This window comes from Molothrus ater, chromosome 7 (genome assembly GCF_012460135.2).
Source record: "Molothrus ater isolate BHLD 08-10-18 breed brown headed cowbird chromosome 7, BPBGC_Mater_1.1, whole genome shotgun sequence".
Classification (NCBI taxonomy): Eukaryota; Metazoa; Chordata; class Aves; order Passeriformes; family Icteridae; genus Molothrus; species Molothrus ater.
Window position 1 is genome coordinate 25,735,703 of NC_050484.2, and position 69,308 is coordinate 25,805,010.

The following is a 69,308-nucleotide window of genomic DNA, read 5'->3' on the forward strand; positions in this document are numbered from 1 at the left end:
CTGAGTCTGCTCTCGTCCAAGTATTTTGTTTTCAGTCTGCTGTGTCACTTCCCATTTTCCTCAGAGGTTCTCCTTTTACCTACAGCATTTTAAAGCTCAGTAACCACATCCTATCACACAACTACACCATCTTCTCTTAAGTTTTAGATTTTCTAATCTACTTCTAGGCAGTGATCAATGCACTTGATTGCTCATGCCATCTACCAGTAGTGGAAGAAAGGAAAATCTGTCATGAATGGCCCAGACCACTTTTCACAATCCATGGTTGAACTAGGTCCTTCTGCCTTTGTGTCCTGGAATTTATTTTCTTTCTGCAAGTCACTGAATTGTCCTCATATACTTTTATGATGATTCCTTAAGTGTCTCAAGTCATGGCACTTGGACTCCTCTTTTCTGTGGCTTCTCTGCTTTAGAAACAGTGCTCAGGCACTCAAGTTATTTAACTGTTCATGATCTTTGCACAGCTGAGGGAGAACAGATTGTTCCCAGCAAGTAGCCCACTTCAGAACCTTTTATTCCTAATCTCACTGATGTGGATCTTGGCTGATGTCTGAGTAAAAACTGACATTACTTGACAGCTGGTTTTGAAATGAACTGGCAGTTTCTGTTTTCTAAAGGTATGTGGTTGATATGGAATACTGGAAATTTTGGTGACACATTCGTAACAGAGAAGAAGCCAAGGATGGAATTAGCATGCAATCTGAATTACTGCAGCATGATGAAACATCTCTTTAGATCAAATTAACCTCTTGTCAGTGCAAACCACCCCCATGTGTTCAAACTGTTTGGATTATTCCTTTGGAACCTGGACTGTTGCAGAATTCAAAAGATTACATTGTCAGATATAAAGACCTGTGCAAGCAACAGAATCCTTTGGACAAAGGGACTTTGGAGTGGCAATATACGGAGGTGAGGTGGAGCCTCAGCACTGCAAGCAGCTTTGCAATGTGCCCACCCAACCACATTCAAGCAGAGGCTCTTCAAGCATTGGAGGCCTTCATCCTCCACTGAAAGCCCGAGATCAGCTTTGCTTCCTGGAAAGACATATTGTCGAAATGTCTGGCCTTCCAAAAACACCACCCAGTCCTAGTGAGTGAGGGGATGGGGGTGTGAAGGGCTTAGTCCTTCCTCACTCAGGCAACATATCATTAATTTCTTTCTGAAAAGAAATAGTTCACTTTTATTAAAACTTGGCAGCAAACAGAAGTCTGAAGAGCAGCACAATCCCAGCAGAATCCCCATGAGGTGTCCATGTGGGGCATGGATGCTGGGCAAGCAGTGTCTCTTCAGGCTGAAATCATTGCTCTGCCTTTGAAGCTGTGCCAAACTCAACTCCCCCTGAGGAAGCACTGAAAAAGAGTGGACTTGTACCAACCATTTGGGGCAATTTTAGTGACTTCCATTCCAACACAGTCCTTCTTTGAGTAAGGAGTTTCAGTTTGTTTGTGACCTGATCTAATGCCTGCCACATTCACTGAGCTGAAAGGTTGTCTCCTCAAATTTGCTTTGCTTGAAGGTTTTCCATCAATTGCCTGTAAAACAGTGAGGCAAAGAGCCTGTTTTCCCATTTCCCAGTGAGGCTTGTTTGACTGATGTTTGTAAAGCACATGGTAGTTTCTGCTTGGGGATTTCAAAGATTTGCACTTCTGCCTAGTCTAAGTACCCTGACCTCAGCAAAGTTATGAACCAGATTAATATCTCCATCTTGTGCTAGTAACTCCTAACTAATTTTATTAAATCCTTTCCAGACCCAGATCAATATCTGAAATGCACTCTGTCCTGTAATTAATCTGATGAGCCATGCTAGCCTTGTTTATAAGTCCCTTCAAATTTTTTCTTAAGAGATTTTTATTTTAAAAAATAAAATGGCTGTCTTAGAAGAAGCACAGTCATGATCTCTGTTTCTCAGTAGCTTTTTCATGCCCTTATTAAATCTCCTGTGCTGAGTGCATTCAGTAATTCAGTGATCCTGCCTGGTGAACAGGGTTGGACACCAGGTTCTTAGAGACCCTGCACAAGGGCACGTTTGGCAGTCTGATGTCTCATTGTGAAAGGAATTGATCAAAACAACCTGACAGATTTGTGGATTTGTTCCTCAGACACATACATATGTGATGAAGTGTGTGGAACTACACAAGTTAGAGTAGTGTCAGTAGTCCTGGCTCCTGCCTCGTGCAGCCACGTGTCCTCACCAAGGCTTGGTCTGCTTCAGCTCTTGAGGACAGGGTCCACCTCTTGGCAAGGATGGTTTCCTGACACCTGGCTCTTTCAAAGTGAAGGGCTATTCAACAATCAGTGATAAACCACTAATCAGTGCTTAGTGCTACTAATTGAGTAGGGCATTAGACCACCGTCCTTAAGCTTCATTGCTCTCCAGAAAATTATCTTTGTTTATTAATAGTATAGATGACAGCAGGACTTAGAAGTAGGCTTAGGAACAGAAGGAATGAACGGAGCAATATCCTGACCCAATTCTGTTGCCATTGACCAACAGTCACATAGCTCACGTACATGAGAGTGCAGGAAATTAACACTCCACTGTTGTGTGCAGGCTCAAACCCACAGCTGTTGGTCTGCTGATGGCAGTAATTTCCAGTCTGAGCAGTAGGCTGGACTGCAGACCTCCACAAGTCTCTCCCAACAAGCCTTTCCAGGAGTCTATGTCCCTGCCCAGGAGTCCTGTCCTGTTGCACATGTTCACACTCTAGTGAGAAAGAATGTTCACACTCTAGTGAGAAAGAAAGGGGTCTAAGGATGGGGAGAAGCTGTTGGATATACACACAGGGAATCATTACAGATCTGAAAACAATATCATGGTGTTGGTTTCTTTTCCTTCATTGGTCTTTAGTATTCTTCTTTGGAAGGGACTCAGCTAATTGAAGACATCAAGGAAGTGCTGAAGAGCCTTTTGGCAACAAGGGCATCAAGCAAGGTAAGGCTGAGACAAAGCACTGAGATACTGAGAGCAAAGCTTACAAGTATTTCCAGGTCCCTAGAGCTTTCTATGGAAGTCTGAAGTTTTCCCCATTTAAAGAGTGGGACCCACAAATATTTTTGACCTCAGATTTAAGATTTCTCCACGAGACACAAAGAATATTGCACAGCTCAAAATGCAGTATGTGCAATCACTGAGAAAGTGTCAGCTCTTGGACATTGCTGTTGCCCCTAAAGGAGGTCAAAGGCCCTGTGAGGAGATCCATGCCAACCCTTTTTATTATTTGAAGCTTATGTCATCATAGAATTGTTTAGGTTGAAAGAGAGATTTAAGATCATTGAGTCAAACCATTAACCCAGGTCTACCAAGGCCACCACTAAACCATGTCCCCAAGTGCCACATCCACACATCTCTTAAATGCCTCCAGGGACAGTGATTCAACCACTTCCTTGGGCAGCCTGTTCCAATGCTTAACAATCCTTCCAGTGAAGAAATTTTTCCTAATATCCAATCTAAACTCTCCCTGTTGCAATTTGAGGCCATTTCCTCTGTCCTGTCCCCTGTTACCTGGGAGGGGAGAAGAGAGAAATGGGCCTTTTTGTCTCTTCTGAAGAGACTTAAGGCACTTAAGTCAATAAACAGTCCAGCTAATGCTTCAAGTTTGGCGCAGCTCTAGAATGTTCTTGTGCCCAGTTCATGTATCTTGTAGCTGATACATATGCTAGTTTGGATTCAGAGCCCATTTAAGAACATCTTCCTTATCTCTGAGGGAATTTGCATGCCTCACTGTTCCCCTTGCACAATGAGGAAAGCCTGACCCTCCAGCTTGTGAAAATCACCCCACAGCTTGTGAAAATTACCCCACTTTTGCTTCAAATTTTTTGCCTGGGTCTAGTGACCCGGCCAGCCCTGACTGGGAGAGATAACTTGACCCGCCAGAACCATACTGGGCTGAGAGGAAATTGGCAAACTCAGTTCTGCAAGGAGCTGCTCAGCTGGGCTGCTGCTGCTGCTGTGTGGGATGTGAGGATAAGAAATCCATCCAGGATGAGATCTGGGACACAGCCCGACCCCGTGTGTGGGCTTCCCTACCAGGGTCACACAAGACCCCTACTCCTGCAACAGAATTTGAGAGGAGTGCTCGGCATAGTTTGAATATCCCAGCGTGGGGTGGGGGTAAGGGAGCAGCTGGGGGGCTCTTCCTATCACCCTTCATCCTCATGGGAATTAAACATGAGAGCTAAGTGCTCCTTTTCTGAAGCTATTATTGGCAACCAATGCAAAATGTCCCTTTTCATGACAAGTAAATGACCTGCTAAGTACAAGCTATAAAAATTCAGGTCATGTTTTCTGTTTCATTAATATGCTGCCTGACAAAGCCTTTGCCTGCTGGGGCTCTCTGCTGGGGAATGGGAGTTCGAAAACCCTTAAGGATTTCTCACTGTCATTACGAGATAGAAAGGCAAACAGGCTTCTGAAGGAAAGACGGCTCCCAAAAGACAAGGCTTTGTGTCCTGATCTCATGAACAACCACAGGAGGAGGCAAGTAATGCCATTTACACACAGTCCCAGTAGTGTGGGGTTCGAATGCTTTTATGTTTCACTAATAGCTGGGCCTGACTGTCCCAGAAGTCAATAGAAGGTTCTTTTGATTGCAACAGGCAGTGGACCAAAAACGCTATTTAGACACAGAAATGTTTGTTAAGTTGGCAAGGAGGGGGAGAAGAACAATATTAATCAGAAGGAGAATTCAAGGGAGAGTCTGAAATGTTTTTCCAGAAAAATCATAGAAGGGTTTACATTGGAAAAGCTCTCTAAAATCATCAAGTCCAGCCATTAACCCAGCACTGCCAAGGCCACCACTAAACCATGTTTCTAAGTGCCTCATCTAAACCTCTTTTAAATACTTCCAGGGCTGATGACTCCACCACTTCATGGGCAGCCTGACCAAGGCCTGACCACCCTAACAGTGAATAATTTTTTTCTAACAAACATCCAATCTTAACCTTCCTTGGTACAACTTGAGGGCATTTTCTCCCATCCTGTCCCTGGCTGCCTGGGAGAACAGACTGACCCTCCCCTGGCTACAGGCTCCCTTCAGGGAGTTATAGAGGGCAATAAGGTCACCCCGAGCCTCCTTTTCTCCAGGCTAAACACCCGCAGCTCCCTCAAATGCTTCTCACAGGACTTGTGCTTCAGACCTTTCACCAGCTCCCATGGTGACTGTAGTCTTTGGGCCAGCAGCATCAAGAATTTACTGGAGATTTTTTAATGTGGTTGTTCTTACCACATAAAAATGTCTTTTAGAAATCAGAGAACTGTCTCTCTGCAGGAGACATCCAAGGTGGATTCAGAGGGTGCATCACTTCTAGCTGTAACTACAGGGATTTCCCATGAAGGATGTAGCAAGGCTGGACCTTCATTCTCATGCTTGGCTTAAGCTGGATGAATCTAAAGCTAGGTTCTGGACCTAAAATCTTCTTCCAGTGTAAGGAGTTTGAGCTTGAAGGACTTTGAAGAGCATTAGGTTTTGCTCTTAGCAATATTGAGTAGGATGTGTCCTGCCTTCCTGAGTATGTTCTCTGGGCTTGCAGGGTGGTAACTGATGTGCTTAGGGCTGAGGTTTGGCTTTCCACCTCCAGGTCAATTCCTATCTTCTCACCTGTCCTGCTTCCTCGACTACAAGCTGATAAAGTGAGTTTCATGTGGAGAGCATGGAGGCTGAGACACAGCAGGGAGATCCAAAATGTAACCTGAATGCCATTCAAAGGGTTATAAACATATAATTTATAAATAAAAATCACTGCCATTCAGAGGGCTATAAATATTTCCTTGAGCCACCAGGTATTTCCATGTTTGGCATCCAAATGTCCTGATGAATTACTTCTTGCCAAAGGTAGGTTTTAGGGACCTGGCTGCTTTGTGCCCTTTGTGTGGTTCACTACCATGTATTTTTTTCTCTGCAGTGCTCTTGCCCAGAATGCCAATGTTTTGGAGCAGCACTATCAGCCTCATTCCAGGGATACTCAGCCTGCAATGAATGCATTGATTCATAGTTTATTTTCAAAGCCAGAAGGAATTGCTATGCTGATCTGCTCTGACCTCAAGCATTCAGTGGGCACAGGAGTATTTATAGCTCTGTTTACAGCACTCTGCTCTGTATACAAGCAAACAGGGACAAGAGCAGGTTCCCTGTCCCAATGTAGGTTTGACAGCCACTACAAGTTCAACTGCTTTATTAAGGTATTGCCCTCAGTAACTGGCAGGGCAGATTAGAGAGAGCAATTCCAGAGCACGTGGGCAGGGAGTCACCCACACACAGCACTTGTGCATACAGTTATGGTCTGCCTGCAGCACAAGCAGAAATAAGCTCCAGGTGCAAGGACAGAGATCTGGGAAATTCTGGGCTTGTCTTTCTCAGTCTCCTTGCTAAGCCTGTCTTGTGTCTCCTCTTGGGGGATCCTCTGTCCTATGTTTTAACCATAGGGAAGCAGCTCAAAAGATGCATAAGATCACTGGATAAGATGACTGAAAAGAGCTTAGTAAAAAAAAATACCTTGTAGGGAGGTTCTAGAGAGCAGCAGGACAGAACCACGACCAACTGCAGCTGTTTCAGCTCCCCCAGTATAATATGTCTCAGACACATATATGTGTGTTCCCTGCTTTGTCCTCGGAGTCACGCGCCAGGACACAGTGTGTTCCAGAGCACACCACGCTGCTGCATTTCAGATGTGGTGATGAACAGACCTGCCCCAAGCTCAAGCAGTTCCAGAAGATAAGCTCCCTTCTATGTGTGCAACTCAGACCATTAAAATGGAAACTGCTGAAAGTTACCTCACTTTCCACTTGCCATGCCCTGTCTTCATGCCTTGCAGCACACAGCCAGTCTGCATGACCATTTGTCCTTCCCCTGAGCTTAACTCTGTTCCTGAGCTCCTGATGTGTGGTGAATGTCCAGCCAGAATCCTGAGCAACAACCAAATCTATTCATTAGACAGATTAGCTAGTTTTTCTTCCTGTTCAAGGTCAGATTTCTGCAGGTTAATGCCCTGGAACTGCCAGTGCAACATAAGACACCCGTGTCACTTTTCTCCCAGCAAAATGGAATTTGCTACATTCCTTAGAACATTATTTTCATAGCTAAATTTTGCTAGAGTTATGATTGACATGTGTCCTCTCAGGTTCAAATTCCCCTGAGAGCCTGCCTTTTTCACCAAACTGTATTTGTGAGTGAACACATAATTGTCCAACATTGTACAACCCTCAGAGGAAATCCCCAAGAGGAAAAGTAATTGCTTTTTTACATGCACAAAAGTAAAATCAGCTGGAGCTAATGCTCTGATAGTTAAGAGAAGCAGTTATTAATTTTTCTGCATGGAGGCAGGACAGCCACCAAGGCCTTGCTACTGTGAATCTCACAGTCTTGCTCTTGGGCAAAGTATATGCAGTCATCTCTAATCTGTTCTATCTCTCCCCAAGCAGCTTACCCAGCAGAGTGAACAAATTGCCTGAAAATGTCGTCATCGGGCTTCATCTGGCACTATCTCTCCTTCTGTCTGGGTCATTGATTTCCTCATCTCCTCTGCCTTGAAACTCACATCACACATTAATTTGTGGCTCTCTGGTACTGAAGCAGCTGCACTGTGCCTTCGCTGCTCAACACCAGCAGCTTTCAGCCTCTGAAGTGTCCTTCACTGCTGCTCACATGAAGACCTCCTGAATGTGTCTCAAGTGGCCTCCCTGCCTGCCACATAACAACATGTGCTCTGCCAGCTTTTGTTTCATCACAAGAGAGCTTAGAGCTCTTCTGCTTTCGGAAATTGGGTAAGATTCAGTCTCCTTCCTACAATGACTCAGTGTGCTGCAGAAATTACTCCTGCCTTGTATGAGCAGCTACTGTGGATCTCTCAGAGCTGTGCCAGTCTCTGCTAGCCACCAGCCGCCCTCTGGAGAGCAGAGCAAAGACCTGGGGCTGCTCCATGCTCTGGTCTTATGATTGCTAAATATAGTCCATTGATAAATAACATAAATGCAAGAAGGGCACAAAATCAACAGCTGTTGCAGGTGCTAATGCAGCCTTTTCCTCTGTTCTTTCACCCGTCTCACTGATGCCTTTCAACATCACCCTTTGCATTTTGAGTAGGTATTGTAGCTTTGCACAGCTATTTCCAAGGATCTAATCTAGCCAGCAGATTGTGTTTGCAACCTCCTGCTTGTGTTTTATTAGGAGTAATAAAAGTCTCACCTTTCCTCAACACTCTTAAACTGAGTGCATCTGACATGGAAGTAAGTACAAGATGGTGAGACCTCAAATGTGAAGCCCTTACTCCTAAATTAATGGTGATCTTAATGGGAATAACTCCATTCAAAGGAAGTGTCAGATAAAATGAGTCCATTTCCTTAGGGAAGTGTGTTCTTTTATAAAGCTCTGCCAATCCTTGCTTTTTTAGAAACCAAATTGGCAGTCTCTTTGTTTTACATCCAAATTTCTGATCCTAGGCCTGGAGTATGTCTGGGAAAACATTTTTAGAGAATCCCCTGTTATAAATAACCTGGAGGAGGGAAGTATCCTTTATATCCTTCCTAGAACAAAGAGCAGCAGGCTGTAAAAGGGCATGGAGAAAGGGCTGATCTCTTGTACTAGAGAAAAAAAAATCTTGATCTTGAGGCTGATGTTTGCAGCATGTGCTCAGGATGAGTCACATGAAAGGCAAATTGAGATAAGAGCAAAGACTCCTGAAAGAAAACGGCCGATTTTAATCTCTGTATCCCAGTTTACATGGTCTTTGCTGTAGAAATAAAAGCTCTGCACTCCATTGTAATGTCTCCTTAAAAGATGCAGCACCACCAGCTCCCTTGAGGTTCCTACCTGTGCCCTCACTGTATGTTCCCTAAGCCTCTCAGGAGCTTTTTCTTTGTGACCCGTTTATAGAGGGTGCTCATGGTCAGCCTGTCCCAGCCCTTCTGCAGCTGTCACAGCCACACCGTGTCCCGTCTCCAGCCATGCTGACTCTGAAGAAGTCACATGAGAAATTTTATCAGTTTATGTAGTTTATGTAGTTGCATGGGAATATCACTAGATGTCCTCTACTGCTAAGCAGCTTCACCGTGGTCTGTGCCAAGCACCAGGGAAATCTGGTGAAATCAATCTCAGTTGTTATGGCTTCATTGTTCCTAGTCCATAGAAGCAGAGCAACACTGTTCATCCATAGCCTGAAAGTGTGATCTGTTTTCTCTGACCAAATGGACTCACAGTGGCAGCAGAGCTACTGCATTGGCTTCATGCAGGTTTGGAGTCAACTGGCTGTGTAGGAACACAACGTTTTCCTTTGCAGGTCGTTTGAGATTGTGCCATCTGACAGAGCTCAGGATGTGGTCTCTGTGCTCTTCTCCAAACTCAACACCGAGGGTCAAGCCCACAGGGCTCTGCTCTATCTAGCAAGATCCAATCTGGTGCAGGATGGTGCTTTTATCTCCACAGGGTGCAGCAGGTACAGCTCCCTGCTCCAACCTGCCTGTCCTCCTGACAGTGATGCCAGCAGCACCTTGCGTTAGTTCCTGGGAGGGCCACTGCATCCCCTCAAACCCCATCTCCATCCCCTGACTTCCCTGAAGTGACCTCTTATCCCCGGCTATATGGCACCAGCAGGAACTTGTACTGACAAAAATCTTACGCATTGCACTGTTCCTGCAAGGAAAACTTTTTTCCTTTTTTTTTTTTTTTCTTTTTTCTTAAATTTTGTGCAAATAGTCTGTCTTGCTGTGGTGCTGTGCAAACCCTTGTGTTTGCAAGCTCCTGCTGCAGAGCCTGGGCAAGGGAAGTGTCCCCAGCAGCCCAAAAGACAGCTGCCAACAAAACAAGCCAAGAGGCTCATGCTGCACTAACCCACTCAGCTTTAATATGGGATAATAAACAGCCACATTCATCTAGACCTAATAGTGAAATACTATGCTACATACATAATGCATCCTCTGATTTAGTGAGAGCTCACCTGAAGTATAATCTGACTTGGGGAGTTCAGAGGTTGCACGGTCACTTTAATCTATTCACTGAAGCTGAAACAGACTGGAAATGTCATGTGCTTAAATCTGTATGGGGGAAATGTTGGCTGAAATTTTAAGGCGCTCTTTTCTTTTAGCTTTCTATTTCATTCCAAGGTTTGAAGTGTCGTCCATCCTGCAGTCACATCCCCCAGGGAGGGCTGGTAAAGGGGAGGCTCTTGATGCCACTGCCTCTGCTGTCAAACTGAACATGATGTTTTGTTTGAGGGCTCCTTGGGGTGACTCAGCAGGATACAAAAATGCACTTAAAAAGGAGTTGTATTGTATAAGCGCTCAACCACAGCAGAAATTCCCCTTTAGCAATGTTGTTAACTAATACGCACTACAAGAAATTTAATGCTGCTCCAGATACTGGATGGAATTGAAAGAGGACTTTTTAGCTTTCCTCCATTCATAATTTTAGTATTTCTTATGGTAGGAAGGCTCCTGAGAACTGAGCAATAAACTGGACACCTGATGTAGAGGAGCCAGGCCACAGAATTTCTTGTTAAGTGTTACTGACTTTGGTATGAAATGCATCAGAGATTTTCAGGTTTAGATGTCTGAATATTGGGCTTGGGTGGCAAATGCAGCTATCTCGACAGAAGCAAAAGTGTGCAGCTCTGAAGGGTGATTTGTTTGAGATGCCCAAATAGAAAGCTGGATGCTCAGATTTAAAGATCTAAACCTGAAATCTTTGGCCTACCAGTCCCAGGACTGCTGCGTCCCCGGCATTTAGTGACAGCATTTCCACACTTCTGAGGGTGTATAAATTACCTGCTGTGTGCAGCTTTGCCAGTTCTGCCCTCCCTGGTGGCAAGATGTGCTGAAACCAGATTCCTCGTAGCCAGTCGCCTCCATCACTGCACTGCAGTCTGCCCTGGGAAGATGAGGAGACTGTTTCGTCCTAGATGGAAAATTTGTAACCAACAGAGAAGCTGTTTCACATCAAATTCAGGTGTAAACATGTGACTCCTTTTGACGAATGCAAATCTTACAAACCCAGCTGTCAATTCACGTGAACAAAACACATCTGTCCCACGGTTTGGTTTGGAAACTGTGGGGTTCTTCTGGTCTGCTCCCTCTCTCCTCTTCCATGCTGCTGGACCAATACAGGTTTTGAGGCAGATACTCACGTATCTTGTTTGTAAAATGGCAGTACACTTCTCTCTGCCTCTTACACATGTGGGAAAGATAGCACGGAGGCTGTCTTGTTCTGTGCATGCCGCAGCGCTGTGCCAGACTCCTTGGGTAGATCTTTCTGGGGACTACTGGAGTGTACACAATGCTCATTCAGCACAGGGACTGTTCACTTGGGTTAAAGAACCATTTTGAGTTCCTGTACCTCTGCGTAGCATACCACCAGGGAGGTAAGCACTGACCTAGCATGGTAAATCAGCAGGTGACTAAATGTACCCCTTGAGATGCTGTGGGCACTCAGTCTGTACCTGAGCACCACCCAGGGTTGTGCCCAAGGTGCTCCTGTGGTAGGACACATCCTTCCTGTCATGGATTATTCTCACACAGCCATCGCTAGCATCCTCTGTGAGGACAGCATGTGTCAGCAGGTGTGTGTAGAGGGAGCAGAGGTTTTGCTGGTGTCAGGTGCAAGGTCTGAGGTGGCAAAGGAGCCCGCAGGTGGCATAGTCAGTGCTGCTTTGGTTCTGCCTCCCAGTGCCAGCCAAGGGCACACATGAGAGGAAAGGAAAGTAACCACTGCCCATGTGTTCCCTGGGCGCTATATAGGATGAGCTCTGGTGTATTAAACACCAGTTCTCTTATTGGGATTAAAGTTGATGAGGCTTCCTGGTATTAAGTATGAATATATACAGATATATATATATATGGGGGAGGGGGAGAAGAGGGGTTGTGTGCGCACAGTAGCTGGTTCTCAAAGGCTCGGTGTGTGCCGTGTTCATGCGGCGTGAACGGTGCTTGTGACAGTCCGTGCCCTCCGGCTGCTGCCCCGTCCGTCAGACAGAACCGGCTCTTTACTCTCCTCCTCCTCCTCGTTTGCTGGCGTCTGCACAAACCCGGCGGCCGGAGGGTCGGTCCGTTCCCTTCAGCCACAGCCCCGTGGGGCCCGGGGTGCCGGGCGGGGAGAGCGGCCCGAGCGGTTTGGTTTAAGGTGCCGCCGCCGCTGCCGCCCCACTCCGCTCCACCTTAACGCGCGGCGGCGGCGGACGGGCCCATTGCCGCGCCGGGGGTCGGCGGGCCCGGGCCCCCGGGAGCCGCGCCGCCGCCGCGCCCGCCGGACAGCGGCCCCCACGCGCGGCCCGAGCGGCCATCGCGGCCGAGCCGCAGGTGACGGCGGGTCCCCGCACAGCCGCGAATCCCCCTCGGCGGCGCCCGGCCCGGCCCCCGGCGGCGGGGCCGGGCTATTTATAGCAGCCGCCGCGGCGATATAAGGGATGGCGGGCGCGGGCTGCGCTGCCGCGGCCGCCGGGGCCAGAGCGCTGCCGGGCCGCGGGCGCCTCAGGGCGGGCGCTGAGGGCGCGGCCCCGCAGCCCGGGTGAGCGGGCGGGGAGCGGGCTCGGAGCGGCGCCGCTCCGTTCTGTGAGCGGGGCGGGGGGACACGGCCGAACGAACAATAACCGGGTGCGATCTGCCCGTCCTCCGCGGGACAGCGCCGCGCACTTTCGGCACTCCACGCGTGACAAGCCCGCGGGAGGGGCGGGACCGCCGGTAACCGCGGCGGGGCTTCCCCCTCTGCTTCTTTCCTCTCCCCACAGCGATTCCTGCTGAAATGCGGCGCCCCACGCTGGGATGAGCCCCGCCGTCGGGAGCAGCGCGCCCCGGGCACCGCCGCTTTCCCTGGCCGCAGCTCGGTGTCGGGAGGAAAGCGCTGTCGCCGCGGAGCCGCCGCTGGCGGCAGCGCCGGACGCCGGGCGAGGGACGGACGGTACGGACGGGGGCTTCGTGCGGCGGGCGGGCTGCGGGGGGCTCGGGGTCCCTGCCCCGCCGAGAGCCGGGGAAAGGGAATGTATGGCGCAATGGTCGGAACGCCGTGCGGAACGTGTCCGCTCCGGGGTGAGCGCTGGGGAGAGGGGTCGCTCTGAGTTACGCGGTGTAATGGAAGATCTTTGTAAGTTGAGGGTTTGTTGGGTTTTGCTTGTGTCAGGGGTTGTTCCCCCCGCCACAGATTCAGAGTCATGGTATTATTTTACGTTCCTACCCCGGGTGTGTTTGGATGTGATCTGGGTATGGCGAGGATTCTTATCTTACATTAAAATTGCTCTTGGATCACTGAGTACTTTGTATAAGCTTCCATAACTTTTAGAAGGATAGAGATGCTATCTTCAATTACAGAGAAAGGAGGAGGAGGAGGAGGAGGTACGGGTTTGGGTTTGGTTGGTTTTGGTTTTTTGTTGTATTTTTTTTTTTTCTGGTTTTACTTCACTTTTACTTTGCTTTTATGCTTTCTACTTTAAGAAAACAAACTGAACCACAGACAGGACAAGGATTTTTCAGACCTTGTGATTGGGATTGCTGGGGATTAGAAAGAAAACTTGTAAGTTTTTTGTTTGTTTATTTACTTTAATCAATGGCTCAAGAGCCCTAGAAACAACGTATGAAGCCCCGCTTCCTAGGCAGAGAGAAACTAAGATAAAGCCACGCTGGCTGCAAGCTGAGGAGCAAGTTAAATGTTAGACCTCGAGTGGATCACTCTCAAGCATCCTGCACTGCTCTGCTCCAGTGACTCCCCTTGTCGTGTAGCAAACTGGGACTTCACACCAGCAGGTCCGAGTGGAGACAGGGCTTTTCTTGGAAGAGTAAAGCTCACAGGGGAGCCTTGACTCTGGCGTGAGGCTTTTTCCCAGCACAGGGAACTGCAGCCCTTCAGCACTGTCAGCTGGCACTGATCTCCACTAATGCCACGGAAATACGAAAATCTAAGCCACCAACTCGTCAGGTAGCTTAAATCATCTAAATTCGGATTTTGTCGGCAGGCTTAAAGGGATGCTATTGACTGGCAGTGTTTATGTACATCTTACCTGGAAACTGTTGTTCATACAAGAGCTGATATTAAGAAAAGTGAATCAACTTTATAGTTGTATCAGCTATAGATGTGCTTTCTGAGTTTTCACTCTGAAATTACCTGGTTAGCTCAGGCTCTTTTTGCATCAGAGAGATGCATTTCAAATGCCTAAAACTGTTATTTTTCTTTATGAAAGGTACTTGCCTCTTGCTCTGAATCTGTTAAAATGGATTTGCAAAAACGGGGTCTGTTAATTTAAGAAAGGCTAGGAGAAAGATAAGAGAAAGAACAAGGGGTGTGGCAAGGAAATTGCACGAAGTAACAGCTTTAAAGAAAAACTCTCTGTAGGAGAGCTTCAGACTGCCTGAGAGGTAAGATTTCTTTCCAGATATTTGAGTCTCAAAATACCAAGCTGACAGCATCTCCTTAAAAATAATAGTGTATGTAGAAAATAGGTATGAATAGCTTCATATTGTAGTTCTGCATCAATTTGTCTTTCTTTGATTTTGTTCCTCCATTCCAGGAGCTATCCAATATGATAGAATGTATACCCAGATTGCAGAGAGCCAAACACCCCACCAGCATCTCTCCTGAACTAGAGCAGCTGGGTCAGAGCTGGCCCAGCACCTCTTTTTCAGAAATTATCTGAGATACAGTTCTATTTATTGAAGTTTTTGGTGGGTGTTTTCACAAGCTCCAAATTTTTTGCAGAGAATGCTAAGAATTGCAGGAACTAAATTTCCTTCTTTGGGGGGAACTTTTTGGTATGTGTTGGATTGGATGTTCTTTTCTTGACCTGAGGGACTGAGGCTAACGCTAGGGAGGAATAACATTGTATCAGAAAAAGGTGGTTAGAGAGGACTTTCTTCCTTCTCCCCACCTGTTTTTTTGGCTCTGATGGACAAATGGCATTTGGGGACTGGAAGGAGGAGGATGAGTCCTGCACATGAGCTGGTGTTGTCATTGGCAAAGGCAATGTAAGGCAGGTGGATGTAGGAAAAATGGGTGTGATGATTCATTATTGTTGTCATTGTGCTGGGGTTTCTTAGACTCCTCTTTAACAGCAGTGTCCTGTACCAAGTCCTCTCTGGCCCATTAGCTGCTCCATGTGCTCCGAGTGGTGTTTCTGGGCCGACAACATTTGAGCAGAAACTCCACTCCCTTTTCTTAATTCTAGAAGGCTCCTTGAGGAAAACTGTTAAGCTTTATTCAATTCTGCCCTTTCATTTTTATCTTCCTTCCTTGGATGTGAAGTCCTTTTTGTAGCTGGATTCAAGCCAAGAACTTCTACCCACAGCTGCCAAGCCTGGCATCCCTACTGGCTCCAGGTGAGTCAGTTCATTAGGATGAATCAGTATGCCCTGTAAAAGTTTTAGGCTCCAGACTTCAGCTTGACCACTCTTAATAATTTGGTTTTACCTGGTTTATTTGTTTGTCACTGCTTCAGCTAAGCTGTCACTTCTGGTGGCTCCTTGCTTCAGACTTGCTCAACCTTTGGAGCCATGCAGGGCCTTCAGTCAGTGTCCCTACACTTTGTGGAGCTGCATTTGCCTCAGCATTGTAACTTCTCCATGACCACTCATCCCCTTATCTCTCTTACCTGCACAAGGGGAGTTAGGGGGGATTGCCTCAGCATGGGAATGGCAGCTCTCAATGCAGGGAGTACTTCAGACTCTGGAGGTGCAGAATATCAACATGAATCCACAGGAATGAAGAGGGGACTGTTTTTGCATGGTGGAGGTGTTTGCATAAGCTTTTACAGTCATAAATAAGTAGATTGTGATTCAGGGGACAGATTCAATGTGAAAAATAGGGAATTAATTTTCAGGCTTCCAAGGCAGGGCTGAAGAAGAGAATGGTGTTAAAAGATATGGAAATGTACCTTGAAAGTAACCTTGCAAAGATGGATGACATTATTTTTGTTGTATGAAGCACCCAAATTTAACAAGGTATAAAGCAGAAGGCTTGGGAGGATTTGGTCCAAGTGAAAACAGAATGAGCGTGGGTCTGGCAGATGGGAGGAACATTAGCCCACTCCTTGGTGGAGTTATTACTTCTTTCTCCTGTTGTTGCTTACAGGGGTGCTTGAGAGAAGATCCTTACTGGGGAGGGAAGAATAGCCTTCCTGTTCTACTTGAATGTCACTGGCTGTATTTTTCTCTGTGGGGAAACAAAGTTCCAGTGCTCCAGTGGGTCACATCCTGAGTGTCTGTATCCAAAGTAAATCTAGAGCAACACTGACTACTTCAAAAATATCTGTAATAAGCCAAGACTGGCTCTTTCTGAACAGAGAGGATAAATGAGCGATTGTAACTTCAGATGCTGAATTTTTTGGCATACTTAGTTTTTTTCGAGATTTATGGCTCTTTTATTCTCTGTTTGAGAATGTAGTGGAGCAATTGCTGATCTGTGCATGTGTATGTGTGAGAAAATGTCAGTGGAGGAGTAATATATATGGAAATCTTGCATAGAGATACAACAGGCAGCCAGTTTGCCGTTAGATAATGAAATAATTGTACAAAAATATATCTCCTGAAATAACAATTGAGGGAAGGGGTAAGGACAGGGCTGGGGGAGGTTAACAATATTTTTGAGTAATTTGCTCTACTTAGAGTACTTGTTACTGACTCTCCTGCAGTTTTACTGCTTCAGACACTGCTTTTCCAGCGAGTGGTGCTTAGTATTGTGCAGGCAGATAGGTTCCATCTGAGACACCAGCCCAGTTCCTGGAGCTAGGTGAAGGGATGGAAAACTGTCCCCGAGTATTTTCTCTGTGACCTGGCCAACTCTTAGAGGTACCAATGAACCTGCCTTTCACAAAGTCCACTCTTCTTTCTAAAATGGGGTAGTAGAAGTTATTTCTTTGTGGGGTGTCTTGGGAGCATAAATATAGCTGAGATACTTCAGAAGGCATCTAAGTATTTGAGACAGTCTTGGATGAGATTCCCCTTCCTGCTACTTCTCTTCTGGCCAGAACTGACCAGCAGAAATGTTCACTGCTTGTACAATTTACATATTCATTTTTGGCTAAATTTTGTTAACCTTGAAATTTGACATTGATAGGCTCAAGTGTAAAATCTTTAACTACTTTCTTGTACTTTCTTCTACTATAGAGCGGCTTAAAAAGTTCCTGGCACTCTTTCACCTTCTCCCAAATAACACAATACTTGCCTTGCCTTCTCTTCGAGAAGGTCTGCTTCTGAAAAGAATGTTGTACCAAATATATAACTTTATGCAAGGTGGTAAAAATTGTTTATTCTTTCTTCATCCCAGCTCTTGACTGCATCTGCCTAGTTCTTGGTCTAGAGATAAATGTCACTGAGGACTGCCTGGGGACTATTTTGCATATGAATGGTGACTTGTAATAATTCAGGTAATGGGCCAGACCACTGTTTTATGTAGTAACCGGTGCTAGTCCACTGAAGTCCAAACAGCTGCTCCAAGTTTCTATCATCTCCAGTGAAAACAAGTGCAACAGCATCAGCTTGCAGCCAGTTTACAGTAAACCTGCTCCCTGGGCTGTGGGTTAACCTCCTTAAATATCCCTGTGGTCAGGTCTGTTAGTCTTGTATGTGAAAATAAGTCTTGGTGTGCTTTCTGATTTACTGAAGTGTAAATAAACCAAGAAGGTCTTTCACGTTCAGGCTCTCTCATCAGCATATATTAGTAACGCTCATCAGCTCTTGACTGGAACTTTGATGGCATAATTACTCTGAAGTGGTAACATATTCAAAACTACCTGTGTGACTTTGGGAGTTAGATTCCTCAGAGTCTTAGTCATTATTTTAAAAAGCAATTAGCTTTTTAAGCTACACACACTCCTGGAAGTTTTAAGCAAAGGCTTCTGTTTATCTTATCTTTAAAATGCCAGTTTCTAGGATGAGAGCAGTGGCTCTACCACTCCACTTATTTCAGATATTAAATAAGAGTGTTGGAGAAACAATTAGAAAAATACTGTGGTAAATAAATTATCATGGGTAATCTTACTAGAGAGGTCCAAGAGGTAAAAATGTACTTTTCAGTCACCTGACAGCAGGATGGATATGGGCATGCATTTTCAACTATGTCTTTAGGACAGCTGAGAGGATGACTGATGTCTCAGCTGTTATTGGAGACAGAGCAAAGCATGTATTTCTCTAGACAGGATTTGGTGTGCTTAAACAGCTTGTGACTAGAGCAGTTCAAGTCACTGGGGCAAACATGGTTATCAGCAGAAGCAGATAAACTAAGAAAACAGTCTTGCATACTCTAATGTTTGTGTAGGTAAGATTTTAATTTGCTATCAGTCCTAGGGTTCTTTATGAGCAGTGATGGATTAGTCTTGATACTTCTGCAAGTTTTAAAGCATTCCTGTAACACTTGTAATGCAAAATCTATTTATTTTGCAGCATACCTGTGAGATAGGGACCTGCTATTTATCTCATTTGTACAGCTAGGGAACTGAAGTATTCAGTAAACCTAAGCACAGCATGAGGGATTGATCACACAAGAAAGTCTGCAGGAGGGCACTCAAACAGTCTTAATTCTCATGAAAATCAACAAGCTCTGGTCCTTGCTTTTCCCATCTGATTCTTTCTTAGCGCTTCTGAAGCGGCTTGTGGCATTTGCTTGGTTAGACGACATGGGTTTGGCTTTTCTAAGGAAGAAAGCTCAAGCCTGGTGATGGAGGGAGGGAGGTCATGTGTGTCTGGGGAAGGTGAAGAGTGGGGAATCCCCCAGCTAGAGATTCCTCCACCACCACTACTTCAGTGAGTGGCTTCCCCAAGACTGGCACAGGCTGCTCCTCAGTTACTGAACTATGTTCCTCTCTGGCAAATCCCTGCTCTTCCTGTACCCAGAGCCAGCTCTGCTCCTCTTAATAAAGTTGGTATGAGTGGCTGGGTTGATGATGGAGCTTCCTGCCCAGCTCCATATCTGCTGCCACAGTGCTGAGTCCCTGTGCTGCCTGGGTTCCCTGATGGAGCAGAGCTTCCACTGCTCCATCTCAGCCATGTGAGGGTCACCAGTGCTTGGAGTTTGGTGGAGGAAGTTGTCCAAAGCTGGCAGGAGGAATTTTCTGCCATGGTTGCATGATGAACAGTAACAATGTGAGTTTTATTGCTCAGAATGTATCCACATTTATAGGATGCTATATTTAAAAAGGAGAAAAAATGAGTCATGGGGAGCTATGCTAATGCTAAGTATTTATGTCTACCTCTTGTGAGACTGAAGGCAGTGGGAGTTGAGCAACATTCTTGTGAAGTGTCTAGAGGATTTATGGATCAAACTAAAGCCTGCTGAAGTCAGCTGTAAGTCATGCAGTGCCTTGCTTGGGGCCCATGTCATGTACTGTGTGTGGGTTACAGTGAAATATTCCTCTTGGGAAACCCAGGAGTGCTCTGTGCTGCCGGCTTCCCTGGGCTTGGGCAGGAGCTTGACTTGCTCCCAGTGGTTATTACTCTGCCACTGGGAAGTCACTCCTGGCTTGCTGCCAGGGCAGGAATGTTGCTGTGCCTCCCAGGCCATGCCTGCAGCACCATAGGTATGGTTACCTGTGCCCTGAGTGGGAGCAGGCAGAGCCTGGCATGTCTCAGCTTCTCCTGCACTCCCAAGGAGATGTAGTGTCAGGGTCTGCTGTGGTACAAGCTGCTGGAGCTTTCCTTTCAGAGCTGGCTAGGGTCACAGGGATGCCAGGGTTCAGATGCTTTCACTTCTGGCATGTCTTGACACTAATTCAGTTGGCTTGCACTTAATTATGAAGTGCAAATGTTGGAGTTTGTTTTATTTAAAAGTTCTTTAATGAAATTGCGATCTGATTGAGAGCGCCAGTGAATTCAGCTTTCCAGGCGTCTGCTTGCCAGCATGCCTCAGCTCCTGTCACAGCTATAAGGAAGGACTGGGAGCAGGATTTCAGTGGTGGGTGAGCCAACAATGGAGTATGAAGAGGGACTCTGTGAACAAACCCTGACAGAGCCATGTGTCCAAAAAATGCAGATTTGGCAACAGCAAGAGGATCTGCAGATCCTCTGTGTAATCCACGTATTGGAAGGAGAAGATTTTGAAGTGAGCAAAAAATAATTATTAAAGTGAAATCTTCAGCTTTATTGGACTTTTTAATTTTGTTTTCTTGTGATTTTTTGGTTTTTTTTTTTTTAAGAATTGGTCATATCAGTATGAAAGTGAATGTATTTAATCTTCCTTGGATATAGTTTTGAGTGGTGCACTATTGCAACCTCTTTTGTTTTCCAGTGCAAGGCATGCTCTGGTTTATGGAAACAAATACTTGTTCATCTTGCAAATATAAGAGGGGTTGAAAGGCTTTTCAATAGGGATCTGCTCTTTGCACTGCTGGAAGCACTAAGCCTCATGGTGAGCAACAGATGATAGGCAATAGCTGGAACAAACACCCACCCATTTCAGAATAAAAGGATGTTAATGGACATCAGTGTAGTGGGAATCACAGCCACTTTTTTCTTGAACTGGCCTTCCCACATAAAGAACAACTAAAACACCACTGTAGCATGCCTTCAGGTACCTGGTGACTTCAAGGAAGCATTTAAAGGATTTTTCCCTGTAAACTTGTGATCTTGTGATACAAGTTGTTTACCAGTTGGCTGTTGAAACACTCACTCTGAAGGGGTACCAAATGGCAAAAGTAACAGGATGCAGATGGAATTTAATCTCTTGGTCACATTCAGACACTATTTTTCGGTCTATCATCTGTACTTAGCATACCCAGATAGCTCTTGAGTGGTCTGCATAGACAACTGGCAGTTTAGTAGAGATTGTGATCTTCAGAAAATATGTAGCTGATGTCTTGTGTAATACTCGCTATGGAAGTATTGGTGTCACCAGCCTAAGTGCAACACTTGCGGGGTGGGGAACACGTGTCTGTAAAGCAGGACTCTTTGGAAGATGTTATTCAATACCCAAGCACTCAATCCCAGAAAGAGACCTAAGGGCATCCACAGAGCTTGTGCTGCAGGGTGATGAACTGGGAGCAGGGAGATCACTGAAGGAATCCCTTTGGCTCAGCAGTTGCTTGCTGCTGGCTGCAGTTGCAGACTGAGGCTGGTTTGGTGGCTGCTGGTGTTTAGTAGGGACGAGAATCCCTAACTAACCTTGGAACAGGAGGAGACATGCCCCAGTGCTCTGGAAAAACCCTCAGCTGTTGTGAATTGTTTTTGTGCAGCAGTGCAAGGTCAAACACTGCTGTTGTAGCTCTCAGAATAGTGCATGATCTCGCTGTTAAGGTACCTGCCTGCATCTGACACAGCTGCCCTTGGAGAACAAGGCAGGTATTGCCTGAGCCCACTCTGTGCACTTCACCTGAAGAGACCTTGGTGGTAGCTGGGGAAGGATCATAGCTTGGAATTCGAGCAGCCAGAGGTTGTGATCAGCTGGAGGACAAGGTGGACTTGAATAAGTACTTGCAGCAGTACTTCTCTAAGAAAATATTCTGTAGCTCAAGGGCAGAGTGCTTTGAGAGAGACTTCTGTTTCCTCCACATGCTGTGGATGCTTTCAGATCTAATCTGCAAACAGGGAATATGTCAGGCATGAGGAACTGTGCAGACCATTTGCTTTTCTTGAGCTCTGGGCAGGTCCAAAGAGATACTGAATGCTCTGTTGAGATGCTCTGCTGGGCATTGCTTCTTCTGCGCATCCTGCAAAATAGGTCCAGGAAGAACAAGGATGCTGACAAGCTGCTGCATCACCCTTGTCCTGTGAGCAGCAAGGGTTTTGTTACATGAGATTTACTTGTAGAGTATTAAGTCTGTTTTCAAAAGTTTTCCTTGGACCAAACGCCTATGGAGCATGAAAAGGCTTTCATGTTAATCAGCCAAGTTAGCTAAGAGAATATATAATTCCTTATTCTTTTTGCAATGTAGCAAGCCTGTTTAATTAGGCAACTGGGATTTGAATTATTAAATAACAGAACAGTTTCAACCTACTTTTCTGTTGGTAAAGATCTCCAGCAACCCTGTTTTTATTCCATGGATTTTTGAATTACGAGTTCCAAAAACTCTTTGAACCTCAGGAGGATGACTTACTGGATCCAGGAGGACAGAGAAATAGGACTCTTATTTTAAGGTCTGGTGAGCACAGCAAGTTACTTTCTGTTGTTTACATACCAGCCTCACAAGAATATGGAAATAAATGCTAGGCTATCGAAGCAAAGCAGAAAAATTGTGGTTTTGGGCATCTCCTGTGTTGAAGCATCTGTTTGGTTTTGTGCAGCATAGGAATAAATCCTACTGCACAAAACTCTGGGAGCAGCTCTCTCTCTGATTTAGAGTGAAAGAGAATAGAGCAAAGTAACAGGAGCCACAGTTCATGTGGGCTTGGGAAGACTCTCGAAGATGAACTGGCATAGCTGGGAGATGAGAAGGGATGAAGAGGAGCTGTCTCAGCCAGAGCAGTGAAGAGCTGCTGAACTTAGGCAGTGATTGGAGGTCTGCCACCTTCAAGGCAGTGACAAAAAGGCTGAGGAAATGCCTGCTGGTGTCCATGGTTGGGGCAGACATGCCAGCAGCCCTGGGCCGAGTGTCCTTGTGGGCAGCAGGAGGCAAGGGACTTGCTGACAAAGCCACTTGGACCCAAAAAACTCCTGAAATATCTTCCAGCCTCAGGCTCTCCAAGCCCTCCTGACCCTAGGCTAATGTATTCTGGCTCCTGTTTGGGACTGGTGCACTTCAAAAGCCTTGTTGAGTGGATGGGTGGGTGGAACTGATGACCCAAAATACCATTTCCCCTTCCTAAGGCTAGGCGTATACCAAACTTGTGTCTCTGTGTGGTAAAAGAATATGAACCAAAAGTGCTGAGAGATGCAGTGGTTAAATTGAAACATGCTGTGGCAGGATGAAAGTAATCTTGTCCCTTACAAGGCCTTAATACTTTGGGGCTTTATTTATTTTTTTTTTCCAAGTGGCTGCCATCCATGCTGTCTCTATCTGTGATTTTAATAGAGATATTTTTATATGCAGACATGTGTCAAGATTAAATCACCCCATGTTATATTATCACTCACTAGGTCGATATAAAAAACCAATTTCTATAGCTGTGTTTTATTTAAAATTTGAAGTCTGAATTGTCATTGAAGGTGCTGAAGTATAAGAGAATAACTGTGTTAGGGTCTGTGTCCCTTGCAGTACAAAGAAGGAAGGGTCAAATCCAAATTTTTTGCTGTTTCTATGAGTCTGGTATGTAAAATATGATGCAAATCAGAGATTTACATGGATTGCCAAGACTAAGGCTAATCCATAATCTCTTTGCTTGGTGTTTAAAAATAATGGCGCTGTACCTGCATAGGAATGCCATATGAGATCTACCCTAAGGCTAGAGCAACATAATGCTGCATCCCACTGGTTTTGAGAAGAGACTTTGGTGTCTTGACTTGGTTACAACTTTGCAGCAGGGTAGCTGTACTTTGGAGCTGTGTGGTGGATGGAAATTATAAATGGGTCTTATGCCAGAACCTGAGACATTTCCTTGGAATTTCTCAGCCAAGGTTTTCAGGAGACTGAACATGTTTCCTTGCTCAGATCCTTCTGAGTTTCAAACAGGAGAAGGAGAGCAGAGTAATTGAACCAAAGCAATGATTTGGAAGAGCTAATGAAGGACCAGGGATTCTTCTTTGAAGGTAGCTCTTGATTTACCTTACCTAGATACAGAAACTTTGTCCGGTTATTTGCTTTATTTGGTTCATGCGTGGCCTTACCTGTGAAGTGACCCGTCCCACTGCTCAGGTAAAGCAAAGTTCTGTACACTGCTAGGAGCTCTGAACCACTCAGCTACAGCTGCAGTGTCCAGTGGCATTGTAGTACCACTCACAGTGAGAGAAAGGTGAGTGTGCTCCAGCCCCAGAAGATGACAAGCAGCGTGGTGATACCAGTGTTTAACTGATGCTTTATCCCCTTGTCCCATCCAAGGTCCTTACTGGCCCTGTTGCCAAGACTCAGAGGTGTGTTCACTGCCTGTATTGCTCTGTAGCCCAGCACATCTTCTCATTCCTTTGGGACAGCATCCCCTCAGGGAATCTGACTGTGCAATTTCTGCAAATCTGTCAGTGTCAGCCTGATAATAAGACAGAAGGAGGCCTCATGTTGGGCGTGGAGCACTGAGTACCTTGAAAGCTGACTGCTGAAATGAGTACAACCAAGTGTGGTATGCTTCTCCCATGTGAAAACAGTTTACAGGGCAAAAGCAGATGTTATTGTTTGGTGTGTGTGAAAGATGCTTTGTGGCAGAAGCGGGTGTGCCTCTCTTTTCCTTTAACTGGCAAGAGAATCTGCTGTTCCATTCTTCTTTTCTTTTTCTTTCCTTTTTTTTTTTATTCCTCCATGCAATGGTGATTGAGTTTTGAGGGGGTTTATCTTTCCCTGAAGTTGTGGGTGAATTTCTGATGTGATTGCACAGTGTAGTGGTGGCTGGAGCCGTGCTGTTGCCTTGTTCATCAGAGCTGCTTCACGAGAGCGCAGAATACTTTTGAGGTATGATTTCCCATCACATGCTAATCCAGTGAAGTGCTGTAGATTCACTTGCTGGCACTGTTTAAATCCATAATGCAGCACCACCTGCCAAACCACAGGGCATAATGGAAGTGTTAATGAATGTACATATATACCCTCCCACATGGCTGCAAGTTGAATGACTTAAGAGTCAAGGCAGAGAATTTAGGCTGAGTGTAGAAGGAACCAGAATTAGGGTATCCTGATGCAGATCTCAGCTGAAACTGGGGAGTGAGGAGTGGCCACAGGGGGTGTAAAATTGGGTCAGCTGACTTACAGGGTGCTTTCAGATGTGTTGATTTTCAGCTGCTGCTCTATGGATTCGTCCAGTCATGACACCTGAGATGTAACTTGGGCATTCAACACCAAAGTGCAGGTACTGAGCAGCACCAGCTGGGGCCCTCGTACCTCTCTTCTGAGGGGTATTCTCATGGGATGCTTCTCTCCAGTGCTGGCAGGGTGAAGGCACTCGATAGGAGAGTGGACTTGAGTCATGCAAGGCTAAACTCTGTTCCTCAGGGGTGGTTTGGCCAGCTGCCCACTGGTTTGAGTGTCAAGGTGTGTGTTTGCCACCAGGATGGCTTGTCCAGGCTGGCACAGAGCGGAAGGAGAATACCAAGGAAAGAGCTAAACAGGGACAGCCAAGGGGTTTGCCAAAGAGAGTGGCTAGGAAGAGGCAGCAGGGCTGGCCTGGCATATGGCTGGGATGTTGGCATTTCCTGCACCCTGTCCTCAGGCAGGTTCAGTGGAATGCTGTGGCTTTGCAAAACCCTACATCACCATGTGTGAGGCAGAGGAGGGGCCCGTGCATCCACCCCTCATCCCACTCCTCATCCCTGTACCCAGCCCTGAGTTCTGCCCACCCTCCTCTTTGAGACAAGCAGTTGGATTTGCCAAGTATGGAGTCACCTCCTCAGCAGGCTGTTCGTAAATAAGAGGCTTATGCTCTTGGCAGACACTGTAACAAGCCTGGAAAAAATTACTGTTATGGGTCCTGGCCCAGTGATGAGATCTTGGAGTCTTCCAAGTGACAGAGTAATGACATGGACCTGGGAAATGCCTGGAATAGCCTTCCACACAGTTCTGGGATTTAGCGTCATTAGATTCTGAATAAAATAGGCCATGTGCCTATTTGGGTAAATTTGAGAGGCAGCTGTTCCTTCCTCTTCTGAAGTCCATGCTGGTGAAGCTCTACTAAATCTCCAGCATTACAGACCACCATACTCTCTGTTATTCTGTACTTGTGAGTATTAGATGTGTTGTGGGGAACCAGGGGGACTGTCCTTGATCCAAGACCCTGGGAAAATTTATAGAGAGCCGTTCAAGCCTGTCCTGTGCCTTGGGGTGTAGAACTATTGAAGAAATATCAGTGCTGCCCCACAGCTCACAGATAATTTCTGGGAACCTTGTGATGCAAAGTGAACAGGCAATGTGTCTTTTTCCATATGTTATGTACAATAGTATTTTTGCCTAGGAAGGACATAGACATGGGTCAAGTTTTGGAACAGACTTGCAGGAAGAGGAGAGATTTTGTAAATAGCCTGGAGATCCCTACTCTCCTCACCTTCCTTCATCTGTCCCTTGGACTTGGTAGGATTCACCCATCCCCTAGTGGAAATGCTATTACCAGGGAACTTCACAGCCTTTATCTCTTTGCAGCTGTCTAAGAGATGCAAAGTGTGTTTGCCAGGAGGGAAGGGAGTCTTTAAAAAGCCATTTACATCCTGAAAGACATCCGGTAGCAACACTGGAGATGTAAAAGCATTAAATACTGAATTGAGCCTGACTGGAAGACAAATGTGGAGCCAAATGCATTGATTGATTTGCAGAAGGGTGACTGGAATGAGGTGGCCCTGTACCCTTTCTATCCATTAATCATCTCCAAAGCATCCATGGGTGCCATGAAGTCTGTGCCTTGGAGCAGCCATGTGTGGACAGCATGGTGCCCATGAGGCTGCAGGGCAATGAGCCCTTCAAGGAGCTGGGCAGAGGGGTGGATGCACTCCTTGTTTGGCAGGGGCTTTGGGACTGATGTGGGAAAGGCAGGGTGGAGCAGTGAGGAGGTCCATGCTGGGCAGTCCTTGGTGCTGCTTAGGATCCCCTCACAGCTCCATGATGCAGCACAGGAATTTGTTGCCTGGACCACTTCCACCTGCCCAAGGTGATGCTGGGTGAGGCCAGGAGGGCTGTGCCATGCACATGTGGTTGCATTGCCAGTGTCCACATGCAGGCAGCAGAACATCTGGGCTGCAAACAGAACATTGCTAAAGCACTGGGCTATTGCTTCAGAAACGTCACTGGGCAGTATTAAGAGCAGCAAACCACCCAAGGCAGTGAATTTGGGGTCTTTTCTATTGGTGTGTCAGCAGACTGGGATGTTTAGGAGGGAAGCTGCCCATTTCCAGGGATTGTGCAAGCAGGAAGGGCAGCTATTGGAATTCGAAGCCGCTTCCTCCACTAAATTTGTTCTTGCTGTGTTATCTCTGCCTGGGCAGGGCAGGGGAACATCTTGGCAATCTGCTTTTTTGCTACAGTATGTTTAGGTCAGCTTCATTGGTTCCATGATAACATAGGAGCGGCCTTCCTGGCCTCACTAGCAAAGAATTTGCAATAGTAATACAGGAATCTGTCATCCCCTGATGTCTCCTGAGAGTTTTGGAAATAAATGAGTAAGGAAAGAGATGGTGGATTTAAGCACACAAGAAGTAATGGAGGTAAGAGTAGCTGAGCCAAGCCCCAGTTACTGAGTATGATGCTCTCATTTCATACCTTGGCAAAAGGCTTGGATCAGCCTCCAGTGGACACCCCTAAACGGGCAACAATACAGTTTTATTTGAGGTCTTAGAGATCAAGGAATGGATCTTGTGTAGCTGCTTTCTGGTCGCATAACTGGATTCTTCTACAGAACTGGTAGTGGCAGAGCTGTAACTACAAATGACCCAAATCTGGCTGAAGTACTGCTTTTAATAATAATAATAATAAAAAATCTGGCATCTGCACCTGACTGTTGGTTTGTCAGTGACTGAACTCTTCTTACATATTTTGAAAAGGACACTACGTCACCCGGGGAAACGGGCTGAAGATTAATGGAGTTGTTGTGGGAGGTGGAGGAGGAGTTGGGAGAGGGAAGCAGAGTTGGTTTTGGATGACATTTGTCGGCGTGATTGACTCATGCTGTGCTGCACTTTACATACATTGGGACACCGACAAGCACGTGCTTCCCAGTAAAAGCAAATGAGTCCCTGAACCCAGGCTGGCCAGGGAAAGCTGCTGCTTAGCTCTTCAGCAAGGGATCCTCCTTACATCACTTAGGGATTCGCAGAGGGGGAAGGTGGGGGGCTGCCTACTATCTAAGCCACTTCCAGTGACGTGGCTTTTTATTATTATTATTTGTTCAGGCTATAATTCTGTGTTTCCTGAAATAACTACCAAGTATTCATCAGGCAGCTCTTGCCTTTAGCTGCCTTTGTGTGAATCTCAAGTGCTTCATTACTCCCCCGGTGTGTTTTCTTTCTCTTACAGTAAATCTGAGCAGCATCTGTGTGGTGGGGGAGGTGATGCAATTTTGGGTTGAAAGGGAGAAAAGGTCTGGCTGGCACAGGAAGCCAGTGAGCAGTTTAGGGAACATAACACTTGGGGTACAGCATCTTTTTGCACAGGAGGAGAATTGATGAGGCCACTTCCAGGACCCACAGTTACATCCCCCCACATTCAAAGCCCAGCCAATTGCAGCTCTTCATTGCTTGGTAGAGGATTTTATTTTTAAACGACAGTTGGTTTAAGGCTTTCTTTTTTTCCCCCTCCCTTTTAGTAGCAATCTGATAGTGCTTTGATCACTACTCCAAAAGGAAATGCCTGTAATTTCCTGTGCAGGTCTTACCAGGTGCTGGGCTCCGTCAGATCCGGAAGCTGATGGGAGTTGGGAGCACCTGTTAGAATCTGCCTTCTTAGAAAACCTCAGAGACTTGAAATTTCATTTGTGTTTTGCAAAACCTAATGCCAGAGCTACAAAGGGCATCAGACTCTGGCTTCCCACGTGACAGATCTGTTCCATGCTGCCTTCCCACTGAAGACTGAACACAGTCCAGCTTTTGTTCAGTGTGTCCTTTTGGAGGCATTGACTGGGAAGGAAATCTGACAGACTGGAGAAAACTTGGCTATGAGTTATTCATTTTTATTTAATAATAATTGGCAGGTTTTTTTCATACACCTACGAGTCTTTGGCTCTTGATGGTTTGGGACATGGTCATGCCTACTTGAGGGAGAAATTCCTGAAGTTCATTCAGTCCTGATCAGCATGACTCAAGGGAAGTAGCAGCCTCCTAAAAGGGCATGTCCTGTCTTTCAAGGATTCTTAGTAGTTCCCAGCCCAAGGGATTGCCTACAACACATCAGGCTGAACTATTTTGGTACCTGGCTGGCGTCTCTGGGTGTGTCGTGGTGGTTGTGTGGCTGCAGCCAGCAGTCTGCAAGAGGAACAGAGAGGGAAGTGTTCAGATTTTGCAGAGTTTCAGCCCTGCAGGCACTGCGTGGAGCTGCTAATGCTTACAAAGTGGCTGGGTAAAAGGGTGTAATCGAGTGAGCTGTGGGCAGGGGAAGAGTTCTTAATTGCAACCGTAGGAGGAGTTGGCAGCCTCGGTGGCTGATAGTCTTCCTCAGGTGAGATTGGCCTCCTCAGGTATTCAGAGCTCTGTCAGGCCATGGGTGAGGAGCCATGGACCAAAACAAGCTGATGATAGGAAAATTGTCTTGGCCATGGGTTGATGGAATCATCAGCATCCGTGCCTATGTATTAGTGTGTGCTAAATCATGGCCTGTCTTGCTGAAGTGGACATCAGCTCCCTAAAGTTGTCCGCTTTGGAGATCTGCAGCAGAGGAGGAGGGAGCTTGGTAGTTCCCACACAGGCCCTGCTGTAGCTTTTCTTGGAGGTTTTATAACAGAATTAAGCAATTTGTGTTGCATGTTGCCATGGAGACTGTAAATCACTGTCATGCTGGTCTTCTCAGCCAGGGAGTTGGTGTCTTTAATTGCACTAACCTCCCCTACAAATCCAGGACTTGGTTCTGAGCTTGCTGACCTTCTGGAAGGGCCTCACCCTGGGAGCTCAGCCTTCAGGACAGCAGAGCAGAAATCAGGGAAAGGGGTGACAGCACATTGAGTATCAACTATCTGGAGTCCATTTTATTTTTTATTATTGTCTTATGTGGCCACAATTCTGCTCAGAAGCTGTGCTTGGACCCACTTGCATTCAGGGCAAGTTTTGTAATGAGGCTGGGATTAGATACGCTACCTACATTTTGTGGGCCAGTCATACAAACTAAGATGAATTTGGTGTTTTTATGTTACTTGGCTGCTCCAAGGGAATAGCTCAGCCCTTCCACTCCACCTCCATGTCCAGACAGGTAAATGGGGTTTTATACAGTTTATTCTGCCTCCTAAAAGAAAATACTTTTTGCTGAGGAGGCTCAGTTTCAGTGACACCCTCGGACCAATGTTTCTTTTTTCTTCCTATCCACCTACCCCAGAAGTAGCCACACTTCTGACTGTCTCAGCATTACTGGCTTGTGCTGTCAGGCCACCAGTCTTGCCAGTGTGTATGAAGATGGTTGTATAAATGGCTGTATAAATCAGCCTCCTTCCAGTGATTAAACCAGAGCCCTGACAGCATTTGCCAGCGTAGGGTATGGATCCTTCTCTGGGCTGCCTCAAAATAAACAACTATATAAATTGTAAGATGATTATCATCAGACCTTATTAGTGTATTACCACATGCTGCTTTGTATTCAGACAATAGATAAAAACATTTGTGCTTCACTTTTCTCAGTCAGATCTACAGCAAACACGCTGATTCTTGCTCCCATCTGAGGAGGACTGTGTCAGTACTCTTGCCAAAAACACATGAAAATTAGCCCAAGTCTTTTGCACTTGCCTGTAGCTCTGTGCACCTTTGTGAGTGTTCAGTCTTTTCCAGGAAATGATATATGTTGTTTTAAAGGTTTGAATCATGAGCTGGTTAAGTTCATAATCTTGTCAAGGCATGAGTTGTCTTCGTGCTTTGGTTATCAGGGTAGATGGAGGGGCAGAGGGATGGAAGTGCTTGACTTTCTGAAGGTTTTCTTTATATGCGGGCATGGCTGGAGCATGAGACCTGTCATCTCAGTAGAAAGAGTAGTGTTTCCATGAGCAGCAAAAACAACCCTGCAGAAACATCTAAACTTGCTGCCTTTTGACACTCTGACGTTTTCATCTGTTGTGTTAGCATCACCTAAGATACAGGAATTGTGCTCAACAGGCCAGCCTATAGTTCTTGACTTATTTTTTTTTTCAATTGTTTTTTTTCAGTTCAGTTCTTGTTGTTTTCCCCAGGCTATGTAAGAGTCAGTCTGGTGGTTCAGACACACAGCATGACCAAACTTCTGGAAACAACGGGAAGCAAATGCCCCGATTCAGCCGATAAGCATGCTGGGCAGAGACACAGTTTGTACAATGGGCTAAACATTATCCTAGCACTTTGGGGAGCATTTCATGCAAGATAAGCTGAGGCTTCTTAGGAGTGGGTTAAAGGGCTGGCACAAAATGTCAGTAAAAATGTAATGCTTGTTGCCAAGCAGCAGCTTGTGGTTTTGTGAGGAGGTCAAAAATCGTGCACAAACGGAGTATGTTTTTCACATCTACAGACTGTCCCCTGCCATGTCAGTAACAATCAGTCTTTCATTCTGCCTGGCTGGAGCTGCTCTGCTGTGTAAAGAAGGATGGGGTGAAATCTTGGCCATGGGCAAAGCAAAAAATGGTCATTAACTGTGTTGGAAGGAGAGGCAGAGCTTTAGCCAGGATCTGTGTCTCAAAAAGCCTGTGAGGATCATCTGACCCCAGAAGGATTACACAAAAATAAAACTTGGTATTTCAAGCAAAAATAAGACATTTACTTGAAATTTATTGGTTTTTCAGTAGCCCAGCCTGCTGTGTATTGATGTGTGGTCTCCTAAATATGAGAAAGTGGCTTACTCAAAAATAGGGCTAAGAAACTTTTCCTTGGGGTTGTTGTGAGGAAATGCAGTGAGACTGTTTGAAACTTCAGCTGGTTTGGTCTTCTCCCCATCCAGCAGATGTTGCTTGCAGTGGAAATTCTTGCTATTCTCAAGAATTTCCTTCAAAGGTGGTTTAGAAACAAGCAGACTTGATCATGTTTCTTGCTCTGAAAATGTTGGCTGGTCTTAATTTGGACAAGAGGTCTTTGCTGTTCTTAGACTCAGAAATCTCATCCTCTGTCTCCTTATGGGCTTTTCTTTTTAGCGGTGGTATGGGGTCTCCAGTGTACTGAAAGAACATGAGACCCCCAAGTTCACCAGGTCAAAAGTGCTTTTATGATTCAATATTTTGGATTAAACCAAAGTAATGATTATGGAGAAAGGGACTAGAGGAATCAAAAACTAGATTAGATGATTATGTTTTTGTGTTTTCACAAGAACACAGCTTCTGTGGCACAGAGCACATCAGACTTGCTTGGTGGCTTCTGAGAATGAAAAAGTTGTATTTTTAATGAAAAAGAAATCCCTAGGGTTATTGGGAAAGCCTCCAAAAGCTTGTATTGGTTGGTGGGGATACAGGTTTGGAGCCAACAGTTTATGGAGGTCCCCTCACAGCAGTCTTGGTCCCACCTCAGCGCTGACCCCAGCCGGTGCCTGCAGCCCAAAGGGCACCAGCAAAACCAGAATGTCTGGGAGCAGGTGCCTGCAGAAAGTGTCACCACAGCTGCTGCTGCACTGAGCAGTATTTTCAAGAAAACCAATACCAGGAAAATCAACTGCCTTGTCTTCAGCCTTATCATTATGATGAATATTTTTTTTCTCCTTAAGTGTGTGAAAGACCTCGCAGAAAATGCAACGGTCATTCAGATCTGGGAGGTGGCCACCTGTTTCCTCTGAGATCTGAGTCAGTATCACTGCTGCCCGAGGGTGGGTGGAGGGCACTTACATGCACAGAACCTCCTGTCTTCCTTCTCCTTAAGTGAGCAGTTTCTGCTGCTGAGTGTTGAAATTGGCCAGTCAGCAACGGCTACCTCTTCTCCCTTCTCCACAAACCTGTGCTGTTGCCCAGTTTCAGCCAGGGAATTTTTTTCATTTTTCTTTTAGGAGGTAGCTCTGAGATGAGGGAAGCAGTGTGACCATGCTGCTGGGAAGCTGCTCTCTAGGCTGTGTCACAGCCACAGGCACCAGCCTTCCTGCCACAGCAGGGTTGAGGGTTTAAAAAAAAGGCAAAACAAAAACCACCTGTTATTCCTGGCCTGCTGCCTTCTTGGTTTTATTTCTCAAACTTGAAAGTGAGAGAGAAGAAAGCAGCTAAGTGCATTTTTGTGTGCTGTCAGAGCCGGGCTTGGACCTTTACCTCCAGTTTCATCCATCACCAGCAGCTCTGCCTGCAGGTCTGGCCCTAGGATGTAACATACCATTTAATGTTTGCTATACCTTGGGTTAAGCAGTGAGGAATAGCACAACTCTGACTTATCAATGGGATTTGGTCACTGGCAACAGGAAACTGTTAGGAGCTTGATAAGTGCACTGAGCCAGGGTGATTTTTGTCATTGCTGTGTGGACCCAACCCCTGTAGGAAAGGTATTCAGTGGCATAGGTGTTGCATGTGCATTTGGTGACAATTAGCAATGCTTGCAGACAAACAAGGCACAGAGGTGGAGATCTCTGCACTTGTAAGTGCTGGGTGTGAGTTGCAGTAGAGCTGTTGGGAAGGATTGGTGCTGCTGCTCCTTTCCAAAAGGATTTTGGATGTCAGAGCTGCCTTCATTCTCACTTCTTAGGCAGCAGGTAAAAGCTGCCTAGTGCATATTGCCCGTTTGTTGTTGCTGCTGAGTGATTGGAGATGATCTGTTTCTCCAGCAGGTGCAGCACACTGGCAGCATGGCTACAAGCGCTGTTCCCAGCGAAAACCTGCCCACATACAAGCTGGTGGTTGTTGGAGATGGTGGTGTGGGCAAGAGTGCTCTCACTATTCAGTTTTTCCAGAAGATTTTTGTGCCAGACTACGACCCAACTATTGAAGACTCCTACCTGAAGCACACGGAAATAGATGGGCAGTGGGCAATTCTTGATGGTAAGCAAGCTACTCTCATGATCCCCTTTCCCTTCTAGGTGAGTGCAATTGCAAATAGTCCTCAGTGTCTCCCACAGCATGTTGTGTCTCTGTCCCTCCTGCTCTGCTGTGGGCTGGCAGGATCTGGAGCTGCAGTGCATGGTCTGCAGCTGGTCTCCAGCAAAGCTTCTGCTTCCAGTTGCTTTGGTTCCAGTTCTGCACAGAAGTGTTTCTTGCAGGCCTGTGAAAACCTACAGATCCTCATTGACATCTGGAGTAGGCTTCTGCAGCCAGTGAATTACAGCCCTGCCAGGTGGCTATTGCTAATGATACTTCATTGAGGCTGAACTTATTCCCTGGGAAATAACTGTGAGTGGGTAACTGAGTGAGTGTTTATAACCAGAAAGAATATTTAATCAAAACTGTTGTCCAGTGACAGTGAAGATTTTTTACAGCTCTTAAACTCAGTCATTCAGGATGATGTTTTCATATTTAATTAGCTATCTCATTTCAATATGGGTAGGGTAGCAGCCTGGAGATCTGTTGTAACCAAGTTTTCAGTTCTTTGAAGAAAAACTGCCTTTTTTTTTTAAACAAAACAACAACAGTGAAACACACAGAAAAAAAACCACACACACACACAAAAAAAAAAAAAACAACAAAAAAAAAGCCCAAAAAAATCCCCAAACCAACCACCTTGATTAGCAGGTGAGGAGAAAGCCCTGTATTGCCTAAAGCTGCAGCTTTTTCATTTATGCTTCATGAAGCAGACTAACTACAGCTACAAAGGGAGTCTTGCTCTTAAACGTTGTAAGTTTTGTTTTCATTTATAGAATAACTAGGTAGTACATAAAATCTAGCAAGTATTTTGTGCCTTAATTACCCAAGTTTATGTATGTGGCCACTAGCATAACTGAGCTAAATTTAGCCTCACTTTTGCCAAGTTCTACCTCCGCCCTCTTATCGTGAAGGTGCTCAAGATCTTTGGTGTCTCTGCATAAGTGTCAGTGGTGTGTGGGGACAGAAAGCTGGGGAATTGTCATGAGTGGTGGAATATGGGTGTTGGTGGGATTTGCTGTGAAGACTGTTAGCTTGGTCTGGAAACCTGAGGTCTTAGTTGCACTCTTAAGGATTTATCAGGTATAATTTAGTGAGTACAAGTGGCCACAAAGTCCTTAAAAGAACAGCTTTTATTCAGAATTAAAAAAAAACAAAACCAGCAAACAACAAAACGAGTTAATCTTGCCAACATTTGTTCATTTGAATATGTTAACAGTTGATATGAGGCAGTATTTGTGAAATTAGTGCTGAAATGTCTATTCTTGTCATCTGCTTTAGAGATATCTGCTCCCAATTAATCATCTCATAATGTATACATGTACCTTTATTTTTAAAATGTCAGTCCTGTATAAAAGAAAAATCCAGTCCTGCTGTAAATTTAATTCATTATTTTGAGTCCAGAATCCAGCCCTCTAAAATGTGTGACCTTTATCTTCACTGGTATGCCCCATGTTGTGATATATGTATACCAGCTGCTCTACCTGTTGGTGTTAGCTGAAACAGCCTTGGCTTTGCAAATTACTGAAAAGTAGAAAAGGCATCTTTTACTGAGTATTTGGAATTTTTGTTTATACAAAACAAACAAAACTTCAACAAAAACCCCAACCAAACCTGATCAGAGTGGGAGTGATGAAAGAAATTGTTTTCAATGAGCAGAAACTTAACCCTTTGTTTTAATGACAAAGCATTTCTTTTGCTCAGATGGAGCTTAATGGCTGTACTTGGGCTGAACAGAATTCAGCTGTGACCTTGAATGGCATTTTGGGAATCCCTGACTTCCAGGGCTTGTGTGCCCACAGATGCTTCACAGCCAGAGAAGTGAAACTGCAGCTGCTTCTCTTTGCTACCACTTGAGATTTTGAACAATCACAATTTTGGAAGAAAGGCAATATTCTTGCCTGAAAAAGGATGTGACCCTTCTCCATCTGCCCTGAAAAAACAGGGCACCAGGACTGACTAACACTTGTGTCATTTGCCTCAGCTCTCTGTCACAGGCTTTGGATCTAGGCCATTCTCAGAGGTCACCATATCCTGGGACAGCTGCTCTGCTCTAGCTGCATGAATCACTTACGGGATAAAATTAGGGACAGACATGATAGGTAGGGTCAAGATGCATCATGATAAATCCTAGACTTTCCAGTTGTTCTTTATGACCAAAGCCTTTACAAGCTGAGGTTTCATGCAGTGCTTGGTGGGCAGAAGCAGCTGCCCACCCCCAAAATAGGAACTAGTTTTGGAACATGAACAAACAAGTTCACGAGGAGCTCTATAAGCTCTCAAACAAGCACGAGGAGCTCTATAAGTTTTGAAATTTTCAGAAACAGTTATTATTAAAAAAAAAAAAATACATAGACATCCAACAACTTAAAAAAAAAAGGGAAACAGTCCACCCTTTTCCAGGCTGTTGCCTGAGCAGTTCTGTACAAAGCATCTCAAACATTTTGTAACTGCACCAGCATTATGTTGTAAAAAAACCCTTCTGCTAGCCAGCTTGCATAAAGCATTTGGCTTCCCTCCATGAAGACCTTCACCCACATTTATTCAAGAGCACCAACTGCCTGCATGATTAAATGTTTGACTTGCATTTTTTTCTCTAGCTGAAATCTCTCAGTGAAAGTAGACTGAAATGGAATAAAATTTAAATCTTGGAGCAAAAGCTACATTCAAAATCTTCCTTTACCTGTTTGTTCTTTGGCTTGGGCATGTTCCATTTTTCTCACCAGGAGTTGTCTGTGATAGTTCCCTGCCTCCCAGAAGATTATGGGACCTGTGTTTGTTGTGTTCGCGTTCCATACTACACAAACCCACTTTGTTGCTGACCTTATGCCAGCTTTAGAAGACCATCAATGCAGTGTTTAGAAGTGTTGTAGAGTGGAAGAGGGCACTTAACCTGAATCAAAGATGTGCAGGCAATTTGTGGCTAGCCCATTTTTTGGTTGCTGCCGCTCTAATGAGGCTTTAGGACCAACCTCCAATTTTCTCTGCATATGTTATCTTGGTTTATTCCCTGCTGGTAGTGCTGAAATCAGCACAGTGCTGTGTTCAGTGAAATGCACATAGGTGCTGTACAGACATGAGGGCAGAATTAAATGAGGGCCAGGGTTAATCTGCTTTGATTAGCTCTTGCTCCAGTTGCATTGCTGTGATTAATTTTGCACATTCCTTTCTGTGTGCAGGCTAACTTAGCAAGTAGCAGAGGATTTCTTTTGGTGTGGCTGCAAAATGCCAGTCTGGAATTATTAATCTGGGCACGAAGCCAAAAGTGGAATACCTTAATATGGCAAAAAGTTCCCTATGGTTCAGAATTCCTTATGGTTCATACATCACACAGAGATAAAAAGGTGGCAAGCAAAGGGATATGAAGAGATGACCACAAGCACATGGCTTGGTCTTGTTGGGAATTAGGCTGAACTCTTAGCTCTCAGTAGGGCTGTGCCAGTTGGTACGAGCCAAACAAGGAATTGTGTTGGCTGAAAGGAAGCTGTGGTCTCCCTTCTCTTCCCTTTCCTTTCCCTGCTATGATTTTGATCAAACTCTCACAGCCTAGAAGTTGTCTCTCTGCTCCTGAGGTTCAGTTTCCCTTCTAGTTCTCTTCCCAAGACCTCCTCCCAGTCCTGGGGTGCCCTTGTGCTGGGCTGGACCTGCACAGCCTGGTGTGCACCCCTGTGCATCACACCCGGCTCTATTCCTTCCCCCACACTCTATCTGCCCTTCCCACCTGTCTATCCCTTGCATCCCTTTTTGTTGAGGGTTTTTGCTTCTAGTCTTTCCTGGGCACACTGTCTGCTTTTCTTCTGGGGAAACTTGAGATCAACTCAGCCACGAGGCCAGAGGGAGATCAAAGGTCACTTCAGATTTGCAGGCAGAAGGGTTGGTTTGTGGCTTGCTTTCTTCTCGTTTTTGTTAATTTAGAGTAGCATCACTAAGAGCATTAAAATTCAAGTTAAATTTGTACTTTCATTATTTTATTTGTGTGTACAGTATTTGCCCTCCCTTAATTGCTGTGATTTTGCAACAATAAATGAGGGGGTTTTGTCTTGGTTTGGATTTTTTTCCTGCCAGGAAAATTTTGATGTTGCAACACGGAAAACACAAAGCTTTGAATACTTGCCCTTTGTTAGAGAAAGGGCTCCTTTAAGGGCTTGCATCTTTTTTCTGTTTATTGATGTGGAAGCCTTTCTTCTTTTTGCTTAAAGAAAGGGCAATAATTCAAGTACTTGGGTTTTCCATGTTATAACTTCTGTGTATTTAGCTAGGGCACAGAAGAAGGGCTCATAAAAGCCCCAGTGTTTTCCTGTCATGTGTTTTTTGCTGAGGAAAGCTGTCATGCCAGGGGCAGCGTGGCTGTGTCTGAGAAGGAGCAGAAGCATCAGAGTGACCGAGTGAAGCATCTGCCTTGCTTTGCACATGGCAAGGGCACCTCATACCTCTTCAAGGTGACTTGGGGTGTGGGGACACAGAATAGGAGCTGTGACCCCAGTACCCCATCTGTGCAGTGCCCAGAATACCAATTCCTCAGCTCTAGCCAGTGGCTGAAAGGAGTGCCCTCTCCCATGGTGCTGCTGATGGGAGACAGAGACTCTGGAGGTGGCTTTCCTCAGCCTGAGGCTCATTAGTTTGACTTGGCAATTCAAGCTCAATTTTCCCATGAGCTTAGGTACCAAGCTGCAGGGCAGTGAAACCCAAAGGCTGAAGGACAGAAAATGGGTTGACATGCCTGTCAGTTCATCTTTATCCCCTCTAGATGCCATGGACAGTGGAGAAACTCTCTTGAGGTGACCTATACACCCTGCTGCCTGGCAAGGTAAAGATGTAGGAGGACATTTTGCCTAGATATGAAAAGAGAAGAGCTCACCTGCACAACCAGATCTGAGCTCCTCGAAGGCTGGGAATGCTGTGTTTGAACTGAATCCAGCCTAGGCTCCAGAAGAAGCCATGCCATTGCTGGCTTAGAGTTCACAGTGTGTCTCTGCCTTTGGTTTAGATTGACCAAGTGCCTTTGTCTCTGGATGGGCACTTGGAGCACTGTCAGTTGCAGAGACATTGCCACATGGTACACCTTGAAGCACCAAGGGCTTCTATTTTGGACCACAATTCCTGTGTATTCCTGGGTTCCTGTGCTTGCTCAGAAGTGCTCTCTAGGCAGCTGCACTCTCGCATAACACATCAGGATTCACATAAAAATGGTATGGAGAGCTCTAAAGGGGCAGGATTCAATTAGCAAGGAGTTCATCACAGCAGCTGGGGGTCACATCCACTGGAAACTCGAAAAGGCCATCTCTTCACTCAGCAACCTCTTACCTGCAAAGCAGGAGACATCCCTGCTGGGCTCTCACAGCCTAATTGCTCTTAGTTTAGTCTCCAGCTGGTCTCATGATAGCTCTAAATGGCTTTGCCCTCTTTGGATGTCTGTTCCTACATCATACATCATCCTTGGCTTCTCTCTCCTTCAGCTTATCCAAATGCTTTCCTAATTGTTCTCCTTGCTTCTTTGGTCAAATCTGTGAGAAGTTTATGAAGTTTTCTGTTGGAAGTCCCTGACTATGTGCAGCCTATGAGTCTGATTTCAGTTCTTGGAAGAATGAGGTAGAAGAAACCCCCTGTGCTTTGGTCCTTGTTTCTGTGCTGGCATTTATGTGCTGCCAGTGGGGCAACTGGTGGTTCAAAGTGTACCAGCTCACAGTTCTCTGCTCATGGTTCTTTCTGTCTTCTGGCATCCTGTCTGTAGAAACAGGAATTTTAAAAGAAGGTGAATGCTGGCTAACATGCTAAATCTTCTCATCCCTTTGGGAAGACAATCACCTTCTGAGCTACCCCTTCCCTAGTTTCTCCTTGCTCCTTCCCATTTCTATAGGTAGGAGTTTTCTTGAAGCTTTTATGCCACAAGGTACCACAAGCAAAGCCACTTATATCTGGCCCTTTTTTGGTGCTGATGCTTTTCAGGATGGGGTGCTTTCCTGCCCACAAAGGATCCAGATCCCTTTCCTCTGTTGTTTGCAATTCACAAAGCACAGAAGTGTTAGGCTGGGGGTTTGCCTTGATGAAGAGCACATTTAATGTTAAGACAAGGTCTTTCTCTGGCCATCTACACAATGCTTGGCCATCTACACAATGCTTAACTTTGTATAAATAACCTTAACCTTCACACTGCTGTGTGTCTTTTACTTACACTTTCAAATTGCCATTTTAAATGCTGCCTGGACTTGCTCACCTTTTTATCAATGCTGCAAGTGAATTCCCTTTAAATAGCAGCTGCTGACACAGCAGCTCTGCCTGTGTTTAGTGTGATGGCCAAGATCCGGGCAAGATAGGAGAGCCCCATGCAGTGGGGTATCCCCACAGCCCCTACAGGGCTTGCCCCCTCTCCCAGGGGATGCAGAGCTTTGGAGAGGCAGCAGCTGGGGATGGGTTGATGGGTGCAAAGGCACAGCTGGATGCTTCTTATGTGTTTCATGAGAAGTTTGCAAATGTGCCAGAGCAAGGGGAAGTCCCTAAGCAAATTACCATGCAGGATACAGCACATCCATCTCCACCTTCCTGCCCACAGCTTGTGCTGGAGCACCTGCCCTGTCTCAGGGGGAGGGAGGGCAGGAGGGCTCGGCTCTCAGTGGGGAGCTCTCCCACTCCCCCACAAGTTGGGTTTGTGTGCTGGCTGTCAGCTCTCAGCCCTGCCCTGACACCGTGTCTAGCTGGAGTCAGATGAGGGCAGCCCAGCCTCTCTGGACAGGTTGGGCAGGTAGGAGAGATCAATTTCCTCTTCTGTCCCAGCTCCAGATTCCTGGCCTTATTCCATGGTAGCAATTCTGCCCAGGGCATAGAAATTTACCAGCACATGCAGTCTCTTTGGGTTTTCTATTTCTTTTTTTTTTCTTTTTTTTCTGTACAGTCCTTAAGAATAGCTGAAATGCCTTTAAGTTGAGACCATTGTTTCCTAGATTTAGAGGGAGGAGCAGGATAAAAGGCTTTGAAGAGGCTCAGGTGACTTTCCAGCAATCTTGGCAAATAAGCCTAAATCTCAGCATCTTTGCAAGAGCCTGGAAGCTCTTTTTACCTTAAGAGCTCATGAAAGCAGACATTCAACGCCAGTTAAGGCAGGAGAACATATGAGGCTGAAGGCTGTAAAGGGCCTGCCAGCACCAAGGATGGTCTCCAAGGTCTTCCAGTGTAGCTGTCTCTCCTCCAGACACGCAGGGGAGGTGTGTGGCTGGCTCCTGGGGTGTGCTGTGACATGTAGCATGTCCACCTGTGCTGATGCAGCAAAATGGTCTTTATTATGGTCCCATCTGGAAACTGGGGCAGCCTGAGCACTTCCCCTACAGGGAACACCTTGCTGGGTCTGTGGCTTGGTTCAGACCAGACAAACCTGTATGAAGCCCTGCTGCTCTGTCAGCAGTATGCTCCTGCCACTGTCTCCAGCCACAGCTACCCTGGGCTTTCCCCATCACTTGTGGGAAGCAGATGTTTACACCACAGGCTGTACAGCAGAGGCAAAACAGTTTTCCCACTCAGCCCAGTTGACTGGGATGTGAAAATACTTGCAGTCATCATGAAGGTCCCATGTTTGCCTCTGGGGTGCAATGATGCATTAGGACTAGTACTTCTGAGCAGCTGGTGCACTCTGAGTGCACCCCATGTTGGTACTGGCACAGCCTAAACTGATGAACTCCTCTGCAAGTCCAGACAAAATCCTGGCTGTGCACAAAGCTGGGGCTCAGGAGCTAGCACTGCTGTGTGGATGTGGTGTTTACCCAGAAGGCTGGGGTAGCTTGTTCCACAAGTGATGGGACCCCCTGCAAGACAGATCCATGGAGAACCATTGAGTTATGGTTCCATTAAGTTTAATCTAGTGGGGAGCAGCATCTGAGTGGCTGTCACAACTGAGGTGTTTTAGGGCATTTGAGCATGGATTTATTCACCAAAACGTGATCACTGTATTGGATGTGCAAGGTACTTAAAGCTTTTCCATCTGTTTTAGTTACCTCCTTAGTATCAGCACACCATTTGAGACTAAATATTTAAGGGGAGTTCCCCAAGGCTCACTCTGAAAGGACAAAATTGTCTAGAAATAATATCCAGGTGTTGAGAAAAAGAAAATGCTTGTAGCTTTTACTTTGGGTTGTCTCCCAGCTCTGCTTCACCAAGCATTTTGTAGGTTATCCCTGACATTTAAACTGGCTTTTAGCTAATCTTCCAGTCTTGGGTTTTCTTTTCTGGGAGAGGGGAAAGTTGGGAGGGTTGTGAAATACTTTGAGCTGTATCTTGCCAGAGGAGCAACTCTCCAAGTTCAGTGATCTGTATTTGGTACTGGAAAAGGAAAATTAAATCCAGAGTGTCATCTTCCCCTGCTCCCAACTTAGGCATACAAGGGCAAGTGAGGTCTGGGACAGAAACCCCCTTGTCAATCCAACGTGATTTCATCACATCTTTGCAGTCTTTGAGGAAGCCCAGCAGAGGCAGAAAGGCCACAGGACACATAGTGGTGCCAGCAGCTACAGGTCCCTCACAGTAATTAAAAACCTTTGTCTCTTCTGTCCTAGTTCTGGATACTGCAGGCCAAGAGGAGTTCAGTGCAATGCGGGAGCAGTACATGAGGACTGGAGATGGTTTCCTCATCGTCTACTCGGTGACAGACAAGGCCAGCTTCGAGCACGTGGACCGGTTCCACCAGCTGATCCTCAGAGTCAAGGACAGGTGGGTGCCATGGGGCTCCCCACCATCCTGGGGGATGGCTGCACGTCTGACCCCAGCTTCTGCCTTCTGCGTGTCCTGAGACAAATCATAAGGTGGCATTTGTGGACCTCATGTGGTGAATAAGAAGGGGTTTACTTCTGATAAGCATGAAGGGCTTTCAGTGTGAAAGGGTCAGTGGTGTTACAATGGAGTGAGAATGTGTCAGAAGGGAGAAACTTCTGCCAGAGCAGTGTGAGAAAGAGAGATCAGACACCTTTGAAGGTAACCAGCTCAGCTCTGAAGAGAGGGAAGGATGCTCTGTGCACAGTGCAGGCACTTCAGGATCACCAGCAAGGGGTCAGCAAGCATTTCAGCCCTAATTATTTTGTGTGTCCTGGTACCATCTTCCTGTCCCTGGCTTGTGCCAAACACACCTTCGAAGGCCCTGCATTATTTGGGGATGTGAGCAAGTGTCTTGAAGGGGAAAAAACTTGTGCTGGAACTGTATTTGTTACCAGGGGTGTGATGTAGTTAATGCACTGTGCTCTGCAGTGAACAATTACATAGAATAAAACATCTGTCTGTGCCTGGGGAGACAGCAAGTGAGGTCGCCTCTCTCCTTCTTGCATGTGCAGGGGAGAAGGTAGCACTGGGAATTTAATCATGGTAAATAAATGTGTCCTGGCACAGTGAGGGGAAGCTGCTGGTTTATCTACAAGATAACTCCCTCTTCCCATCCTGGTTCAAGAGGCAGTGGATCCATTCTCACTGGGTGGGGTGTGAATTAAGCCCTTATATGTCTGCAGCTTTGAATCACTTAGTTCTTCCGTTCATAATGACTTTTAATTATGGAAGTCATCAAGAAAAGTCACCAGAGGGTTTGGGCCTCGTTGCTGGCTTCCTTTCACAGCTCTGAATAACTTCCCCACAGGAAGGGTGGACTCCTATCATGTGAGGTTCACAGCTGACAGCTCTTCCAGTAAGGCATCCAAAGTGTAACCCACAAGAGTGAAAAGTAAAGGAAAAACCACCCTTTGATTTCATTGAAATGAAGAAGAATGTCAGTCCCTCAGTCAGCCTCTCAGATCACAGCAGCCTCAGCACTGCTGGCTTAGCTTGGGGCAAAGTAAATCTGTTTCTAAAAGCTGAAGGAGACGGGACAGAATTTCCTGTAACCTGCCCCCAATCTGATGCTGATTTTATCTAATTTAACTTGGTGAAAATAAGATGTGGCATTCACTGTTTGCTCTGGACTGAAACTTTTGCCCTCCATACATGCTGTGCAGTGCTGCAGCAGCGTGTGAGAGGCAGGAAGTGAAACGGGCTGGCGAGGCTGTTTGTGCTCCCCGCTCAGCGCCACTCCGAGCGTGAGGAGCGTATTAATGCTTCACCAAAACCTGAGCTGGGGCAGAAAATCGCAGCAGTGGGAGCAATGTGAGTAAAAAGCCCTCCTGCTAAACCCACAGCGAGCTGGGAGCAGAGCATCACCCTGGTTTTCAGTCTGGCAGGCAGTTTTGGCAACTTAAAATCCAAAAGAATTGCAGGCTGCTGTGTTAGCAGGGCTGTTCAAAGCCTTCCTCCCATTTTCTTTCCACAACTTTCATTATAGTAAAATTTCCAACTGTAGCAGCTTTGTCCAACTAGCAGTTGTACAGCTTACAATAGGGAACAAAGTCCCCATAGAGTTTTATGCCTGATGTAAACAAGGAAAATGAGATACCATCCAAAAGTAATCCCTTTCTAATCAATGTGCTGCAAGCCACAAAGCAATCAAATAATTCAGACAAGCAAACATTTTGCTCCAGAAGGATCAGAGTCAAAATATATCAATGCTCAGGTATTAACATTAAATCACAGTCACATTATCAGAATGAATAACTCTAAGACTCATTTAAAATGCAGAGTGCAGTACAGTATTTTTCCAGCCAGAGCAATGGGGCAACATGCCAGAGGGAAGATGGAGCTCTTATCATCTCGATGAAAAATGACCCAGAAACGCTGTTTAAAAATCCAGAGTTACCAGGGAAGTGTTTTATACAGAAATTAGTATGGCCAGCTGCTCCTTACCCCAGTAAAATCAGCTCTGTTACAGCAGAGAACACTGGGATCATTTAGGAGGACTTAAATATAAGACAACAATACTGCAGTAAGTGTCAGTGATCAGAAGGGACCTCCTCCCTCCCAGCAGTGGCCAAGAGGCCCTGCAGCAGCTGATTGCTCTGTTTCATTAAGCCAGAGGAGAGAGTGTGGCACTGCCAACACCTCCCTCCCATGGCTCCCAACCTTGGTTCTGTTTATCACTGGAACAGTGGAGCTTTCTGCAGGGGGAGAGGGAGAGAGCCTTGCACAGGACATACTGTGGATAAATGGATCTCTTCTCAGGTGGTAGCTGAAGGCAGGCACTTACATGCCAAGTAGTTAAGGAAATACTGAGTATTATTGCAGAGGGAGATGGGTTTGGTATTTTTTTCTGGGATTAGAAACAGGAGATGGTAGGTAATAGCACTGGAAGCTTAACAAATCTCTTTGGTTCCTTCCAGCCTCCTTCCAGCCACCACTGCCAAGCCCAGTTTGTCTTGGGGTAACAGCTGATGGGCTTCTCTTTGCACCCACTCATTTTCTCCACCATTTGATGCCCCTCTAAGCACTAGCTCCCAGAGTCCATCTTTCTGTCCCCCACAGTTGCTCTCAGTAGATGACCAGGAAAGAAATTACTCCAATTCTTCCATCATCCTCAGTATCTTGCCAAGATATGCAGTCACTGAGATGCCTTAACTAATACAAAAGAGTCCCAGTCTCTTGTCCAAGATCTGTCTTTATGTCTCAGTTGATTTTCTGGCTGATTCTCTAGATCTTTCTTCACCTAGTTGGATCTTCAGGCTTAGTTATCATCAGGCATTGCAGAAATTGTGACAATAAGTTCCTGAAGTCTCTACGAATAACAAGGAATGTGTGCATAAATGCAACTTGTCAAGTAAATTTTTACAATATGAACATATGTATAGCACAGCCTGGGGGTTTCCTTTTTATTTCTTTACACATATGTGGTATGTCTGTAGCTGAATGTTAGATGATGTCAGAATCAAAAAGTGAAATTTATGCTCATAATTTTTGTTGTAGTGTGGTAATAATTGGGTGGTGGTTTTGATGTTTTCCAGGGAGTCTTTTCCAATGATTTTGGTGGCAAACAAAGTTGATCTAATGCACTTACGGAAAATTACAAGAGAACAGGGGAGAGAAATGGCAACAAAACATAACGTAAGTTTGCAGGATTATTTAATGGCTTCTTTAAAGTCCTATTACAGGCATTCAGAATCAAAAGCTGTGCTCATTAGGAGCTGCATTAAAGCTTACAATGAAACATTTGTAAATACAGTTTTGACTACTACAAAGTAGCAGTTCTGCAGTTTCCTTCCAGTAGGGCCAATTCATCACTGAAACCAGAACCTCTGCTGTGCACCAGGCTGTAGGAGAGGTGTGGCCATCACTGAGACTTCTGTACAAGGTGTCTGAAAGTGCTGAGAAGTGTTCAGGATGAGGGAAGAAAGTGCACCTCCCTGGAGTGAAAAGGCAGAGTCAGGCATTAGGAGGTAAATCCAGGTGCCTGAGCTTGTTAAAGATAATGAAGTTAACAGGGTTGTTAAGCCTATATAAACCTGGCCCACCATCTCAGCTCTGCATTATTCATGCTGTTAGTTTAGCCTGAGAAATTGGTCTTAGATGGGTGTAGATCACATGCTGCTCCACTAATCACCTCGAAATGCCAGCAGCCCTGAATACCCAGAGGGATACAGCAACTCCCTTAGGAGGTGGAACTGAAGGAAAAGTTAAAGGCAAACAAGCCTGAGACCTCTTGGCAGCTTGCTGTGCCTAAAGGGCAAGTGTGTGGTGGTTTCTAAGCAGACCTCGATGGGAGTTTGGCAGGGCAGGTTCACTCCCCCTCCCCACGGAATCTGGTTTCTGTCAGAGCCAGGACACCTAAACTGCAGCACAGCATGTTGTATCCATCTGTATACGCACGCCTTGGAAAAGGCCATGCATGAAAATACCTTATCAGAGGCAGTTTTATAAATCTGCCAGTGTGCTGGACAAGCACTCTAGGAGGCCCCATCTGGCTGTCAGACTTTGAAGGGGAAGATCATTTTACACTGAAGGGGAATTGTAGTCATGAAATATTCATGCAGTAGTCCCAATAAAATGTGGCAAGCAAGAATTTTTGGCAAGTGCTGGTCTTTCAACAACCTTTGGCTATTTTCATGTCTGTGAGCAGAGCTCAGGGGGAGAGAACATCTGACAACATGAAGTCTGAGATTATTCTCCCCCAAACCCACACCTCAATAGCAGCTGTTTAGCCTGGTGCTTATTCCAGACCTTTTGTAAGCAGTCACTGACCTTGCTGCAAGCGTGAGGGTGTTGATAGCAGTGTCATGGCAACACTTTGTTTACCTGTATTTCTGTGGTATTAGCAGCCCGTTTCTCCAGCCTTCAGGCTTTTCATTTTGAAACTGGTATTATCACTGATCTCTTTCATGATACACTTCTCTCCTCCAGATTCCTTATATAGAAACCAGTGCCAAGGACCCACCTCTGAACGTGGACAAAGCCTTCCATGATCTCGTGAGGGTAATAAGGTAAGCTGAAAACTCCTCCCTTCCTTACTGCCCATGGATGGGACGTGCAGGAGTCATGGCCCAGAGAGTCAGGAGCCAACTTCTGGGGAGCCAGGTTTTCTTGGGGGTGGGATATTTCTGGTGTTTATTAACTTTCTTGTCCTGTATCTGCTTAGGTCTGTTACTAGCCCTTAGCTACCTGTGCAGGACATCAGTACCATGCCCAGTAAGAAGTAGCTGTGGCTGTAATGAAAATATTTTATTCAATGAACAGTGCAAAACCTACTATAATGGTCAGCTCTAAAAGGCTGGCATTGAAAGCTCTGGACCAGTAATTTGGGTTTTCATAGTTTTGTCCTCTCAGGATCTTGCCTTGCTAGAAGTTAAAAAGGACCGGCAAAAAATTCTACAAAATTCTAATTCTGTAGGTGACTTCTAACATTTTCTGCTCGCTAAATGGAAAAAATTAGGCCATTTTGTATGAGAAACTGCATGACCTAATGGCTAAGCCCCAGGTTTCCTCAGACTGCAGAGGTTTGTTCCCAGTTCTGGCATGAGCTGCCTTTGCTCGTTTTGGCAGACGCGCTCTCCGGGCGAACCCCTGCTCGGGCTGCCAGCAGGGAGGGACTGCCTTCCCAGAGCCCGACTCCCCTGCAGGAAAAGAGCTGCACACACATCCCAGTATCTCCCTGATAACCTCAGTTCTCTCTGAGAAGATTTGTTTTTCTGGCACTAGTTGTCTGCCAGATTTTCTGGGCCCTCATTTTTCATGTTTTGGGAGGGCACTGAGCTGAAATCATGCTCCTCCCTGCCGCGCAAAGCGCCTCGCCCGGCAATTAAACCACAAGGCACTTATTCACAGCATATCTGTACTTGTGAATATCCTAGCAGAGCCTCAAGCCAGCCTCCATCAAAACCAGATGGTACTGCCCACTCTTCCCACATGTCTCAAAAGCAGAGGGCAGAAAGTCTTTGGAGAACTGAGTTGGAAGTGTCCCAAGCTCTTTCCCAACTGTTCTCTAACTCAGTATTAGCTGGCTGGATATTACTTTTGTGTTGCAGCAAGCTCTTACCACCATCTACTCTGCTCTGCAGGAAAGAAAAACAGCCAAAAAAGATGGAAAGGCTTTGTTTGCTTTCTCCACGTAACACAGCTCCAAGCAGGCTGAAAGGAGTATTGTAATGAGGCATTACTAATTTCAAGCCCTGAAAATGCACTCCATAACCTCAAAAATAAGTGGTACACCTCAGTTTCCTGAGTAGCTACTGTGAAATCCATGCCAGCCTGTGATGTCAAGGGCACCAGCAATGTTCACAAGAGCTGGAACTTGGGTTAAGTCAGAGAGCAGGAAGATGCTGTATGATCTGGCTGGTCATTGGCTACAAAGCAGCTTTGCTTGGTTTTTGGACTTTACAAACTGTCCATAGTCAAGGGTAGCATCACCTATCAGGTATTGTTTTTCTGGTTTTCAAGTAAGCTTTTTCAAATAAAATGCAAATTTCAGCTCCTTGATAACTGTCATTGACAAAGTGCTTTGCAAATGAAGTGCTTCCTCAGAGCCCTTGTGAGCTCTCAGGGTGAGGATGCTTGTTCAGGGTTGCACTGTTGGTGCTTCTTGCACTTGGCTGATTCCCAGTTTATTTAGCTTCATGCAAGAAACTGTTGTCTGGAAGTAATCCAGAAAGGAGCAGGGTGATTGAGTCCACTCAATGGATGTTTTAAATTTCCTGTGCCCCTTTTATGCTGCAGCAGTGCACACACAGGAACTGTCACAGCAGAAGCCCTGAGCAGGCCCAGGGTGTGGTTTCTGGATCTCTAAAACAGATCCAGAAGATCTAAAACAGATCCACAGCTTGTGGTCACTTAGTGTTTATCCAGATTTAAAGTATTTTTTTAAATTACATCTTTGTAGTTTTGAGCTTTAAAGTCTTATGTTTTTCACATCTCCAGCCCTCATATTCACCAAGAAAAAGTCTTACTAGTCAAGGCTGAGTTTTTCAGGTAGTTGCAAGAATTTGGAAGCTGAGGCTGTAAGAGAAACACCAGCTAAAGCCATAGTGATTTATGCCCCAGTGATGTCTCATCCTGGTCTGGATTACTTGGTATGAACACTTGGTTTAATGCCTGGAATATTACATGACCAAGAGGCTGCTTTTGAACTGTTCAGACTCTCAGGTTTGAATCTATGGAAGCTGCTGGTGTCTGTATGTTTTATCTTGCACTAAAATCTGCATCTACAGGCTGCCTGTCAGGTGTTTGAGCTACAGAGCCTTCACTGGATTTGCACTGCTGGGCTAGCAGAGTAGCTGCTGCAGCTGGGTGCAGCTGCAAACAGGCATTTGGACAGTACCTCACCTTACTGGACAGGGAGAAGCCCTGAACAGAATGCTTCAGAGGCTGCTCACAGCTCCAGGGCACACTGCTGGAGGGCTCTCAGCTGTGTGTTCCTGGTGGCTGTGACTTCAGACAGCCAGGGACATCTTTCTGGGGTCAGCTCATTCTCTGTGCACCAGTGCTCTTCACAACATCAGAGGAAGCCAGAGTCCCTTCAGCAGCAAACTCAGTTTATTTTTTAGCTCCCCTCCATCACCAAGTCTGCATGAGTGCAGCTGGCTAAGGGCAATGCCAGCTGAATGGCAGAAGAGTGTATTTCTCTGTGCTCTCTGTATCTCTCTCATCATCTTCCCTACTGAGTGTCAGCAGTGTAATGGATGACATTGCATCGCTTGGAGCATCCTGTTTCCCAGAGGAGCCCCCATGGCAGGGGAGGAGGCAGCAGTTCACCATGGGCAGCTGGAGGCATAGTGCCCTGGCAGGACATACATCCCTGCCATTATCCTTAATGGCTTCTTTCCTCTTTCCTGAAGAATTCAGGCCAGGCCCAGCAGTGTGGCATGAAAAGCCATGCAGTGCTGGAAGGGTATATGGAGAAATGTATACACATATGCACACCAAGATACTGCTCTACAGGCTGCCCAGGGCTCTGGATCCAGCCCAGCCTTATGTCTCACCTGCCTGCTTTCTTCTCTGTCTCCCAAAACAGGCAACAGATCCCAGAGAAAAGCCAGAAGAAGAAGAAAAAGACCAAATGGCGGGGGGACAGAGCCACGGGCTCCCACAAACTCCAGTGTGTGATTTTGTGACAGGACACCTTGGGAGTGCCTTGGATGCCTCCCTCCTCCCCTCCTGACCCCCAGCAGCCCGGGTGAGGAGCTGCAGCCCGATGCTGATGCCCACAGGGCCCCGTGGTCCCCCGGGCTCCTACGGCGGCTCAGACCCAGAGCAGGCGGCTCAAAGGGTCCGGACCCTGGAGAGGGGCTGCACGTCAGGGCCAGCGTGGGAGCTGTGTCAATGGGAGGCAGAAGGGATCAGCAGGACCTCAACTCTCAAACATCCCCAGCACCTTCCAGGGGCCTCCATGATGTTTATAAAAACAAAACAAAACAAAAAAAGGCAGAAGTTAAAAAAAAGTGTTGGTTTGATCTGCAAACATTTCTCTTTGTGACCCATTTCTGAACAGCCTTGAATAGACCCCCTGTTTGGTACAGTTGTCTGTGTTTGTGGGGGAAGGGAAAGGGTTTTTCTTTCTCTTAATTTTTTTTTTGTCCTCTTCTTCTTTTTTGTTGTTTGCTCAGCAAGTGCTGGGTTGCAAAGAAACAATGGCCAGGCTTAGATTTTTTGCACTGGACTCTCTCTTGGGCAGCAGTGCCAAAACACAGCTTCATATGAAAGTGCATAGATTTGGAGGAAGAAAATTAATTCCAGCTGCTCTGGGTGCTCCAGACATTGTGTCAGACTCTGGAGGGTTGCCAGCTCACAGACCATAAACTCCAGTTTAGGAAAGGAGGTTTGGGCTTGGATTATGTATTTTTTTCTTACCCTTCGTCAAGAGGTTTTGTTTCTGTTTTGTAACTTCGGACATGTCAAACTTAAAGCATTTTGTTAACCTTAAAGTATTTAAATTAAAGTAATTTACAAATGGAAGGGTATTTCATTTTTGGGGGAGGGGGGTGGAGGGGAAGGGAGAGAGGAAGTAAAATCTGAACTGAATTTGTTGTTTGGGTGTTGAATTTCTCCCTCATAAATGCATGTAAAGTGGTGTGATCTAAATCACTCTATTATTCCTTAACCTTTCCCTGCAAAGCCACTCGTGGGTAGATTAATTGTTTTGCTTTTCCCAGGCTCATCTCACACACACAGGAAACAAAATCTGTTTATGGAGTTTGGCTCAATGTTTCTTCTTCTCCCTCCTTCGCCAAGTTGGTGACTTGAAAGGAAGAGGTGTTTTTAAAATGATTCAAGTGGGATGGGTCTCTTCATAAGCTGACTCTATCTAAAATGTCTCCCTGAAAACAGCAAGGACTAAATATGCCTTATGAAAAGACAAGGCAAAAACCCTGCAAGCATTCAAACTGCCATCTGTAGCACCAGAAATATGGCTGTGCACATCCTGGAGGGGCCACGTGTTCTTTCACACCTTTCCTGGCAGGAAGAACTGCAGTAGCAAATTTGTCTTTAATGGTATGTCATGTGCTGGATTGAATCCATTGGCTCCATTCACATGGTCACCAAATCTGTTTAAAAGTAGCAACTTGCTTTTCATCACTTGAATCCTATTCAAATATGCTTTGTGGGCATGATTTAAAATATTGGCAGAGTATGAATGCCTGTGATTTATGTGTCTGAGCACAGAAAATCCTGGTATTGGATATTGAAGATATCCATCCAAGATGATGATCATCACAAACTTAGTTGTCCCTACTTGTCTATTTGCCCCCAGATTTCATTTCTTGACCCTTTGCCAGGTCACTTTTTAGAAGTGAGTTGGCTGCTGATTATTTTTCAGGTGAATGAGGGTAATGGAAACATGTTCTTAATTTGTCCAGTCTTCATTGCAGCCAGAAGATGGCAAAGGCCTGTGGCTGGCTCAGCAAGCTGCTTGGAGTAATGCTGGCTCTGCTGCCTCTGTCCCCTTTGGTGTGGTGACAGATGCTGGGGATGGATTAAGCAGAGGGATATTGGAAAGAAGTGTCTCTCACAGACTCTTAGGTTGGATGTGGGCCATACACTTCAGTGAAGTAGCAACATGCTGTGTCAGCTGAGATGTGGCTCCCAACCATGGCAGCATTTCTCCCAGTGCTGGCTGAACAGAACTGCAGCAACTGAAGCCATCCACTTCAAATTCTGGTCCTTGAGACTTGCCTCTGCCTTCTGGAAGAAGATCTCCCTGTAGGCATTTCATTTGTTCTGCTTTGAAAACCTCCAGTAAATCAGAAATTGTCTGATGATCTTTGCAACCACCCCATTTCACCATCACCCCTGTAACCACTTCCCTACCAGAATCCCTGTCTAGCCTGACTGCTGGCTTAATAGTTTTAATTATACACTACTAATGCTATGGGATCCCACACAGAAGAAGATTATGGCAATTTCAGGGAACTCTTTTAATGCCCCTTAGAGCCCTTCCACTTAAAAATAACTTGATTTCTGCTGAAACACCTCATCCTTATTATTTTTATCTAAACCCTTGGGAATGCTTGCCTGAAAACAGCATGTGTGTCTCTTGAGTCACATCTGCTGCGTACTCAGCACGGCATGTGAGAAATTATCTGTTTTTTTCTAAAGCTTCTTAATTGTTTCTTCAATTCCTTTAGCAACTAACAGCTATTGCAGAATAATGGAGAGGAGGAGGAGGGGAAAGGGGCAAATTAACAACAGAATATGGAGTAGTGGCCAGTGGGGAAAGCATGGCTGTTTTCTTCTACGTTCATCAACTTGTTTATAGCAAGGAGTGTTTTCCAGCAAGGATTGTATCTCTGACAATTCTAGGGTGCTGAAAATAGCAAGGTATACAAAGCCTTCTGCCACCTAACCCACCCTGTCATATTCAGGGCTGCTGGGAAATGGAGAGCACAGCACCTACAAACCTGGTAGGGAGACACCAGTTGGTGACACAACAACTGCTGCTGTGGGTGGCTTATATTTTTCTGTGGAGCATCCAATGGATAGGGACATTTTTGTTGTGGTCAGGGGCAGTCTGGAGAAGGATCCTGTAAGGGCACACCTGGGGCTCATTGCCAAAGAGCTGATGGTCCAAGTGACCTAACATCATCTGATGTTAGACCTGACCTTGCTTTCAACACACAGTTTCAAACAAAATAAAAAGAGGAGTAAAACCTTACAGATTTATTGGTATTTAATAGCTGAATAACCTCCTTTTTCTATTTTAGACCCTGAATAATATTTGTAGAACAACAAACCAAAACTATTAAGCCACCTAAGATTTGGCTTTGCAAAGGTGTCAACACCTCCCTGACCTGGGATCCCATAGCATTTGTACCACTGCCATCAGGTAAATCATGTTGCTGTTTCTTCTCTCTGGTCCTGCCTATAAGGTAGCCACTGGCTTTGTTTTCTTACCAACTTCTGAGGTGCAGGACATTTATTGTACCAAGCCAAGTCACCTGTTTTTCTGTTGACCTCATGTCTCTCAAAAGGGGGATAGGAAGGAAGAAAAGGAGAAGTACCTGGTTGAAATAAATACACATTCCTTTGGCATGAGCAGAGTTTAATTGTCCCTCTCTGCCTGCCAACTCTAAATGGCACAAAAGCCTGATAACAGCAAAACCAAACACCACCACCCCACAGCTGAGGAGGCCTGCAGGTGGTGGCCACCTACAAACCTGCTGTCTTGGCTGCCTCAGCCAAGGCCAGGGCTGCCACTGGCAAAGCTGCTCTGTCATAGCCTGGGTACATATAAATAAACCATGTTCAGATGATGGTGCTCAGCAGCAAAACACTGGAGATGGTGAAAAAGAGAAGCAAGTATTTAACAAGGGGCTGAAATTGCTTGGTTTGGATCAGATATCTCAGTTTAACAAGAGGCCATTGCCGTTTCTTGCTCGGTTCCTTAATCTGCAATTATTAATTTGGCCGGCTCTTTTAGCTTACAGCTGTACTAGAATTTGCAAAGTAGGACAGGCTGAGGGGTTTAGACATACATGGTGTGTCTTGTCTGGAGAGGAAATGAGCATTATTGGGCACAGAGAGGACAGCATTGTAATGCCGGGTCAGATTTTTTTGTTTTAGCTTGTTTCCATCCTCAGGCCAAAATGGACTGCCCAGTGATTTATTCAGCTCCAGTGATTTCAAGGGATGGTCCCTAAATGCTGCTGAAGTGCTTGGGAAGAAGGTGATCCTCCTGAAAGCTCTGCTAAGAGTAGAATATAATGGGGAACACAGAAGATACTTTAAGAGACACAACTTACAGTCTACCCCAGATATCAGAGTTCAGATATTTATTAAAGAGGGAGACAGAGGGCTTGAGAGAAGTTCGGCATTAGGGAAATAGCCAAGGCCTTTGACAACTGCCACATCAACCTGTGTACCTTGGAATGGACAGAAGAGCTTTGTGTCTGGAAATCTGCTCTCTGTGAGCTGGGTTCAGTGCCAGCCTACTCTATCTGCTGCAGGCTGGGCAGGAAGGAGGAGTTTTAGTGCATTTATTAAGGACTGCATTAAAGTGCACAGCAAATATGACAGTGAAAAGGAGAGGAAGGATGCTGTGGCATGGGAAGTGTTGCTGTTCTTGCTGCTCCCTGTGCTGGGAGGTCTTCAGCAGTCACAGAGGCTAAATTGAGTGTTCTGCATTTATGCATTTAATGCCATCTGAAGGTGCCTGGGCTATCCAGGGCATTTACCTGTGAGTTTCAGCTATAACACAAGACCTATGGGAAACCTGGGCCCTTCTGGAGCAGCAGCCACCAGCCAGGCAAGGATTCACCTGAGCATCTCAAATGGCTCCACATGTGTACCTTGGGCAGCCAGTGGGTGCTCTGAGAATCCTCTTCTATTTCCCAGCAGTGTTCTGAGAGAAGTCAGTGGATATTTCAAGAGTCTCTGGATATCCTAGTACTTCTGCAAAGTGATGTCACCTGTGTTTTAGGTGACGATGCATCTAGACAAGGTCTGAAGTAGAGGTCACCAATTTTGTGAAATGTATGAATTGCATTTTGCAGCCTAGGCGATCTCATGAGTATCAGTTGCACAATTAGGCTGTAAATAATTCAATATTTGGCTATCAGGGATTCCATCAATATTATGCAGGCCTTTTGCTTCCTTTTCTCTTGCATGCAAGGGAAAGAAATATTTCATAGATGATCTCACAGATGGTTTCTGGGATGACACAGGACTTGCTTGCAGCAGGAGATCAGGGATAGTGATGCCTGCATGTGCTGTATCCCATGATAGGGGGGCACAAGGTGTTACAGCAGAGAGGTAGGCTCTGTTCTCAGGGAGTTTCCCACCACTGTGGTAATCACTGCTGCTTCTCTCCAGCTCCAAGAAGGCACTCATGAGTGGCCAGAGGTCAGGCAGGTCAAGACTTCCTGAGGCAGGAGAAACATGTAGGCACTGTGTCCCTGCTGTGCCAAAGGGAGGGACCAGGGAAGGAAGGCTCACACCCAGCAGTGGGACCTGCCAGGTGGGTGAGTGCAGGGGTTACTGCTAATGACAGGAGGGGGATGTTCAGCAGTGCTGAGTGCAGAGAGACAGCCAAAATCCCCTAATTCTTGCAGTTTTGGGACAGCTTTTTAATTCTTTTGAATTTGGGGATCCCTTTGCCAAATCCTGGGGGATCAGCAACATCATGCCAAGCCAAACACAGCAGCCTGACTTGCCACAAACATTAGTGCTCCTCTGGTTTCCATCCCTCCTCCCAGGTCTCTCTCATACAGACCAGGACATGTACAACATTGTCTGAGAGCTTGCACTGGGCATGTGGTCAGATCCAGGAGCCCGAGAGAGGGACTCAGGCAACATCCTGGATTTGGTCAATAAGAGAGCAGGAGTAAGAGGTGAAGGAAGGAGCTTTGGTGAAACAGAGCCCTGTTCTGTAAAGCCAAATCCTCTGCAAATCTGGGCAAGAGACATTGTACAGCTTGTGATTAAGGCAATCTCTGCTGAGAAGCCAGCCCAGCTGAACGAGTCACAAGCTGCTCCTTGGGCTGCCACACACAGAGGGGGTTATCATGTGGCTGCTGTGACAGCAGCTCCTCTCTCTACAGAAGTCAGGCCCAGCCAGCCCAGACCCAGGCAGATACTGGGCATGCCTCTTTGCAGCTCAATAGCCCATGTCCCCACAAAGCAGGGAGCTCTTTTCTGCCAGCTCCATAGTAAGAGCTGTGTTTCAAACAACAGTCCCTGGGATGGAGCCGACAGCAAGCAGGAAATTCGAAGTTAAGGCTGATGCTCCGGGCTTTGCTCACACAATTGTTGAGGTTGAACAAAGCACAATGATGTGAGCTGGGGACAGGGTGCTACTCACCCTCCCCTGGGAGCTTCCTGCCTTGCCTCATCTCATCTCAGTCTCCAAACTTTCATGAAAGCTTGTGCTGGTTTCTGGCATTGAGTTTCCCACAGAGCTGGTCACAAAGATTTGTTCCCATGGTTTCCTTGCTTGGCTTGGTGAAGTCTCTTTGTCTCGCCCAGCACCCTTTGGGCAGCAGGGTAAGAGTGGTGCTGGGGGTGTCTGGGCAGCCTTTGGCAGAAGGTGCTTTGTGGGGAAGAGGAGGTTCAGCAGGAGACAGGGAAAGCAAAGCAGTCACATCATCAGCATAAAACACTTAAAGGCAAAGGTGGCACTCAGCTAGGTTTTTGTTGATTTTACTTTAGCACATAAAAATTGTTCTGGGAAAATTCATGTGACACCTGCTATGATAAAAGAATAGAGAATAGAGAACTAGAATAGAACTAATGAAAGAAGTAGAGAACTAATGATTTTTCACTTCAGGATATTAAAGCATTCAAGAAAAAATCCAACCTCTTGCAGTCAGGACTCTTAGAAGCAGCAGATCCTGTTCCATAGGCTGAAGAAACAAGAGCACAGACATCTGAAATGTAGACAAAGAACAGGGGCTAGTGAGATGCCCAAACATCAAACACTGCTGGGACTTGTGACCAGTTTGCTTCAAGCTGTAAAACTATAATTAACATAGACTTAGCTGAAGATAAATATTAAATGCAAAAAGAAGAGGTCTAAGTCCAGCTATCTCAAGAGCTTCAGCCCCTGATAAAATCTGTAAATACCTACTAGATGTAGGCTGCTTTCATAAGTGGCATTTTCTCAGTATTATCAAATGATTTTTCCCCCTAAGCAATCTATTTCCTCCCTAATTTAGGATTCATCTTATCACATCATAGAGATAAACTAAAAATGGAAAAGGTCACAAGTTCTACTTAATTTAGGGGGAAAAAATAGCCTTTGTAAAATGCCTTTGGACTTATTTACATTACTGCTTTTGTTTTTCTTAGAGAACAAAAGCTTGACTCCTGCTTGTCCCATGGAGCCCTCAATACCAGTGACTGGATCAGGGACGGGCTGCCTGAGGAAATCAAACCTGTGAGCACCACCTGGAAGCTGTGTGAGCCCACAGATAAGTTGCTGGTTTAGGTTTCCAAGGGTTGGAGGCTACTGCTTAATTTTAAAATGACAGGTCCTGTGGTAACGTTCTCCTAAGACAACAACAAAGAAATGGCACCTCCTAATGCCAGTGACTGTCCCTCCCAGCAACCAGAGGGCCACCAGACCTGGCCGTGTAAATAATGGCACTGATGTCTGTGTGGAAAAAACGACCTCTGCTTCTTGAGACAGGAGTTAGCACCAGCCTGACCAATGCTCCAGGCTGCTGCCTATTTGTTTATGTTTTATTGCCAACTAATGCCAAACTCCAGGCTTAGTCAGGTCTACCAATACTCCAAGTTGGATTTCCTCTTACTGTGACTAGGATGGGACTTGTAGCACTGAAAATTCACTGGAAAGTCAGTCTAGGCACAGCACAACATTTTGTTACTGCCCAGCTGCCTCTTGTCTGCAACAGCCTTTTACCACGGGCTCTGAAAAGGTGGGACAGAGCTGCTGCTGCTCCCTGGAGAGAGGTAAGTGCCTTGAATTTGATTGTGTGCGCCTGGGCCTGTGTCTGCTGCATTCCTCTATCATTAAGGGGATCTTAGCATCTCTTTAGGGCAATTTGGCTTTACAAGAAATGAATTATCTGCATTGACCAGCTGAGGGCAGGAACAATTTGTCTATGTTTTCAGGTGGTATCAGAATTAAGTGGTGGCTTATATATAGATTAAGCCTCAGGAGAGCATCTGTGATGAGAGATGACCTTACCTGCCAGGTGGACTGACCTTGTCCCAGCCCAGGCTCTGTCAGTCACCTGCCCCTTGCAAAAATGTTCAGCAGCAAACACACACACGGGGTGGGTGGCACCTGGCATGAGCAGTGAAGTCAATGCAGCCCAGGACCCCTTCATGTGTGTGCAGTGCATGTGCTGGCAGCAGGAGTGCTCAGCACCACTGGGAATGCACTGGGGTCCTTAGTAAGGGCACATTAAGCTTTTCCAGATCAGTCCTGCCTCCCTCTCTTGCCTGTTGGTGCAGAAAATAACCCAAAGAGCAACTAAACAGCAGACAAAGAAAGCTTCCCTAACATCTTTGTGTCCCTTGTCAGTGAGGGCTGGGAGTAAAACTGTCCCAGACACAATGGTTAAAAAAATGCTGAAGGGGGAGAGTGTAACAGAGAAACTACAATGTGCACTTGTGCTGGTGGCGGATGTTTTTTATTACTGTTATTGGCTATTCAAACACTTACCCAAAAAAGAAAACGAGAAGTGGAGACAGCAGCCTCAAATCAAGCAGATTTCAAACACTTCACTAACTTTTTCAAAATATATTAATCTTCCAAGTACTCTTTATCCTGTTAGTTAGATTTAAATAATCATGACCTAGTACTTACTAAATAACTACAATCTTTTGAGAGTTCATATTTATAGTCCAGATCCCTGCAAAACAAAGGGCAGAAAGAAATCCTATTTGGATGTGAATATTTAATGCAGCATTTGGAAAGCTGCTGCACTGACACTAATTTGAGCAGATAATCAAATAAGTATTAAAACAAACAATTGTGCAGACATATAATTAGAACAGGAAAAGGTTCTAAGTTAAGCCAATAGAAAATGGTTTATAAAGCCCATTTGATCACAGCCTTTCAAACAGAACTGGAACAAAACACCAAGGCTGTTACTTTATATAATTTGGGATTATAGATCAGTGGAGGTACCAGCAGTGGCTGGAATGTAAATACAGGATGGATGCTGGGTCTGTTCCTCAGGGACGCATTTCAGAGCCTGCAAATGTTAACTGGAGCCTTTCTGTTATGTCAAACAGGCTTTGGGTCAGGATCCATCACTCTCTGATGAGGGAGTCCCACAATTCCTTTATTTGGCAGCTTGCAGGAGAAGCAGAAGTAAAACATATTGCAAAAGCCAGGCTCCAACAGGAGTTCTGTTCAATTATGTCTTAACATTAAACTGTAGCTTTTACCAGATGTCCCGATGAAATACTATTACAAGCTGGTGCATTGCATTAATTAAAGTGAAATTTCATAATGAATTCTTTTTTCAAGGCAGCAGGGATGAATTGATGACCTACATAACCTCCCTTTGCTTTCCAAACTAATGAAATGAATCCCCCTGGTTGTGGCAGGGGAGCGGAGCAAGCTGTGCTTTGCATCCCAGCTACACACTGCGACAGGAAAAAATCTGGGCACTCTCCACAGAGATTATGGCTTGCCTTTCATTGTGTCTAGCAACAAGAGGGAACTTTCAGAGGCAGGAGGACTCTCCATTAAGGCACCTTGCATAACGGGAGGCTTTTGAAAGCTCCATTAAAATTCTTGGACAGTGCCCTCACAGAGAAGCTGGGGGATAAGCTGGCTGACCCTCTACCTTATAAACTGGCACAAATGCACAGACAGTTAAATGCACATTTGTTCAAGTTTAAGAGGCTTAGAATATGTCATTAAAATATAATCCACAAGGGACAACAAACATGCCCACAGCTGGCAGGCTCAGACCCGTCTCTGCGGCGAGCGCGTCGGGAGAGAAGCGCGAGGATCAGCATCACACAGCCCGTGTGTGCGGGGAGCTGATGGGAGGAGGGGAGGCCTCTGTTCCCAGGCATATGTTTTTAAAAGAGAAAATATGCCTGTGAATTCTGATTATGCCTGTGTTAGTACATTTTGATCCATGGTGGTTAGAGATTAAAAGCGATTTATGGTGTTGCTAAGTCTCAGCAGTCTGTATTTCACTGAGCCATTGCAGTGCAATCAAAACAGTGCCTCTACCAGTGCTGGATTGTGCCAGTGAGTCCTAATTGCCTGAAAGATAATGGTGTCATTAAAGTCTCTTGCCTCTGTGAGCCTTGTACTCCCCGACAGAAAAGATGCTTTTATTGTTGGTTTCAAAGGAGCCCTCAGTCACTGCTAAAGCACATTGTCCATTCAGAGGTATTGGGAGGCTCCATTCTGTAGCTCCTTTATTTCTCAACTTCTCCCTTCATAAGTAGTGGGCAGGCAAGAGCAATGGAGAGAAATGCAGAAAAAAATATTGACTTTTCAACAAGCAACACAAAATATAAATCAGATATGATTCAGTTAGACATCATAAGGGAAAGAATAGTCTAAGATCTTGCACTGGTTTAGGCTTCTAGCAACGGAAATGGAGAATGCTTATGTATAAGGAGACACACTCCACAAAAAATGCCAACTTCACCAATAATTTTCAAGTCAGTTGTCATTTTGACAGAAAAGCTATGACCAGCTTCTTTATTCATACAAGAGGCATGTGGCCCTGCAATTACACCTTAACTCATGGCCATTCTTCTTTCTGGACAATTTCAATTAAGAAATGACCTCTCCATAAAACATTCAATTCTGCTACAAGATTTAGTCCTGTCTTCATCTGGCAACATCTTCCTGAAAACCAGACAGACACTTATGGAGGTAAATTTATCACTTGTCTATGGGTGTGAGTTTTCTTAAACAGAAGAAGGTTTTGCTATTATTATTTGCCTGTACTCTGAATCTTGTTATTTCTTGTGCTTTGAGAATCACCTTTCTATTTGCTTTGCACAGTGCCCTGCTCACTCATGGAGCCTGTCTTCACTGGCTCAGCAATACCAGACCACATACATATGACAGTGACATGCAGAGGAGCCTATAACAAGAGTTTTCTGTATTTGTGCCATCCAAAACTGAACAGAGATGTATTTAATCTCTAAGACCACAGCAGTGTCAGGACATGTCGTGTCTGCTGAGTACAGCAAGAAGCTTGGTTTGCACAGGGGCTATAGTCCACCCAACCTGCTATCCTCATAAAATCCTTACAGCTAAATTTACACTCAGCTACCCTTAACAGACTTAGGGAAGGCCATTATAACATAATCCAGAGTGCTCACCAAGGCATGCATTACACAAAAAGTGCTTGGCCTTGCTGCTGCAGGGTATTTTCAAGCAGAGAAGAGCCTCCACAAATCAGCACTCAGATAATTTTCCTTTCATACTTTCCTTCTCCTGGTTGGCCTTTCTCCTAGCTGTTGCTTTTACTCCTCCAGCTGTTATCTTTCCATCTTCTATCCATGTTATCCGTCATGGTGGGTATAAGAGCCTTTCTTCGTCGCATCACATTTCCGGAGTACTTTGGAATATTCTGTTGTAGTTTTGCCAGATTCTCCATTTGTTGAAGGCTTACTGGCATTTAATGTTTTTTCTTTGCTGAAGCCTTTTGAATGTTGTATCTAAACTGCAGTTTTGCTCAGGGCTGTGCCTGTAAGGTGGCACCAGAGCAGGGGCTTTTTCTGAAGGCAGGAGGGGTCTCAGCTGGATGAGTTAGAGGGGCCTTTCACATGGAGGGCAGTAATTACACAGAAGAACTTAATGCTTCTTGCCTGAAATGTAAGTGGCAGAAGGCGAGTGTTTAAACCTCAAAACCAAATTTGGAGACTCCTCCTCTTCATACAATGCAGTAGCCTGGAAAGGGCCAAAGTGGTCATTGATAACCACACCAGAAAGCCCAGGGCAGCAGCGTGGGCAGCTCTCCCCAGCCTCTCAAATCCATTTCTGCACACCAGGCCCTGCCAGGGACTTGCTCTGATGCCCAAACCCTGGAAAATGTGAGCTCAGATCTTAATCTAGTGTATTGAAAATAGACAGAGTTTTACTTGTTTTTACAAAGAACCAGAGCACGAACAGCAGTAAACCCATGAGCCTTTTGGCTTAATCCCATTTCAGACACAAAAAAGAAACTCCTGCCTGACAGCCACAGCCTCTCTGGGAAAAGTCAGCTCTTCCTATGTTTCCCTAACTATATTTACTCTGCCATGTGCTGTCATCCTCCAATCCTCCTTGAGTGTCACTTGAAGAAAAAAATCTGTAGTGAATTATAATGACAATACATTGAAGATGGCTTACAGCAGAGAATGGCACTTCATAGCAGCAACTGTGACAAATCTGGGTTGGGAGAGAACATTGTGCATGTCCCAGAGATTAGAGCTTTTAAAATAAAAACCTCATTCGTGTTCCCTGGGGCTTTTTAATGAATTGCCACATGCAACAATGCCTTAAACGAATCATCGGTGATTATCCATCTGACTGTGGCTCAATGATTACAGAATAAAAAAACAGGCAGCATCCTGAAAACTCTAAACCTACTTGAAGAGGTCCACTGATGCTAAGGATAGTCCTATTTAAAAGGCAAAGAAGTAGAGGTCACCAAAGGAGCAAACACCTTTAGAGAGGTGGGACGTCTTACTGTGGTTAACATTTCTCAGCAAGACAAAACTCCCACATCTGAGCCATGGACCAGTTGCACCACACACAGAATGAGGGTAATAAGTGCCAGTCAGATCCCAGGATGATTCAGACACCTGACTATATGAAACCCATGTTTTGCACTTCTGGCAAGAGCTAGAACAAGGCCAGGAGCAGCAGTACGGCTGGTGTGACCCAGAGGGAAGCGGTTCTTGGAGCACGAGGATGCAGTCCAGTGAGGGTTACAGGTCTTACATCTAGGACAATGGACGTCCTGTCCCATCCAGATATCTGCTTAAACACATCAACACTATGGCTTTTCCCTCTTGGACAGATATGCTGGTCACAGCATTTAACTCTGCGTTTGGCTTAGGGGTGCAAGGGAAGAGTCTAAACTACCACGGCTCCCTCTGCAGTTGCTGGGTGAGATGAGCTCCTCTCCCTTGTAACGCAGCCTGTCCTGTAGATCATGCTGCAGCAAAGTCTACCACTCTCCAGGGACTGTACAGGGGCTCTGGAGACTATAACCCAAAATGCCTCAGCTTGGGCTGTGCAAATACACACCACAGCACCAAGTAGCAGTGGAGACTTCCAGCTCCCTTTTCCATCTTTAACCACTTTTCCAATGCCTGTGCACTGGCCCTCTGGGACTCTCCCAGTGCTCCACAGTCTGTACAGCCCTAACCACCCCTCTGAGTCCAGAAGCATGTTTTAAAGCATCCCAAACTTGATTGCTCTGAATAGCCTCTGCACATACAGAAGGAGGCTGATGCATCCCAATGCACTGGGCTTGCTGCTCATGGAACACAGTGTCCCTCTGCCTTTCCCAGGATGTCCAGATGCCCAGCAGCCTGCCTGGCACATTCCCAGATATCCACTAGCTCACTGCCTGTGCCACTGTGGAGCTGGCAGGTCCCCACACTTCCTCGACGTTCGCCCCGCATTCATTTTCTGTTGCTCCTGGGCTTGGCAGTTTCCAGGGTAAATCTGGGTCAACATCTTTCCATAGGATTTCTGTTCCCTTCCTGCCATGGCTGGCAGAAGGGGATGTGCCAGGACAGTACTGAAGAGCCATTGACTGATGAGAAGGACAGGCAGGGAATGAGGGTTTTTTGGTTTAACTATGTCAAAGCTGTGCACAAACACAGACCCACAGGCATTGCAAGCAAATGTCAGTAAAAATCAGGCTGATGTACAAAAATCTCTTGTTGTCTCCAAAAATTGCACAGATTCATTTAAATCCAGTGGGAAGTTCAGTGTTTGCTTTTTTACTGTGATTAATAGCTATTCAGGTTTTCAAAATTTTAAGCCTTTATTCCTAATATATGTAACAAAGTAAGTTTAAAACCTTAGACCACTTCAACTCTGAATGCTGGGAAACCCACAGGAAAAAACAGTCCCAGCCCTATTTCTGTAAATGTGCAGGAGGATCAGTATGAGTAAAAGCTCCTGTTAGTTCTCTCATGCTTTGCTCTTAGTAATTGGTTGATATTTTAGGAATGGAATAATCTGTGGAAGTTGCTTTCTGTAGCATGTGCTGCTAACCCTTTTTTTTTTTTCTGTCAGAAAATCCTTTTGAAATTAGACCCAACTCCTGGAATCAACCCAGACACTGCTTTTCAAGCCAGAAGCATATGTATAAGCATCATCAATCATGCCACTGACTCTTATCACTACTCTATATTCACTTTCTACCTGGTTTGAATTCCTAATTGGCCCTGCTGAGCAACTTAGAGCCCTGAAGAAAGTGGTGGAAGGGAGGTGGGAGAGAATGTGACTTTCCAGCTGGGACTGGGAGGGTTTTCTGCAAATTACACTGATAAAGTCTGTTTCCTGGGGAAAATAGACAAGAAGCAGTTGGCAACAGGGTGAGTAAGAGTTGGATGCAATGGGGTATGATGTACAAAAGTGTGTACAACTGGCTCAATTATCATCTGAGCAGTTGGCCTGGCAGCTGCTTATATAATGTGTTTCAGGCTCGTGTACTGCAAGGCAAGCACACGAGGAGTCACTTGGACAGGAACGGGGTAGATAGTTCAGGAGACAAGGCTGGGTTTCTGATTTAAGTACAGGAGAAGTTCTGGAAAAGGCAGGCGATTTCCTGTGCCACCTAGAGCAGGATTTCTCTTTCTCTCCCTAGGAAAACACTGATGTTCTCCCCACCCTCTAGCTGTCATTTACAGAAATCTCTTTCTCACAGTAAGGTTGTCCCAAGCTGCCTAAAACCATGCAAATTGGGTGGGAGCAGCCTCAGGGACTGGTGACCCAGGACATGCTGATGGCTCTGGGCTGTGCCAGGGAAAGGGCTGTCTCCTCAGGCAGGGATGGTGGGTCTCAGGTACAGCTAACCCAAACAGGGACTGGGGGCTACCTCTCCATCTCAGGTGCAGAGTAAGCACCAATAGTCTGCACACAGAGCAGTTATTGCATGGCTTTGCCCCCCTGCCGTCCCCCACCCTCTTCCCATTAAGCAATCACACATGCTGCTGAAAGCCAGGGCAGCTGTATTCATCTATCAAAGCCTGTCAGCTTGAGAGCATAGGCTCTTCCCATTAATTAAGCAAATGTAATGTGATTAGCTAAGGCTGTAAATGTTTCTAGGCCCATTTAGGAAGCTACAAAACACTGAGCATCACCATCTCTTGTTTGCATGTGCTTGTGCTATGTGGGATGCTCCTCTGGGGCTGAGACTTAAGCTTTAAAATTTTTGTGTGTGAGAAAAAATAGGGAGATGTAAGAGAAAGCACAAAAAATGGGTCATGTAGTTCTAAAATTGCTGTTTGAATCTGAAGAAGAAATTCGTTTCTGCACTTTTAAAAGACTTTTGCCTACATTTTTTTTTAATGGATGCAACAATAACTGCTAGAAGCTGAATTTTTGGTAAGAATCTATATAGCTCATTTAAGTTTTCTACTTGCTTTGATGAAAAATATATATTACTTAGCAGCTAAGTATCTAAACTGGGGTGCTTTAGGCTGTCAACCTGAAAGCGAATGGAACAGCCAGTGGGAAGTTGCACACAGAATAAGAAAATTCTTGAAGGAAATTTGAGTGTTATGAACTAGAGCTACTTAGGGATTTAAAGCTGAAGTGGGATGCCTAAATCTAATACTGTGATACTGAATGCAGCCCTTGCCAGACTTTCAGTGTGTACGAACTCCAAAGGCTTAAAGCTCTCCAGATGTTTACAGTCATTTTGATCTCTGGGTCTCAAAAGTGCTCCCACCCCATCCAGGCTGAGCTGCTCAGGAATGTCATGTGAATCTGCAGCTCTTTGGGATCCAGAAATTTAGCATTTCTTTCCCCAGTTCCTTGCACAGGCTTAGCCTGGTAGGTATGCACTAAGAATACCTCAGACAAAGGGGAGCAGCTTAGACCACTCTTGAGCTCCTACAAGGACTTCCTAGAGGCTGCATCCACACATGGATCACAGCAAGGGAAGCCCAGTGCCTGATGTTTCACCATCTGTGGGTTCTGTGCCAGCTCTTGAGATCAAAGTCTTGGCACATCACATACTTTCACGTGGATGTTAAAAAGCCCTCAGGACTCAAATCATGAGAGTCATTTCCTGAAGCTGAATTCATTTAAATGAACCATTCCATCAGACACTGACATCCTCTCTAAAATCTCTTATATTGATCCAAATTCCCAACTTTGTTTCCAGAAATTTTGTTTTCAGCATGGGTGAAGAAGAAGCTACCATCATGGCAGGCAAGGCAAGAACAGGGATGAATGCCTGGTAAGTTCTTTTCCAGCAAGGCAAAAAGCTTTAGGGAGCCTGGGATAAGAAGGTGCTCCCTGCAATCCTTATCTCACTGCTCTCACAAACATCCTGGGGGACAAAGGGAGGAAAATGCTCCTTGAAATCACTTTAAAGCTTTCCCTGAAACGGGGCAGCACAGCAAAGAGCTGCTGCTCTCAGCAGTCAGGGCCAACAGAGAGCACATGGAGGAGTTTCATCAGTGGCACCTCACAGCCTGGTGCTTTCTGAGGGATTGCTCCTTTGACTGCCCCAGCCTCTTCCCAGGGAGCATTTCTAACTGCTGAGGTAGAAATGGAAGGGGGAAGAGAAAGCTGTTGCTCTAATTATCCTCTCATCTAGATGAATGTGTGATTAGATGTGAGGTTTGCCCTTATGGGGGATCTGTGGTGCTTGAGACCAGACTGGGCTCAAGCCCAATCCCTGTCAAGAGGTGTTTGTGCAGCTGGGGCCACAGACACACCTGGGCCTTTCTCTTACAACACATGGCTGCAGTTGCTAGAAAGGCAGCAGCAATGCCACATTTTGTGTAGTTTCCTAATGTTGGGATCAGCAAGAAGCAGGATTCAGAGGAGATTCAAAGACCTCTCATCAAGACAGTGCCTTGCTTATAGGAGTTTTTGAGTGGAGAAATTTCCCATCTCTCTTGGATCAAAAGCAGAGAAAAGGACTATCAGGGTTATATGGCCAAGGAGCACTTAGAGAATAGGACAATGCTGGAGTTTCATGTTTTGGGCCTTCACCTGGCTGTTAGCATAACTGAGAGTAAACAGATCTATTGAAATAAGGCAGCATCTCCTGGCAAATCCTTTTAATGCTGTTAGACCCAGGCCATCAAAGGTGATTCCAGTGAGTGTAAGACACCAAAATATCTCCTCTGACTTATTAGCTTTCAAAGAAAAACAGGTTATCAGTCTGATTTCTGGGGGTGTGTTAGCACTGGAAGCAACACAGAGAAACCTAAGTGGCATTTGGACAAGGTACCCTTGGGTTCCCAGGCCTGGTAAAAACCATGGAAGCCTAATAAATGGGATGTTGTGAAACTCTACTAGGTGTCACTCTCCTTCTTCAGGCAAGATCCCCTGGAGTGTTATAATGCCCTTAAAAATCAGTGGTGCTTAGATGGCTGAATGCTTTCAGAAATCTGGCCTCCACCTTTCTCAGAAATGGGAAATTTTCCCTATGATTTATGCTATTGAGGTGTAGCCTCTGACAATAATAGTAGAAACCTAATTTTACTCAGAGGACTCAAAGAGCCTTTTTCATACCTCAGTTTGAGGTTGGCATTCAGTTAATGTTGATGTAATGTCTTTTTTAAAAAGACTGTAATTAAATTTACCGACACAGTCACCAAAGAGCCATTTATAAATTGTATATATAGCTGCAATTCAGCATCTGTTGTGACTATTTCATTGGGTTAGTCCTAACATCACAAGCTAATAATACTAGAAACAGGGCTATGGATAATTCACAAAGGACACTGCACTCAGTATAGAGCTAACAGTGATTAAGTAGTCTGTGCTCTCAGAAGAAAGATAAGGGCCAAAAAGAATAGGTCCCTCGATAATATCAGGTAATTCTTTTATATGGTCCTTCATGACACAGGCATAAATCACAATAAAACCCATCTGCAGATCTAAGGGGTGAAACCATAAATCCTGCTTTATAAATGAAACCTGCACATCTGATAGTGTACATTGCTCCAGATTTACAGCAGCTGTAAATGATGTACAAAGGTTCACAAACCCATTTGCACTCCCTGGCTGAGGAGAAGGGAGGTGAGATTTTACTGGGAAGGAGAATATATTGGAAGATGCAATGAGAGGGACCATATGGGTGTGTGTGTGCATGTGCAAGTGAGAAATGTGTCTTTTACACAGACTTGATTTTACATTTGAGACTCCCTCCTCCGTCCCCAGTTTCTGTAAATTCATGGTGCTGTGTTATGCCTTCCCATTCACTCCAGGTCTGACAGGGTAAATGCAGGTGATGGGGCCAAAGGCTCAGCATTTGCTGCTCACTGGAACAAACTGGGCTCAAATAAAACCTTTCATGCTGGCCAGCAGCCTGTGCCTTTTTCAGGCTGCAGCTTTGCCTGAAGCAGGTGAAACCCAAGTGATCATTTAAGCAAGTGCAGGGTGATGAGGATCCAGCACCTTTCCTGGTCATGGCCCATCTTCTGGACAAAGCTGGCCAGCTTGTCCAGCTGCTCCTTCTCCTCTGGGCACTGCAGGGTGCATCTCCCCTGGCAGCTCCACCTTCCTCTGACCACAGAGCTGCCTCTCATCAGCAGCACTGAGCCCCCTTGGGGCCACTCCCCACTGCACCCACAACATGAAACATCTCTGGGGCTGCTCCCAGGATGGCAGGTTTGGGATTTTGGCTTGCCCAGCTCCTTGTGTTGCTGTAGCTCTCCCATGACTGCATTTTGCAGGGTGTGTACTTGTCTTTTCTGTTGGCAGCACAAGACATTATTTGCCTGGTGCTCTTCTGTGGTTTGACAATGCTGAGCACAGGGTAGAGGCTGACTGGGCACATTTTCTCACCTGTGAAATGTTGTTATTTGGATTCCCTCTCCTTCACACTGATGCCTCTGCAGGGGCTAACAAGGGTTAAAGTATTTGTGCCGGCACTTCCCTCACACTCTGCTCCAGCTCAGACAGTTAAACCAAGGCATGGTCCAAAATGTGTGACTGATTCTTTCATTTTCATTGCTGGGACTGGGGCCTTGGAAATCCTCTGGGTTTCCTATAACATTTGCAATTCACATTCATTAGGATATTTTCCCAATGGCACTCTCGGAGTTTGGCTTCATACACCCAAAGAAAGGTGGCCTTCCTCACACAAGCTTTTGCCACAAAAGTCTTCTCTAACCTTCATTTTTAGCACTTTACTGTGAAGTTCCAGTAAACTCTGCAGCCAAGGTTAGTGTAATCCAGCAGTGCTAACTTCTCTCCCTGTTTTGGTGTTGCTGCCATCCCAAATTTACATTTCTAAATAATTGAGCCCAGCAGTGTTGCTTCTTTCAG

The 69,308-nt window shown here is 45.6% G+C and overlaps 1 protein-coding gene across 3 annotated transcripts; it reads left to right on the plus strand.

The window, feature by feature from the left end:
- The first annotated feature begins 12,600 nt into the window (after nt 1–12,600).
- Nucleotides 12,601–50,854, plus strand: MRAS (muscle RAS oncogene homolog). 3 transcript variants are annotated; one of them, XM_036386625.2, is made up of 6 exons: nt 12,601–12,878; nt 33,340–33,550; nt 42,127–42,280; nt 45,418–45,517; nt 46,811–46,890; nt 49,914–50,854. In XM_036386625.2, the coding sequence occupies exons 2-6, from the start codon at nt 33,358–33,360 to the stop codon at nt 50,011–50,013; spliced, it is 627 nt and encodes a 208-aa protein (XP_036242518.1). In that variant the 5' UTR covers nt 12,601–12,878; nt 33,340–33,357; the 3' UTR covers nt 50,014–50,854. The 3 variants fall into 3 exon arrangements, with proteins under 3 accessions (XP_036242518.1, XP_036242517.1, XP_036242519.1); XM_036386624.2 differs by having other exon boundaries at nt 12,771–12,878; nt 33,337–33,550; XM_036386626.2 differs by lacking the exon at nt 12,601–12,878 and adding an exon at nt 14,309–14,326 and having other exon boundaries at nt 33,337–33,550.
- Nucleotides 50,855–69,308: the final 18,454 nt, after the last annotated feature.

Excerpts from the sequence above, each read along its gene's own strand:
- MRAS (XM_036386625.2), top strand. The coding sequence starts at position 33,358 with ATGGCTACAAGCGCTGTTCCCAGCGAAAACCTGCCCACATACAAGCTG. Across the intron at positions 42,281-45,417 it reads ATCCTCAGAGTCAAGGACAG|GGAGTCTTTTCCAATGATTT; the intron begins GTGGGTGCCATG and ends GATGTTTTCCAG. Across the intron at positions 45,518-46,810 it reads AAATGGCAACAAAACATAAC|ATTCCTTATATAGAAACCAG; the intron begins GTAAGTTTGCAG and ends TCTCTCCTCCAG.